Genomic DNA, 72089 nt, shown 5'->3' with positions numbered 1-72089 from the left:
CTTCTCAGTGGCTGTTGTTACAATGACTGTGCAAGCCTCTGTTCTAGAGTAGAGGAGGGTAGAAGCAGCGTGGCTCAGTGGAAAGAGCATGGGCTTTGGAGTCACAGGTCATGGGTTCAAACCCCAGCTCCACCAATTGTCAGCTGTGTGACTTTGGGCAAGTTACTTAACTTCTCTGTGCCTCAGTTACCTCACCTGTAAAATGGGGATTAAGAATGTGAGCCCCCCAAGGGACAACCTGATCACCTTGTAACCTCCCCAGCGCTTAGGACAGTGCTTTGCACATAGTAAGTGCTTAGTAAATGCCATTATAATAATTATTATTATTCCCTATCACTGTCAGCTCACCCCCTTATACCTTACCTTACTGGCAACCCACCTCACACAATGTGCTCCTCCAGTGCCAACTTACTCATTGTACCTCTGTCTCACCCTTCTGCTGACCCTTCACCCACATCTTACCTCTGGTCTGGAAGTCCCTCCCTCTTCATATCCAACAGACCACCACTCTTCCCACCTTCAAAGACTTCTTAAAATCATATATCCTCCAAGGGGCCTTCCCCAACTAAGCCCTCATTTCCCCTACTCCCTCCTCACCTTCTGAGGCACCCATTCACTTGGATATGTACCCCTTAAACACATTTTATTACCCTTAGCCTCTATCCCACAGTGCTTATGAGCCCTGCCATTTGTCTGCTGTGTGATCTTGGGTAAATCACTTCATTTCTCTGGGCCTCAGGTACTTTATCTGTAAAATGAGGATTGAGACTGCGTGCCCCACTTGGGACAGGGACTGTGTACAACACAATTTGTTTGTATCCCCCCAATGCTTAGTACAGTGCCTGGCACATAGTAAGTGCTTAACAAATACTGCAATTATTATTATTACATATCCATAATTCATTTTAATATCGGTCTCCCCCTCTAGACTGTAAGCTCCTTGTGGTCAGGGATCATGTCTACCAACTCTCTCAAACAAATACTCTTCCTCCCTTTAAAGCCCTACTGAAGACTCACCTCCTCCAAGACACCTTCTCAGACCAAGCCCCTTTTTCCTCAGCTCCCCCTCCCTTCCATGTCACCTCGACTTGCTCCCTTTGCTCTCCCCCCTTCCTACCACACAGCACTTAGGTATATATGTATATATCTATAATTCTGTTTATTTATATTGATGCCCATTTACTTGTTTTGATGTGTATATATCTATAACTCTACTTATATTGATGCCTGTTTACTTGTTATGAGGTCTGTCTCCCCCATTCTAGACTGTAAGCCCGGTGTGGGCACGGATTTTCTCTTTATTGCTGAATTGTACTTTCCAAGCGCTTAGTACAGTGCTCTGCACACAGTAAGCACTCAATAAATATGATTGAATGAATGAATAAATGAATGAACTCTGTTGTATCATGCTATGCACTCTGCATGCAGTAAGTAGTCAATAAATGCCACTGATTGACTCCCAGTGACCAAACCGTCAAGACTCAGTCATGTACTGTTCCATAGGGAACAATCAGGTCTGAATCCCTACCCTGAATCCGCCATTTCTGCTTAGATGCTATTGACATCAGGAGGCAGGAAAGTGCCCAGTCTACTGGGGATGGGTGGTCCAGAAAGTGATGTAAGTTTTGGTATCCCAGGAGAGTGGTTTCTCAGAAGTGGAGCATGTCACTGTTAAACATTTCCCCCAACTACCACCTCTGTGAGGCCTCTATGAGGTGGATGATTCCCAAGTTTACATCTCCCTAATCTCTCTCCCTCTCTGAAGTCTTGCATTTCCTCCTACCTTTAAGACATCTTTATTTGGATGTCCCACCATCACCTCAAAGTTAACACATTTAAAACAGAACTCTTTATCTTCCCACCCAAACCCTGTCCTTCCCCCAACTTTCCCATCACTGTAGATGGCACCACCATCCTTCCTGTCTCATAAACCCATAACCTTGAATTTATGCTTCTCTCTCTACCTTGATCTCTTCTATCATGCTGCCAACCTCTTGTCCACATCCTGCCTCTGGCCTGGAATGCTCTCCCTTCTCATATCCACCAGACAACTACTCTCCCCACTTGCAAAGCCTTATTGAAGGCATATCTCCTCCAAGAGGCCTTCTACAACTAAGCCTTCCTTTCCTCTTCTCCCACTCCCTTCTGCATCACTCTGACTGGCTCCCTTTATTCATCCCCCCTTCCCAGCCTCATAGCACTTGTGTACTTATCTGTAATTTATTCATTTATAGTAATGTCTGTCTCTACCTCTATACTGTAAACTCATTGTGGCAGGGAATGAGTCTATTATATTGTTGTGTTGTACTCTCCCAAGCATTTAGTACAGTGCTCTGCACACAGTAAGCACTCAATAAATACAATTGACTTACTGTCCGATTGCCTGACTGAAGCTTGTCAAATGTTCTGGGAGGGTGACCATCAACCTAAGAGAATATCCTTCACACAGCAAGTGTTCAGTAAAGACTATAGCACTGACTTAGATAAGGGAGTGTTCAGGCAAAGTATCTAAATGATTTATATACTTACCACCCTTTATTCAGAAACTTTTCATGCTTTTAACTTCCCTGGTCCCCACCAAAGGTAGATCACAAGCACAGAGGGATTGAGTCCACTTTCCTCTGTTCTGTGTCAGGGACAGCATCTGGCAGGGCATTGCTTCCCAGTTCCCACTTGTAATTCCTCTCCTTCCCAGCCCCACTGTGGGCAGGGAGGCAAGGATAGACCAGGGGCAATAGACCAGGATGCAGGCAATAGCTGTTTCTGTGGGCACAGCTGCTGGTGCCATCTTGCTGCCCCTGCCTCTCTTTCCCATTCCTTGCTGAGGATGGGAGGCAAGGAAGGACAGAGTGGCAGAATGAAGAAAAAAATCCCTAAAAACTGGAACATAGAGATGTGAAGACAGGGAAGGAAGGGTCCAAGTTCTGGGTAAAAGGGGAGCAAAAAAGCCCCTAGGGAAAAGGAAAGAGGAATAAGTGAAGGGAGGAAAAAAACTTCAGTGTCATTTGTCCTTATTTATTAGGCCAGTCATCATGTTGGAGGTGGTTCTGCAGTGGAATCTAATAAATTCATAAATATCTATGGGAAAATGTAGGCCACAATGCAGCTGTCCCCAGAACCCCTATTTTCAGGAACACATTACAACTGTATTGTAGGGGTAAACCATTTATTAGTGCAGCTCCAATGGCTTCACTGGGTGTCTTTCCCCTCTGCCTGTTTCATTCCCTTTTCTAGCTAGGCAATATGGGGAATATGGAAACAGCCTTCCCTCTGCTATGCGGAGAGCTATTTTCTTGATAACAGGCTGGTCCCAGGGGTTTGCTGGACAGCTTGCAAGTTCAGATCAGATCTTACAGCTCACAGATTCAAGAGCTATTAGCATACGGACAGATGGAATATTAGCCCTCAAAGGATGCCCACGCCATCACACTGGCCATCTTGTTAGACCTCTTCTGACCTGTGCCAGCAGGCAAAGGTGTTGGAAAGTGTTACATATTCAGTGAAAGTGAAACTGAAAAGATCCAGAGCAACTCTCACCTTCCTTTAATTTTCCATAACTGTCAACAACATCACTTTTCTTCCTGTCTTCCAGGCCTGTAAACTTGGACTCATCTTGGACCACTCTCTCTCATTCATCCTAGCACATCCAAGTTGTCATCAAGATGTGCTGGAATTTTTCTCATCAGTAATTCCCGACCTGCCCCTTTCTTACCACTCCTGCAGGCTCACTCCCAAGAACAAGCCTTAGTCTCCTTGCTGCCCATACTGACCCAAGTAGTGTGGTGACCCTGGGCTAAGCTGGTGATTTATGGCCCAGGAGGGGTGGGTAGACATTGAATTTGAAGAATGGAACTACTTGCTGCTTCAGTACTTCTTCTTAAACCTTCCCTTCCCTGCCTCAAAGGTGTCTTTGGTTCTGATGTTCACCTATTCTGGGCCCATTCTGAGGAGATGGTCCAGTGTAGATTTTCCTCAATCCTGCTCTCACGAGGAATATATTGGGTTGCAGCCTGGCAGGCCAGGGCCCTTGCCCGATTCTCACCTATGTGTTCTTTCCAATGTTCTCCACACAATAAGTACTTAATAAATATAATTAGTAGTACTACAAACCTCAACCAAAAGAGCTGATCCAGACTTGCTATATTTGCAACAGCCAATAGTTTCCATCATCTAAACTGTTGGGGTTTGGAAATAAACCTGAATTCTCAACCAACCACACTCCAACAGGGATGCTTCCAGCTAGTGAAACCCAAGATTATTAAGTTATTGTTATTGATAGTAATATTAAGATATTATTGAGTCCTGTCCAAGACAGAACTCCTTATCTTCCCACCCAAATCCTGTCTTCCCCCTGACTTTCCCATCACTGCACCACCATCTTCCCTATCTCACAAACTCGTAACCTTGGAATTCACCTCAATTCATCACTCTCATTCAATCAATCATATTTATTGAGCATTTACTGTGTGCAGAGCACTGTACTAAGTGCTTGGGGAAGTACAATATAACATACAACAGACACATTCCCTGCCCACAACGAGCTTATAGTCAACTCACATATTCAATTTGTCATGAAATCCTGTCCGTTCAAACATCACAACATTGCTAAATCTGCCCTTTACTCTCCATCCAAACTGTTACCATGTTGATCCAAACATTTATCCTATCCTGCCTTGAATACTGCCTCAGCCTCTTTGATGACCTCTGTGCCTTCTGTCTCTCCCCAGTTCAGACCCTACTTCATTCTGCTGCCCAGATCATTTTTCTATAAAGTTGTTCAGTCCATGTTTCCCCACTCCCCAAGAACCTCCAGTGGTTGGTTGCCTACCCACCTCCACATCAAACAGAAACTCCTCACCATAGGCTTTAAAGCACTCAATCACCTTGCCCCCTTCTACCATATGTCTCTAATTTCCTACTATAAGCCAGCCTGCAAACTTTGCTCCTCTAATGCCAACCTACCCACTGTACCTCAACCTCATCTATCTCAGCCTGCTGGCCTTAAACTCCCACTCCCTTCATATCCAACAGATGATCTCTCTCCCCACCCTAAATCCTTATTAAAATCACATATCCTCCAAGAGGCCTTCTCCAACTAAGCCTTCATTTGCTCTTCTCCCACAATCTTCTGCACTGCCCTTGTGCTTGGATTTGCACCCTTTATGCAGCCCACCCTCATCCCCACAGCACTTACGTACATATCTGTATTTTATTTTAATGTCTGTCTCCCCCTCTAGACTGTAAGCTACTTGTGGGCAGAAAACATGTCTTCCAACTCTGTTATGTTGTACTCTCCCCAGTGCTTAGTAAACTGTTCTGCACACAGTACGTTCTTAATAAATATGATTGATTGATTGATCGATAAATCAGTGGCGCCATCCTGTGACCTGAGATTTTAGCACCCCAGAAGCATGGGATACAATGGGGGTCTCCCCAGCTCCAGTTTTACCCTGTTTCTAGTCTAGTCTACCTGCCAAAAGTCATCTTTCTCGAGTGTAAATAGGGTATGCTCCCTCCACTCCTCCAAAGTCTTCTATTGCTACTGCTGAACATAAAAAAAATTGGTGGTCAAGCCTGACCACCCACTGATTCACTGCCTCACCAATTTCTCTACCCTCCCAGCAAAGCAAATCTACAATATAGTAATTCTTGATAATGAATAAATACAATAATAATAATAAATCCATATTCACTACCCAAGAATGTATTCATAGCTCTGTAAGTCTTGTGAAAATTGATGTCTATTTGCCCCTGGCACTTGCAGTTTTATTGTGTGTTTATGTTTGTCTTGTCTATCCTATTAGACTCCTCCCTCTCCCCGAGGGCAGATTCCTTGATTCCTTGGTGCTGTGCTGCTGTTGATAGAGGAAAAGGAACACTCATTTATTTACTATTATTAGTATTATCATTAATGCTACTATTAATAATAATTACGGTATTTATTAAGCACTTCCTATGTGTCAAACACTGTTCTAAGAGCAGGAATAAATACAAGTTAATCACATCAGACACAGTCCCTGCCCCACATGGGGCTCACAATCTAAGTAGGAGGGAGAACAGGGATTGAATCCCCATTTTTCAGGTGAGGAAACTGAGGCACAGAGAAGTTAAGTGACTTACCCAAGGTCAGATAGCAGGCAAGCATTATCTAATCCCAGCTCTGCCACTTGTCTGCTGTGTGACCTTGGACAAGTCATTTCTCTGTGCCTCAGTTCCCTCATCTGTAAAATGGAGATTGAGATTATGAGCCCCACGTGGGACAGGGACTGTGTCCAACCTGATTACCTTGTATCTACCCCCGCATTTAGTAAAGTGCTTGGCACACAGTAAGCACTTAACAAATACCATTATTATTATTATTATTATTATTATTAAATGGAAGAGCCAAGATTAGAGCCCAGGTCCTCTGACTCCCAGGCCTGTTCATTTGGTCATTCAACATTATTTACTGAGTTCCCTCTGTATGCAGAGGACTGTACTGAGTGCTGGGGAAGAATAAGATATAGGCTAAATCAAATGTGATCACTGGCCCAAACAGGGACTCACAATTTAAGAAGAATGGGGCTGGGGTGGGGAGGTAACAGATCAGACTTTTTCCTGAGTCCATAACTAGGAAGTTTTCCCCCATAGGTTATGAGGACTCTGGTATTCCCCCACCATTGTTACACTTATGTACCTATTTTTATACTCTATTTCTTCCTCCTGCCTATAATTTATTTTAGGATGTATCTCTCCCACTAGAGTCTAAGTTCCTTTAGGGCAGGAATCATGTCTACAGACTCTATTGTACTCTCTCAAATGCTTAGTGCAGTGCTCTACATAGAATAAGAACTTAATAGATATGACTGATTATTTGATTGATTGATCAGACAGTACCCAGAACCAGCAAGCAGGGTAAGTCAACTCTCTCTTAATTTTTTTTGTTTTCTTCAAACTCCATGTTCTTCCACTGGCTTACCCCAAGAAAGGAGGATCTTTGGGGCAGCATGGAGCCCCTGCTCCCTGCCCCATACTTACATGGAGAGGACTATAAAGTTCTGTTTACACTAAAGCACACATATTTCAGTTTATTTTTGCTTTCCCACTTTTCACTATTTACTTTTTACTATAGCCTTTTACTCTCTACAACCAAAACCTCCATTACTGAAATCACCAACAAAGGTGTGCAAACTAAATCCAGGCAACAGGAAGATGATAAGCAGGATAAGGAATTTCTCTTTTTTATGTTTTCTTCTTTTGGCCTGAGCCAGAAAAGGGGCTTCTGGGGAAGCAGAGTTCCCTGGTGCTTGTCTTCCTAGTTGGAGTGGTGCAGAGTGTGGGTTTTTATCATACATGTTGGCTGCAGTTATTCTTTGTTTTTCTTTTTTGTTTTCATCTTTACTTTTTTTTCAGTGAAGACTAAAAAAACCCTCCTCTCCTCTCCCCTCCTCCCCCCATTCACACACACACCAAGTATACACATGCTTCCTAAGCTATCTCGAGTATCGTATACTGAGGTAGCTTATGAAATGGCTGGGGTCAGAGTGGTATCTGCTACTGCTGATGAGGTCTCAGAGATGAGTTAATCATTCAATCAGTGGCATTTCTTGAGTACTTACTGTGTGCAGAGCACTGTACTAAGAACATGGGAGAGAACAATAGAGTAAGTAGTAGAGCCCTCAAGGAGCTCACAGTCTCAGTTTTGAAACCACAGACTACACCCAACCTCCCTACCAGACATTTCTTCATGTGTGCCACTGGCACAGGATGGGCAGGCAAAAGAGTGTTGATGGCTTGTGCAAACCAGCAATACTACTTTAAAAACAATTCAAATACAGGTCCTGCACTTAAGGCCTTCTGTTTCCTCATGTGTAGAATGGGGATTAAGCACCTGTACTCCCTCCTACTTAGACCATGAGCTTGATGAGGAACAGGGACTATGTCCAACCTAATTACTTTGTATATATTCCAGTGCTCAGGATGATGCTTGACACACTTAAAAAATACTACATTGTCACTTCCTTTCATGAAACTCAGTCTTCCCAGGGACAAAATAGCCTACCCTCCAGTAGTGCAACAGGAAAAGCAGGCTCCCTCTGACCCCTTCCATATTAACCTTAAGAGCCATATGCATCCCATATGCATCAGAGAAGCAGCATGGCTCAGTGGAAAGAGCACGGGCTTAAGAGTCAGAGGTTTTGGATTCTAATCCCAGCTCTGCCACATGTCTGCTGTGTGACCTTGGGCAAGTCACTTAACTTCTCTGAACCTCAGTTACCTCATCTGAAAAATGAGGATTAAGACTGTGAGCCCCACGTGGGACAACCTGATCACCTTGCATCCCTCCCAGCACTTAGAACAGTGCTTTGCAAATAGTAAGTGCTTAACAAATGCCATTATTATTATTATTATTATTATTATTATTATTATTATCATCCCAATTTCCAGAAGGCAATTGCTGCCTGGGTGGTACAGTATCACCTGCAAAGCTCCTCTGATAGGCTTCTCTTCTCCTGAACAGTTAGTTAGCAATGGTTTCTCCTAAGCACTTTCTAGGGCTAGATACAGTATAATCAAATTAGATGGGGTCCTTGCCCTAGGTGGGGCTGACAGTCTGAAAGGTCAATCTGCGCATCAGGCAGAAACTCCTCACCCTGGGCTTCAAGGCTCTCCATCACCTCACCCCCTCCTACCTCACCTCCCTTCTTTCCTTCTACAGCCCACCCCACACCCTCCGCTCCTCTGCCGCTAATCTCCTCACCGTACCTCGTTCTCGCCTGTCCCGCCATCGACCCCCGGCCCATGTCATCCCCCTGGCCTGGAATGCCCTCCCTCTGCCCATCCGCCAAGCTAGCTCTCTTCCTCCCTTCAAGGCCCTACTGAGAGCTCACCTCCTCCAGGAGGCTTTCCCAGACTGAGCCCCTTCCTTCCTCTCCACCTCGTCCCCCTCTCCATCCCCCCATCTTACCTCCTTCCCTTCCCCACAGCACCTGTATATATGTATATATGTTTGTACATATTTATTACTCTATTTATTTATTTGTTTATTTTACTTGTACATATCTATTCTATTTATTTTATTTTGTTAGTATGTTTGGTTTTGTTCTCTGTCTCCCCCTTTTAGACTGTGAGCCCACTGTTGGGTAGGGACTGTCTCTATATGTTGCCAACTTGTACTTCTCAAGCGCTTAGTACAGTGCTCTGCACACAGTAAGCGCTCAATAAATATGATTGATTGATTGATTGATTGATTGATTGAAAGGTAGGGAGAAGAGCAGGTGTCTTAGCCCCGTCTTACAGTTGAGGAAATTAAGTCCCAGAGAGGATAAATGATTTGCTGAAGGGCATCAGCAGGTCATCTTAACCACATCTTCTGATTCCTAGGCTTTGCCCTAGGCCATACTGCCTGTTTCATTTAGGAGGGAGATGGGAAGATAGAAAAGCCAGTGTTCCAATGTTCTCTCTCCTCCAGGCAGGCCTAACCTGGATTATTATTATTATTATTATTATTAATAATAATAATAACAATTATTATTATTATCATGGTATTCGTTAAGCATTTACTATGTGCCAAGCACGTTCTAAGCCCTGGGGTAATCAGGCTGGACACAGTCCCTATACCAAATGGGGCTCACAGTCTTAATCCCCATTTTACAGATGAGGTAACTAAGGCACAGAGAAGTTAAGTGACTTGCCTAAGGTCACACAGAAGACAAGTGGCAGAGCTGGGATTAAAACTCACATCCTCTGACTGCCAAACCCATGTTCTTGTCACTAGGCCATGCTGCTTCTCTAGTAGCAAGGTCTAGCCGAGCAGATACTGCAAGTCAGTCAATTCCCATACTTTGTAATAGAGGGAGGGAGTTAAACTCTTCTGAAGGGGAGCACCATTTTCCCTTCTGTGGAGGAACCAGGGCGCACCTTGCCCCAGCCAGGCCAGGCCCTGATTCTAGAATCCATTGCTTAAACATTTATTGAGTTAATTCCAGTCTACATCCTCAGTGGGGAGAAACTTAAGCTCAATTTGTCCATTCTAGAATTCATACTAGAGGTCCATTCTGGCTAGGAAGAGCCATGTTCCCTTGCCGAAATTCTACTCTCCCTTTTCTATCTGTGCTGTCAGTAATCACACCTACCTCAGGGGAGTGGACAGTGAAATCTTTAAGTTTGCAATGGCATTGATGTCTCCCGGGTCTTAAAATGCCCTGCAGGTGGGGATAAATTGTAGAGAGTTCTCGAGGGCTTTGAGAGATCCGTCCTGCCACATTTAAAGGATCTTGGATTTTCTTTAAGTCATCGATCCTATGTGTTTTGAAATTCCCAAAGGACAACCAAAGTGGGAAATACAGGGAGGAGATAGATAACAAAATAAATGGCATAGTTACACCACTATAAGAAATCTTAGCACACCACACCCACATCTAGAATGTTGCATACCATTTTGGTTGCTGCAGTTTAGGAAGAAGAGCTGGAGAAGATATGGAGAAAGGCAACCAAGAAGATTAGGAAGGGAGAGAGTAGCTTTTCTGCAAATTGACCGAAATTTTTTTTTAAATGGTAATTATTCAGCACTTACTATGTGCCAGGCACTGTACTGTAAGCAGTGTGGTAGATACAAGATAATCAGGTTGGACACAGTGCCTGTCCCACATGGGGCTCACAGTCTTAATCCCCATTTTACAGATGAGATAACTGAGGCACAGAGAAGTTAAGTGACTTCCCCAAGATCATACAGCAAACAAGGGGTGGAGCTGGGATTAGAACCCAGGTCCTTCTGATTCCCAGGACCGTACTCTACCCACTAGAACACACTGCTATTTTTTAATCTGGAAAGACGAAGGCTGAGAAGGATGTGGATGAGGTGATTATGGGGGTACTGTCCACCCAAATCTACCATATCAGGAGGCATCCCTTCATGGCAGATCAAAAACAGATTAGTACAGTGCTCTGCACACAGTAAGCGCTCCATAAATATGATTGAATGAATGAATGAAATGAAAAGGTGAACATAAGAGCATAAGAAATGATATTACTGGGTCGAACCAATGACTCATCCAGTGGATGACAAGCACATGGAATTCATTTCCACAGGAAGTTGTGCAGGCAGAAAATAGCAATATGTTCAATAAGGTTGGGTTAATAGAAGGGAAATTTGGGGACTGCTAGGTGGCAGACCTATAAAGAGGGATGTCATAAAAAGCAGTTATGTTGTTCCTCCAGGTTTCTTGGTGGCCCTGCCAGAGACAAAATACCAGTTTAGATTGGCTATTGGCAAGACTCATCAACTTTGTCCTCACTTTCACTATCACCATCACAACCACTATCCTCACTATTTAACCTACTCACTGGGCCATGTTTTAATCTCTCCTGCTGTCAATCTCTTGCTCACGCCCTCCTTTCTGTCTGAAATTTCCACCCCCTTCACATCTGGCAGACCACTGATTTCTCCATCTTCAAAGCCTTTCTAAAGTCACATCTCCTCCAAGAGGCCTACTGCCACTTCAGCACTTCCATGTTACCTACATGTTAGGATATCTAATGACATGGATACTCCCACGGGTAGCACTTATATATGTATCTTTAAACACTGTTGCTTCCCCCTACCTGACATTTGTTTTAGTGTTGCATCCCCCACTAAATTGTAAGCTCCTTGAGGGCAGGGATCATGTCTACTAACTCCATTGTATCTGGACCTGGTCTCTAATCCCAGCTGTGCCACTTGTCTACTGGGTGGCCTTGGGAAAGTCGTTTAACTTCTCCATGCCTCAGTTGCCTGATCTGTAAAATGGGGATTACATCCTACTCCCTTTTACTTGTTAGCCCCATGTCAGACAGGGACTATGTCCAACTTGATTACCTTGTATCTACCCCAGCACTCAGGACAATGCTTGGCACATAGTAAGTACTTAACAAGTACCATTACAGTGCTTGGCACAGAGTAATCACTCAATAAATAGTGATTAAAGGTATATTTATTGAGTGCCTACTGTGTGGAAAACACTGACTAGTGGAGGTCCTATAGAGGAAGTATAAGGCATATTCCCTCACCCTTGAAGAGCTCACAGTCTAATGGGAAAGACAAGCAGACATAAATTGACAAACCAGTTAGAAGCAGTAGTAGTAATAGGATTGAGCACCCACTAAGTCAATGCTCCTAACTAAGCACTTGGGAAACAAAGAAGTGACACATTTATTTCCCCAAGGATCTTACACTAAGGGAACAGTCAGACATAAGAGGGTGACAGTCCATCTAAATAATGAGCCCATGGAAATTAAGAAATCATCAATCAATCAATAAGCATCTAGGTGTTCCAAAATGCTGACATGGCTCAGGTAATGGTCTGACTGGTGAGGTGGCAGGGATAAATGACAGTGATAGAATTACTTTTGGGCTTATGAAATACCACTATACAAGGAGAACAATAAATTCCATCCTCCCCATTACACTAGGGATTGGGAGGAGAGGATCCTTCCAGGGTCCTTTCTGCTTTTCCCAGATGTTACCCACATTCTTCCCTTCATTCAGGCTAAAGCGAGAATGCATCGGCTGACGCTTCAACTCAGGTTTGCTCCCTGTATAAAGTGGCTGGGCCACTGGAATCCATGCTCCTCACAGAGGGGAGACAGAATTTGATTCAGTCAATTCAATTTCCATCCATTAGAATACCATTCACTGTACCTCCATACTTAATGTTCTAAATGATGCCCTATGTGTCTTGAAAGATTTAATGGCTCTCCCAAAGGGCTTGCTCTCATCCAGAGCTTAGCTTGCTCACCTATAAGATCTATTTCGATGACTTTTAAGTAAGAAAAAAGGCATTGGATGGTTCTTAACTGACATTTCTGAAGCCTTTACCCGATTACAGGAGAACTCAAATATGTAAACCAAAGAGTTAATTTACCATCTGGTTCTATTGCCCTCAGCTTAATGAAAAGCAACTTGTAAACAAACAAAAAACAATAAGTGAATTGAATTTGGAAAATAATGCTTGAATGAGCTGTATGATAAAATTAGAGTTCTGGAAGTGGTATTTCACCCAATCTCAATTTTAATTGTTCTTTATTGTCTTGTTTCTATTTGTCTTAGGTGTTATTTTGGTTTATTTCAAAGGGGACCCCTTCTCACTTGAAAATTTCTCTGTACAGACAGGAGTACAGGATAGGATTATGCCCAACATTCTAACGCTGCAATTCTAATCTTAAACTCTTAGAGAAGGATTTAACTAGTACCTCATGCTAAGCTACTTACTAATGAAAGATTGACAGATCTTCCTCTCACAGTTCATTTCAAAGCAAATAATTCTTCATGACATAGAAGCTGTTCCTGAAGCACTTCTGAAACCAGGTTTCCTGAAGGCTACCATTTGTCTGAATGTCCCATCTCTTTTTAAGTTGGTTAAAAAAAATGACAGTAAAAGAATAGAAAGGGTAAAACCAGTAAGCAGAGAAATTACTCATTCCTTCCCAGATGAGGTAAGCATCATTAGAAAACTTGGAAACCTAGAGATGAGATTAAAAGAGGGATGTCCTTTTTCAAATCACACTCAAATGATCCAGTCCCATGTGAATCATCATCAATTATAATATATTGGTACCCACTAAAATGTTGGGTGTTGCATAGAATATCCATGAAACCTATGCTCTCTCCCCTCAAGGAACTGATAGCTAATTGCAGTTGGCTACCATCTGGTAAAAACAAAAAATGTCAAAGAGTGGAGTGGGTAATAGGTAATGGGCAGGAGAAGTTTTGAACTGCAGGGGTTGGAGCCTAAGATTTGTCAATAGAAGGATAATTCAGACAAATCTGTCCAGGGCCTTGCATAATGAAGTCTATTTGTTTTCCTCTTGTGCCCTGCATCTATTGTTTTCATTGTTATCTTTCCCAAAATATACAGAGCCACAAACAATAACAGCAGCATTGTTTTGCTTGTGGGAAACTCCCAACTCATTTTACTGACAAAGATAGCTATGTTGCTTTTTGGAGCATCTAGTAAGCAAAGAAAACTGCTTCCCTGACATGCATCAAGGACAAGGAATGTTGGTCCATTGCATTTAGGAAAAATAAAGACCTGCTATTTCATGGTGAAGTTTCACATAGATTTCTCAAAAGTACTAGCATGGAAAGGTTCCTCGTTAAACTGTAGCCTGCTGGCATTTCCTTCCTGACACTCAGTTGAGTGAGTCCCAGAAGTCCATGAGTGTGTGTGTGGATGTGTCTGTGTGTGTGAATCTCTTCAGATACAACTAATAAAAAACAGTCTCTTCCTCCAAACAGCAAAAATTCCATTCCTTTATGTTTATAGGCTGATGTTAATTTGTTTTTAAAAATCTTCATATTTGTGCCTTTTAAATGTGGAAATTGATTTTTTTTTAACTTATTGCTTTATGTAACTACATCTCTTCCCAGTGCTTACTCAGAAAGGGACTTTGCTCCTGGAATTGTGTTGAAATCTGGTTCTCATTACTGGCATTGAACAATTAGCTCTTCACTATCTGAGCTACATGGAAAAATGAAAATTAGAGGCTCTTAAACTCTTTAGAGCTACAGTGCTTTGCCTGCACAGCTTCACAAGTGCTTTCTCCAGACATCTTCCCTACCACAATATAGAAGCCTCTAGTGCGGCAATCCAGAATGGTGTGGCTCTTTTCGACGTTGATCAGAGGCTTTGGGAAGATCCCAAGAGCACAAAATTGAATCAAAAGCAGCTATTTGGCAATTAGCAAATACAACGCCTCAGCAAGAGCTGACCTTTATGTGCACACAATGTGGAAGGGAGGTTGTTGACATGAATAAAATCTCATCATCTTTGACAACAGAGAACAGCTTTCTCATCTCTCTCATTTTCTCTGTCTTGTACTCTTTATTCCAGTCCCTTTCTGTCTTCTCCATAACTTTGTTTCTCTCAGTCTTCCTGTCTCTGACTCTGGCTTCTCATCAGTCACCATCTCTGGCTCTCTCCCTCGCTCCCTCTTTCTCTCTCTTTCTCTCTCTTCCTGTCTTTCATGCCTCTCACGTTCATTCCCACATGCGCACACGCACACACTTTTTGTGGCTAGTGCAAAATCATTATCTCCTTGATTATTATTATTATGGTATTTGTTAAGCGCTTAATTATGTGTCAGGCACTGTACTAAGCACTAGGGTAGATACAAGCAAATCTGGTCAGACACAGTCTCTGTCCCACATGGGGCTCACAGTCTTAATCCCCATTTTACAGATGAGGGCACTGAGGCACAGAGAAGTCAAAGGACTTGCCCAAGGTCACACAGCAGACAAGTGGCAGAGTCGGAATTAGAACCCATGACCTTCTGACTCCCAGGCCCGGGCTCTATCCACTATGCCATGCTGCTTCTCATGACATACACCTCTGGAGAATGGTCAGCTGCAGTCACTATCCTTTAAAACCTAAGGTGTCAAATCAAGCCCATAATTATAGCCACCCTGTGACTTACAAGCCACTGTGACTTACACTTTAATACCATTCTTGGGGCGATCCAATTTACTACCCACAAAGAAGTATGGGGAGGGATAAAGTAGAACTTGCAGCCTCCTGGAATTCAGGGCTTGGAACCTCTTTGTTCCCAGGGAACTTAAAAGATGAAGCCCCATTGCGATTGTCTTTGACAGTAATGTATTATTTCCTTTCTTCCTTCCCTTTATGGATGGGAATTGGGTATGCAGGGCCTACAGTGGCACAGCAACGCAAACTGGAAGTCATGGATATCCTAACATACGCTTATGGCAGGTTGGAAGAGAAAAGGGACACGCTCTGTGCCACTCATTCGCCCTAACTGAAACATGGTTGTCTCCGGATGACACGGTCTCTTCTGCTGCTCTCTCCAGTGGAGGCCTCTTCTTCTCCCACTCCCCCAGACTCACCAGAAAAGGAGGAGGTGTCGGTTTCCTTCTCGCCCCCCAGTGTCGCTTTCGCACTATCCCTCCTCCCCCTTCCCTTTCCTTCCCTTCCTTTGAAGCCCACATTATTTGCCTCTACCACCCCCTCCAGATTCTTGTAACCGTCATCTACCGCCCCCCTGGCCCCACCTCCAACTTCTTTAACGATTTTGACCCCTTCCTCACCTTCCTTCTCTCCTTTTCCATGCCCACTCTGATCCTCGGAGATTTCAACAATCACATGGATATCCCTGGTGACTCCTCTGCCACCCACCTTCTATGTCTCCTTGACGCTGCCAACCTCTTGCTCCACCCCACCTCGCCCACTCACCAACTTGGTCATACCCTCGACCTCATCATCTCCTACCGCTGCATTGTGTCCACCCTCACCAACTCTGAAATTCCTCTCTCTGATCATAATCTTCTCACCTGCCTCCTCACTCACACTCCTTTCCCCTGTAAATACATATTACTCTGTCACACAGATCTCCGCTCTCTAAACCCCATCCCTTTTTCTAAGCACCTCACACACCACCTTGCCTCCCTCTCCTCTCTACCCAATCTTGATGATCAGATTACTGCGCTCAACTCTACCCTTTCTACTCAGCTAGACTCACTCGCTCCCCTTTCCCTTCGCCGCTCTCGTACCACTAACCCACAGCCCTGGATCACTGCCACTGTCCGCCTCCTTCGCTCTTATGCTCGAGCTGCCAAACGCTGCTGGCGAAAGTCTAAACACCATGCCAACCTCGTTCATTTCAAGTTTATTCTTTCCTGCCTTAACTCAGCCCTCTCTTCTGCCAGACAAAACTATTTCTCCTCCTTTATTGACACCCATGCCCATCATCCCCATCAGCTCTTCTGTACATTCAACTCCCTTCTCAGGCCCCCGGTTCCTCCCCCTCCTCCTTCCCTCACCCACAATGATCTGGCCTCTTACTTCATTAATAAAATTAAATCCATCAGGTCCGACCTCCCCAAAGTCACTTCCCCTGCTTCTCCAACCCCCCGGCTCTCAACACTCTCTGCTACTCTCCCATCCTTCCCAGGAGTATCCTCAGAGGAGCTCTCCTCCCTCCTCTCAAGCACTACTCTGGCCACCTGTGCTTCTGACCCCATTCCCTCTCATCTCATGAAATCTCTCACTCCATCCCTTCTCCCCTCCTTAACTTCCATCTTCAACTGCTCACTCTCCACTGGTTCTTTCCCCTCTGCCTTCAAACATGCCCATGTCTCTCCCATCCTAAAAAAACCCTCTCTTGACTCCACCTCACATTGTAGTTATCACCCCATCTCCCTCCTACCATTCCTTTCCAAACTCCTTGAATGAGTTGTCTACACGCGCTGCCCCGAATTCCTCAACACCAACTCTCTCCTCGACCCCTTCTAGTCTGGCTTCTGATCCCCTACATTCCATGGAAACTGCCCTCTCTAAGGTCACCAATGACCTCCTGCTTGCCAAATCCAATGGCTCATACTCTATCCTAATCCTCCTTGACCTCTCAGCTGCCTTCGACACTGTGGACCACCCCCTTCTCCTCAACACGCTATCCAACCTTGGCTTCACAGACTCTGTCCTCTCCTGGTTCTCCTCTTATCTCTCTGGTCGTTCATTCTCAGTCTCTTTTGCAGGCTCCTCCTCCCCCTCCCATCCCCTTACTGTGGGGGTTCCCCAAGGTTCAGTGCTTGGTTCCCTTCTGTTCTCGATCTACACTCACTCACTCACCCTTGGTGACCTCATTCGCTCCCACAGCTTCAACTATCATCTCTACGCTGATGACACCCAAATCTACATCTCTGCCCCAGCTCTCTCCCCCTCCCTGCAGGCTTGCATCTCCTCCTGCCTTCAGGACATCTCCTTCTGTATGTCTGCCCGCCACCTAAAACTCAACATTTCCAAGACTGAACTCCTTGTCTTCCCTCCCAAACCCTGCCCTCTCCCTAACTTTCCCATCACTGTTGATGGCACTACCATACTTCCCGTCTCAAAAGCCCGCAACCTGGGTGTCATCCTAGACTCCGCTCTCTCATTCACCCCTCACATCCAAGCCATCACCAAAACCTGCCGGTCACAGCTCCGCAACATTGCCAAGATCCGCCCTTTCCATTCCATCCAAACCGCTACCCTGCTTGTTCAAGCTCTCATCCTATCCCGTCTGGACTACTGCATCAGCCTCCTCTCTGATCTCTCATCCTCATGTCTCTCCCCACTTCAATCCATACTTCACACCGCTGCCCGGATCGTCTTTGTCCAGAAACACTCTGGGCATGTTACTCCCCTCCTCAAAAATCTCCAGTGGCTACCAATTAATCTGCGCATCAGGCAGAAACTCCTCACCCTCGGCTTCAAGGCTCTCCATCACCTCGCCCCCTCCTACCTCACCTCCCTTCTCTCCTTCTACAGCCCAGCCTGCACCCTCTGCTCCTCTGCTGCTAATCTCCTCACCGTGCCTCATTCTCGCCTGTCCCGCCATCGACCCCCGCCCCACGTCATCCCCCTGGCCTGGAATGCCCTCCCTCTGCACATCATCATCATCATCATCATCATCAAATGTATTTATTGAGCGCTTACTATGTGCAGAGCACTGTACTAAGCGCTTGGGAAGTACAAATTGACAACATATAGAGACAGTCCCTACCCAACAGTGGGCTCACAGTCTAAAAGGGGGAGACAGAGAACAAAAACAAACATACTAACAAAATAAAATAAATAGAATAGATATATACAAATAAATAAATAAATAAATAGAGTAAAAAAATATGTACAAACATATATACATATATACAGGTGCTGTGGGGAAGGGAAGGAGGTAAGATGGGGGGGATGGAGAGGGGGACGAGGGGGAGAGGAAGGAAGGGGCTCAGTCTGGGAAGGCCTCCTGGAGGAGGTGAGCTCTCAGCAGGGCCTTGAAGGGAGGAAGAGAGCTAGCTTGGCAGATGGGCAGAGGGAGGGCATTCCAGGCCCGGCGGATGACGTGGGCCGGGGGTCGATGGCGGGACAGGCGAGAGCGAGGTACGGTGAGGAGATCAGCGGTGGAGGAGCGGAGGGTGCGGACTGGGCTGTAGAAGGAGAGAAGGGAGGTGAGGTAGGAGGGGGCGAGGTGATGGACAGTCTTGAAGCCCATGGTGAGGAGTTTCTGCCTGATGCGCAGATTGATTGATTGATTGATTGATCCGCCAAGCTAGCTCTCTTCCTTCCTTCAAGGCCCTACTGAGAGCTCACCTCCTCCAGGAGGCCTTCCCAGACTGAGCCCCTCCTTCCTCTCCCCCTTGTCCCCTCTCCATCCCCCGTCGTACCTCCTTCCCTTCCCCACAGCACCTGTATATATGTATATATGTTTGTACATATTTATTACTCTATTTATTTATTTATTTATTTTACTTGTACATATCTATTCTACTTATTTTATTTTGTTAATATGTTTTGTTTTGTTCTCTGTCTCCCCCTTCTAGACTGTGAGCCCACTGTTGGGTAGGGACTGTCTCTATACGTTGCCAACTTGTACTTCCCAAGCGCTTAGTACAGTGCTCTGCACACAGTAAGTGCTTAATAAATACGATTGATTGATTGATTAAAACCCTTATGAAATCCCAGACTGAGCCCCCTCCTTCCTATTCCTATCCCCCCACCTTACCTCCTTCCCCTCCCCCAACACCTGTATATATGTTTGTATGTATTTATTACTCTATTTATTTTACTTGTAAATATTTATTCTATTTATTTTATTTTGTTAAAATGTTTTGTTTTGTCTGGCTCCCTCTTCTAGACTGTGAGCCCGCTTTTGGGTAGGGACCGTCTCTATACGTTTCCAACTTGGACTTCCCAAGCGCTTAGTACAGTGCTCTGCACACAGTAAGCACTCAATAAATACGGTTGAATGAATGAATGAACTCATTCACCAGGTCACATGTCCCTAGACAGGTTGTGTGGCCCAAGTATTTCAAAGACCATTCTGGGCTGAGCTGCTGACAGCAGGGCTGCAGCTAGAATTCTTCCTTGAGGCTCTCCAGGGAGGGTTAGCGGCCAGCCGCTGAGTGGCTGGTGGGCAAATTTTACCGAGAAGCAGTATGGACTTGGTGAAAAAGCAGGGGAAATAGGATGGGAGTCAGAGGACCTGGGTTCTAATCCTGGCTCCACCTCTTGCCTGCTGTGTGAGCTTGGGCAAATTACTTAACTTCTCTGGGCCTTCATTTCCTCAACTGTAAAAATGGGGATTCAATACCTGCTTTCCTTCTTAGACTGTGAGCCCCATATGGGACAGGGATTGTGCCAAACTCAATTAACTTCTATCTACCCTAGCGCTTAGAACACAGTAACTGGTTAACAACTGAAATACCATATTGAAAAAAACCTGTACCCCCGCTTTATAGAATCCTATCTTTTCATTGCATTCGTATAACTCTTACATTATGTGGCATTCAAGTTCCATGACACAGTTTGCAGCTAAACCAACAGTTTTGTTTTTGATAAAGTTGAAATAAATTCAGCTAAATAAAAACCAGGTCTTTGACAAGATATATAGCACCTAACTTGGGCATTCTCAGCTAGCTAAGCCCTGCTTCCCTGTAATCTCACTGTACTGCTTATTCAGTTTCTTTTGAGTTTGGCTGAATTTCTTCTGCATTATTAACATTCTCTGATTTGTCATCAATGTCTTTGGGGTTAAGCCATTTTGCCTATTGCATAGACATTTTCTCTTCCTCTGATTCCCCATTTTCCCTTCTCTTGAGCACTTAACCTGGTAAGCCATGTTTGAGGATTTAGGTGCCTTCTTGAATTCAGGAAAAAAAAAGTTGTGCAGAATATTAGCAACCCTTCAGCCATCTCATATACACATGAACTTATTTAAGTTTGCCCATCCTCACCCCTTATGGATGTAGGAAGAAATTGAAATTGAACTTTCAATTTTATTTATTCTGATACCACTACTTGGGAATATTTCTCTCTGTCTTCTGCTTTAGAATGTAAACTCCTTGTGGGCAGGAAACATGTCTTGTGCTTCTGTTGTACCTCTCTAGCACTTAGTACAGTGTGTTACATTCAGCAGTTACTCAGTAAATACCATTATTCTTGCTACTACTACAAAATTCTTGAAAATAACATGGGAAATTTCTCCCCAAAAGCTCTCAAAGTTATTTTGGGTAAACTGCCTCTAGGACAGCTCCCCATCACTTCCTATTCTAGTGATGATATTGGCTATATCTTGGGAGTGGATCAAGCTACTACTCTTAGCTGCTCTGTAAGTTAAGCATAGTTGCTGGCAGGGACCAGAGGATCCCAACCAGGGGAGAATCCTGTGCAAGAATCAGGCTTCAGACCTCCCTTCCATGCATAGGACTGGTGATCTTCAGAGAGACTAGGATGGGTGAGCATCAGAGGGGAAACAAAACCATATGCTTATCCAATATTTTTCAATCTGGGAACTTGAACCATTTCCTCATTTATTCTCCACATAACTGTGATGTCTGCAGTGACTATAAGCAAGTCTGGTTTGCAGTTAGGGGAAACTGGGGCTCAGAGAGTAGAAGGAACTACTCCAAGCCCAGTCGATGGTACTGCCAAGATTAGAACTGAGTTTTTATCCTCACTGCCAGTGAGCACTGTACCAGCTTCAGTGAAGACCGTGCTCTTTGTCAGTGTTCTTAGTACTTTAATGCTACTTCCTGCTTCCCATTGCCAGCAAGAATAGTCATCTGAGACATTATCTGAATTGCAATGTGGCTTCAGACCAAAGCGGAGCATGGCTGACATACTCTTCACAGTATGGCAAATACAGGAAAAGGGCAGAAAGCGAAACCAAGACCTAGGTTTCGCAAAAGCATCTGACAGCAACTATAGACCTAGGTTCTGGCTAGTACTAAGCCAGTTTAACTGCCCTGACAAGGTCAACAAGATCCTCCACTGAATGGATAATGGTAATGAAATGAATATTCTTGTTTGCAGTTCTTCAAGATGAAAGTACCTTATTTGGCATTAAACACAAGAAATAAAGCTCTGTGCTGGAAAAGTTCATTTGAAAATTCCATTGTGGAATAATATAAAGGCAAAATGAGAGATTCCTGGCAAGAGTTGGTGGGGTGTCATTGCTTAAACATACTTTTCTTTCTAGAATGCAGTCATTTTGTAAATATGCCTCACCTGAACTCTGATCAGTACCCACATGAAGCAGTGGAGAAACAAGGAGAAGATCATTAGTCCTGTAGGAAAAGAGGGCAGCTTTTGTCAGTTCTGCTGGAAAGCAGGGAAAAAAGTAACCAGGCATTCTAGTTAGGAGGGACAAGCCCATAATTCCAGTGTCTGTCAAGCTGTCCCTTTATGTTCTTTGAAAACTTTTCATGTCCCAAACACTGAACTGAAAAACAAACGGTCGGCTGAGATACTAATAATAATTGTGGTATTTGTTAAGTGCTTATTTTGTGACACACACTGTACTAAGCACTAGAGTTGCTACAAGATAACCTAGTTTCACACCATCCCCATCAGGGCTCACAGTCTAAGTGGGAGGGAGAACAGGTATTAAATCCCCATTTTACAGATTTTACAGAGGAAAAAGAGGCACATAGAAATTAATTGACTTGCCCAAGGTCCCACAGCAGGCAAGTGGCTGAGCTGGGATTAGAACCTCCTCTCCTAATTCCAGTCCTATGCTTGTTCCGTTTAGACCATGCTGCTTCTGAGATGTGCAAGAATCTCAGCAATTGAGAGGCAGGGGTTATATAAGAAGAGAGATGTGTGCCCACATCAGCATTCATTTCCCTCTCTAGGGAGAGGAGGAGGGGATTAGTGAGAATACCTGCAAGCCTTGATACAAGGTTATTTAGTTGGACACAGTCCCTGTCCCACCTAGGGTTCACAGTATTAATTCTCTGTTTTACAGATGAGGTAACTGAGGCACAGAGACATTAATTGACTTGCCCAAGGTCACACAGTAGATAAATGGTGGAACCAGGATTAGAACCCATCCTTCTGACTCCCAATCAATCAATCAATCAATCGTATTTATTGAGCGCTTACTATGTGCAGAGCACTGTACTAAGCGCTTGGGAAGTACAAATTGGCATCACATAGAGACAGTCCCTACCCGATAGTGGGCTCACAGTCTAAAAGGGGGAGACAGAGAACAGAACCAAACATACCAACAAAATAAAATAAGTAGGATAGAAATGTACAAGTAAAATAAATAAATAAATAAATAAACAGAGTAATAAATATGTACAACCATATATACATATATACAGGTGCTGTGGGGAGGGGAAGGCGGTAAGGCAGGGGGATGGAGAGGGGGACGAGGGGGAGAGGAAAGAAGGGGCTCAATCTGGGAAGGCCTCCTGGAGGAGGTGAGCTCTCAGGAGGGCCTTGAAGGGAGGAAGAGAGCTAGCTTGGCGGATGGGCAGAGGGAGGGCATTCCAGGCCCGGGGGATGACGTGGGCCGGGGGTCGATGGCGGGACAGGCGAGAGCGAGGTACAGTGAGGAGATTAGTGGTGGAGGAGCGGAGGGTGCGGGCTGGGCAGTAGAAGGAGAGAAGGGAGGTGAGGTAGGAGGGGGCGAGGTGATGGAGAGCCTTGAAGCCAGGCCCAGGCTCTATCCACTAGGCCAGGCTGTATCATCAGTGGTAGAATGATCAATATCTTGGACAATTTACTTTCCTAGGTCTATTTATTTAGAATAGGGAAGGGGACTATGCCATGGTCAGCAGGACATGTGCTTAGATTGTTTTTCCAGTAGAGGTGATGGTTTACACTGAGCCATCCACACTCTCTTGCTCAGTCCTCCTCTAGCTAGAACCAAGCACTGATAGATAGATGGCTGTTCAAGGTTAGGGATGCAGTCTGGGACTGTGGGGCAAAATGTATCTTGATTTGTACAGTGCTTTCTCTTAGAAGAGGGGTACTAAGCAGTACAAAATTGTATTTGTATTATAACTCATGCAGACTTCCTAAACAGATCTCAAGGCTGTATGGGGAAGTCTGAGATTGTATCCAGACCTTGAAATTGTGGCCCATCATCTTCTGCTTAAGACTGAGTGAATCCAATCCCTTCTTAAATGGAACCTCCGTCACCTAACAATACTTTCAGCTCTCTCCATCTCTTGAGGTGCATAAACCATAAACCATGGCTGATGAGATCCAGGGATTAAACCATCCATTTTAAGGTTGGGAAACTGAGGTGCCTGGCAAGGTCACCATTGACAAATGGTATAGGATCTTCACTTCATACATAACTGTCCTTCCCATGTGTGTGAATGTGACCATAAAGGCCTATGCAAAACCGAGACACCCTCCCACATTATTTAGACATGAGGAATGGTCTTGTGGTGCTAGTGGGCATTGTTCCACACTGGGCCTTGTCCCTGTTTTCAGTTCTGTTTCCTTACCTGTCAGTTTCCATGAAGTCTTTGCTCAAAGAGAGCAACTCTACCCATTGCGGGAAGGGAATGTAGCAAGCCCTTCATGTGAACCCGTTGAATTGACTTGACAGTGGCCCTGGATGAAGTATCTCTGTGCACAAGGCATTTTCCTTTCCACCCACCAAGCTTCTCATGTGTACATATATCTATATTTCCATCTATCTTGATAGATATAGATATAACATTTATAATATAAATATAAATATAAAAATATATATCACATATATCTGATTGAACTAGAACTCCAGAAGTTCTGCACTACCCCACAAGGCACATAGGTTTTCTTGGAAAAAGCAGCTGAATGAGTCCAGACTCAGAATACAGGCCATTTTATCCTCAACTTTCCTAAGGACAGAGGAGTCAATTTTCATTATATACAACTGTGTTCCTCTGGCTCCCTAGATTTGGCAGGGTCTATAAACTAACAAATGTTTTCTATGCAAAGAGCTACACTTATGTCTTTAAATAGCCTTTCGTAACCCTAGAAGTATGTTGGCAAAGTCCCACATTTTTGCTGTAAACCTAAGATCATGATAAGCAAAAATGGTGCACCTGTTGTCGTTATCCTATCAAACACGATCTTTTCAGCCTCCAAATGGCTTGGCATATACCCAGGTAAACCTATTGAATGACCATTTGCATTCTCCAAGAGGTCAGTAACCACCCCCAAATTAAAACTGTCCTGTGTTCACATCACAGATAAGTGGCTTGCTGACATAAATCAATTTGCAAGGATGCTGTCAAGAGAAGAATCAAAGTGACGGATTTTGAAGAGAACTCACAAACAATGTCAGTATCTGGGGCTGGGGCTAGGTCAGGTTCCTCATGACCTTTGTGTGATCCGGATCCACTGGCTTTAGCATAGCAGGTTCCTTTTCCACTTGGCTATCCCTGTCAGCAGTTCCCCTCGCTTCAAGAAATTGAAAATCATGAAAGCTGAGCTTTTACAAACAGCAAGGACAAAATGAGAAACTGGATTTTTTAAAATGTAATCATTTTACTTTCTCGTAAGGCAGAATGCACAGCCCGCAGTCCAGTAGTGAAAAGCCTATATAGAGTCGATTCACTTTATAAAAGCTCAAGTGAAGTTGCCCTCTGTTTAGTAGATGGCATCAGCTGACTGAGACTCAGGCCTCAAGAGTAGCTGCTACCAATGCTGACTCCTGGATGACCGGGCTTGCTTTGGTCTACCAGCACAGCCTCAAAGCCCCCATGGATTCTCTGTCTCTCCCAGCTGACATCTCTTTGTTTCTCCCCTCTACTTCTCAGTGGTGATGCTGTGTAATGCACTACCCATTGCGGGAAGGGAATGTAGCAAGCCCTTCATGTGAACCCATTGAATTGACTTGACAATGGCCCTGGATGAAGTATCTCTGTGCACAAGGCATTTCCACTCTGATTGAACTTCCAGCCACTGGCACGCCACCAGTTTCAATCCAGCCAACTCCACCCCGTCACCTGGGATTTAACCCTGTTGCCTGATGCCACATGAACCTTAGCAGAAGGGGCAATGGCTGTGGAATGGACAATGGTTACAATAGAGAAATTAGTGGCAGCAGAGACATCAGAGGTGGCAGAGGAAACAGCAGCATGGGGAAGATCACTTCCCAATCAGTAAAACTCTCAGAGGCTGTCACCTTACATCTCTATCTCCCATCGACTGGGTTGTGCTGATACTCTTTTGCCAGGTACTGATTTGTCATTCCTTTCTAGAAAGTCACTGAAATTTGGGAGCAAGGGCCAGGTGGAGAGATTTCTTTCAGATCTTAGGGGCAGATCTGAGAAAAAATTTGCTCAGATCCTGAAGTATTAGTCCTGAAAGGCGAAGAAGACTGTAACTCAAACCAAAGAAGGTGCTCTTTGTTGTTTTGAATCCATTCTTCAAAGTATTCTGAAGAGGTAGAGAGCAGTGACATGGAGCTCTGTGGAGCAAAAATATCATAAACTAGAACATAGATGGGGCTTATGGGTTTGCAGCACCTTTTCTACATTCTGCTATGGTTCATGTGGCATCAGAGCTGAATTTAACTTCCCCTACAGAACATGGGAAGCAGTTGAGCTCAGTATCATCGTAATATGCTTTTCACAACCTTCTATCATGTCCATGGTGTTCCAAACATGGCATATCTTATTTCTGACTTGACTGCTGGAGTGCTTAATGAATGTGCAGATGACACCACGCTGGGCAAGTAGGGCAGCCAACGCCTTGAAGGCTAGTATTGAAATTCAAAATGACCTTGAGAAGTTGGAGAACTGTTCAGAAGCCAGAACAAAGTAGGACAATAGGAACAAGTCCAGGATAGTACACCTATGAAAGAAAACACTTTGCAGAAATTCAAGTGAAGCAACTGGTTAAAACTGAGCTTTGACAAAAAGGCCTAGTGTTCTCAGGGCCCCACCATATATGATTATTGTTTTGGAAGAGGAATCAGTGCTGGAAAGCAGAAAAATGATTTCTACATAGAGAAATCTGAGAGATAATATTTCTATCATACTCACCATTGGTTGAAACAGGGCTACCGTGTCCAGTTCTAGGCTCGATAACCTAAGAGGGATGGAAAGAAATCAAAGCAGGGGTCCTAAGATAATGAAAAAGTAAGGCCTAAAAAAAAGGCTAAAACAACAGGGGGGTTTTATCAGAGAGAGAAAGACTGACTTGTGACTGAGCCTTCAAGCTTAAGTACCCTTCTATTCTTTATCTTCTATGACAGCAGAACCAAAGACTTCACTACAGATTGAAGAATTTAATTTAAATTTTTTGAAAGAAATGTCTGACAGTGATGGTTATTAAGCACTGGATTGGGTGACTTAAGCCTTGCCTGTGTACAAGAGCCATTGCAGTCACACAGTACCAACCCCATTTTTGATCCTAAGGAAGTGGGGAATTCATCGCTAGCATTTTGGGACATGATTCATCATAGCTGACCTTGATAATCCCATGTTAGGCTCAGGAAGACAAGACAGGAGGTGAATGGGCAGAGCCACATCAACACCTGTAGGAGATGGGGCCAATCTATAGTGGTCTTACCACATCATGAGGTGTATGGTGTCATTTAATGGTGACAGCAGGGAGAGAGAAAGAGAGAGAGAGAGAGAGAGAGAGAGAGAGAGAGAGAGAGAGAGAGAGAGAGAGTAGAGAGAAACCTTCCCCAGAATCACCAAGGCCTCCTCCCCAATCCCTACAGACATATTACATCAGGACCCACAGAGAGGAGGCATACTTGATCCCCAAGGCCATCCAGGTCCCTGGAGTGGGTCACTCACCCCCTCCTACCCCTCCCCATCCCCCCGACATTACCTCCTTCCCCTCCCACAGCACCTGTATATATGTATATTTGTTTGTATACTCTATTTATTTATTTTATTTGTACATATTTATTTTATTTGAATATGTTTTGTTTTGTTGTCTATCTCCCCCTTCTAGACTGTGAGCCCACTGTTGGGTAGGGACTGTTTCTATATGTTGCCAACTTTTACTTCCCAACTTCCCAACTTGTACAGTGCTCTGCACACAGTAAGCACTCAATAAATATGGTTGAATGAATGAATGAATGAATGTAGTGTCCTCCTCCATATCTCTAGGCCTTATGGAGGGTGGGCAGGGATGCCAACAAGTAAACTGAGTGAGTAACTGTCCAGGAACTCTGAGTAAGGCAGAGCTGTTCAGGCAGCTCAGGAGCTGAAGGGGATGGCAGTTGCCTGCTTGCAGGCAATTCATTCATTCAATCATATTTATTGAGCACTTACTGTGTGAAGAGCACTGTACTAAGCGCTTGGGAAGTACAAGTTAATAATATGGCAATGGAAGTGGAGGATCATTAAGCCAGGTATTGGCCTTTTTAAAAATCAGAACCTAGCCAGGGTCTTCTCACAGGAAAAAAGTGAACAGTTCCTTTCCCAATTCACTCTTTTTCCCTGAGTCAGGAATTTGAAGATACTCCTGTGAAGCAGCAGCTGAGAAAACATAGAAGCGGGTGTTACCGGGTGGCAGGGGGATCGTAGCCCAACTTGACACTGCTGTTTGTCCCTGCCCTTCAGGTTAGTTGGGAGCAGACAAATTGTGGTCTCTTTCCCAAAGATTCTATTCTCTCCTATTCCCACCACCCTAACCTGCCTGTTCCCTTATCTTTCCATCCCTCTATCCCATTCCCATTGGAGAGGCAATGTGGCCTAGAGGAAAGAGCATGGGCCTGGGAGTCAGAGGATCTGGTTTCTAATTCTGGCTGCTGCGTGACTTTGGGAAAGTCACTTAACTTCTCTCTGCCTCAGTTCCCTTATCTGAAAATTGAGAGTTCAAACCTTGTTCCCCCTCCTACTTGTTCTCCCATGGGGGACCTGATTATCTTGTATGTACCCCTAGTACTTATTACAGTCTTCTAGACTGTGAGCCCACTGTTGGGTAGGGACCGTCTCTATATGTTGCCAACTTGTACTTCCCAAGAGCTTAGTACAGTGCTCTGCACACAGTAAGCGCTCAATAAATACAATTGAATGAATGAATGAATTACAGTGCTTGACACATAAAGAAGCTCTTAAAAATGCCACAATTATTATTATTATTATCATTATTATTAGTGTTCCTTCTCAATCCCCCCCACCCCCCACCCGACACACACATCCTTCTGCTTTTCTGTGGCTTTTCTGTCTGCCAGTTATGTGGTAGGATTGTCCCTAGCAATAGACTCCCTAGCAATAGGCCACAGCTGCAGAGAAGGGAGGGAGTTCTGCCATGAGAGGGGGAGGGGTTGAGGGGGAAAGCATGATCTGTCTGGCTGTGCTTGAGAGCAGATTTTGGCAGGGGTGGACAACAGATCACTCAGATAGGGCCCTCACTGTGGGATGTTTAGGGAAGGAGCTGTAAACCAAGGGCTCCTAGTTTCCAGTCGCATGAGCCCCTGCAGTAATCCAACCTTGTTTATGATTAGTTCCTTTGAATGTGCTTCCTGATTTTCCCACTTGACAACTAATGCCCTGCTTCCTTTCTTCCTCTCCCTTTCCCTCCTACTCCACTGTTAGCCAAATTGGACTTGAGGGACTGGTCTAAGACCATCTAGCACAGCAGCAAGATCAAGGGACAGACATGGATGGTGGTGAAAGCGCCTGTGATGTTCTCTGCAGTTGGCCTCTGGGAGAGGCTTAGATCTGGGAACCGGGATGCATGCCTCACTAACAAATTGTTGGATCTTCGCAGCCCAAACTCCAGAAGTACTCACTAGGTGCCAAGCATCAGACTTGACCTCTTGGCCTACATGGAATTATGGATAAAACTGAGCTTTCAACTAAAAACTTCCATTAGGAAAGATGCCAAACAATGAGAGAGAAGCTTGAGACACCTTCTCTGGAGCTCTTCAGATTCAAGAATGGTTCTCATCCATCTGACATGGGTGGAAAGCTCCTCCTCTTCTTTGGGCCCCCCCCCACCCTTTTAGAACTTGTATATTTTTTAAATTTCTTTTTTCATTCATTTTTCTTTTGTTTTTGTTAATTGTATCCATGTTTTTACTCTCATTCCCATTGAATAAATATAATCTTTCCCTCATTAAATCGTAATCTCCTTGAGGGCAAGGACCACATCTTTTACTTTTATTGTACTCTCCATGTGCATAGTGCAGTGCTCGTCACAGAGTAGATAAGAAGTTACAATTCAGCAGGCTAGCCTCCACATAGAAAGGAAGAAAGCCCCAGAAGTTTCTAGAATAAACAACTCACTCTTCTGAACCCTTCTCAGAGGGGCAACCATTTTGCATGGGATGCCAATCATTCAACTGGAGACATCAACAGGATCACAAGCAATTGCAGGGGAAGATTTGGGGAAAGAAGGGGGGACTTGGAAAAGGGGAGGAAAAAGAAGAGTAGTTCATGGTGACATCTGAAGGGATTTGGCATGGGAACATGAAAGCAGAAAGGCTGAGAGTCAGCAGGATGAACTACCAGGGAAAGACTTGTGGAAGGCAGGTCTACGGAAGAACCGCTAAGGGAACTATACCAATGGATCCAGGGAGTAAGTAACCCTTGGGTTTCAGTTTAAAAGAAGCTACAGATTAGGGATCTACCTCTCCAGCTCTGACGTCTCACCTTCCCTGCAATCTTGGATTTCCTCCTGCCTTCAGGATATCTCTACCTGGAAATCCCACATTCACCTCAAACTAAACATGTCTAAAACTGAACTCCTTATATTCTCACCCAAACTCTATTCTCCCCTTGTCTTTCCCATCACTGTAGATAATATCAGTATCCTCCCAATGTCACAAGTCTGTAAGCTTGGTGTTGTCCTCAACTCATCTCTCATTACACATACATATTCAGTGTCATATTGATTCTACCTTCACAACATTGCTAAAATCTTTCCTTTCCTCTCCACCCTAACTGCCACCATGCTGATCCAAGCACTTCTATCCCACCTGGATTACTACATCAGCCATCTTGCTCTCCTCTCTGCCTCCTGTCTCTCCCCACTCCAGTTCACACTTAACTCTGCTGCATGCACGGATCATTTTTCTTAAAAATCATTCTGTCCATGTTTACCCACTCTTCAAGAATCTCCAGTGGGTGCCCATCCACCTCCACCTCAAACAGAAACTCTTTACCATAGACTTTAAAGCACTCAGTCACCTCACCCCACCTTACCTCAACTCACTGATCTACTACAGGGCAGCCTGCACACTTCGCTCCCCTACTGTCTGCTTACTCCCTGTGCCCTAATCTCATTTATCTCTCTGCAGACCTCCTTAACTCCCTCCACCTCCATATACACCAGGCCACCACTATCCTCAACCTTCAAAGAAAGGATTGTAAAGGTCACACCTCCTCCAAGAGCCCTTCCCCAATTAAGCCCTCTTTCCTCCAGCTCCCTCTCCCTTCCGCATCACCTATGCACTTGGATCTGTGACCTTTGGGCATTAGATAAAAACATCACCGTCAACCATACAGCACTTATGGACATTTTTGAATTATATATCCTGAATTATTTATATTTATGTTTGTCTCCTCCTCTAGACTGTAAGCTTGTTGTGGGCAGGGAATGTATTTGCTAACTCTTTTGAATTGTAGTCTCCCAGAAACTTAGTACAGTGCTTGGCATATAGTAAGTTCTCAATAAATGCCATTGATTGATTGGTCATATGCAAGACTTCTAGATAACTACAGTTGCTGTAGGAGTTTTTAAAGAAGTAAATCCTGAGTCTCTGTTCATAACCAAAGAATATGCCTGAACAATCTGTGTGTGTGTGTATGTATAAGAGTGTGTGTGTGTGTGTGTGTGTGTGTATGTGTGTGTGTGTGTGTAACCTACAAATCTGGAAAACACCATCAGAGAGAAGGAGTGGGTCATTTAACATTCATCCAAGCCTCAGCTGCCAGCCCATAGTGGGTAGGACTGGTTAACTGAACCATGGTTGCTTCCTATGTCCTTCAGGGATTACAAATCTAAGAGTGATAATAATAATAATAATAAAAATAATGGTATTTGTTAAGTGCTTATTATGTGCCAAGCACTGTACTAAGCACTGGGGTAGATACAAGCAAATCAGAATAGCCATAGTCTCTGTCCCACATGGGGCTCACAGTCTCAATCGCCATTTTACAGATGAGGTAACTGAGGCATAGTGAAGTGACTTGCCCAAGGTCATCCAACCTTCTGACTCCCAAGCCCATGCTCTGTCCACTATGCCACGCTGCTATGAGATGGTGGGAGCAAACTACTGGAGCTACCTTGGGGTACGTACATTAGTGTGGAGCTCCAAGAGAGCCTCTTCCCTGATTGTAAATTACCTAAGAAACTAAGGACTCTGGTGCTAGAACCTGGGTGTCCACAGTTAAAGAGTGACAGATATGTCACATGCTGAATAAATACTGATGATGACAATCAATCAATCAATTAACTGTAAATTGATTGAGAAGCAGTGTGGCTCAGTGGAAAGAGCATGAGCTTTGGAGTCAGAGGTCATGGGTTCAAATCCAGCTCTGCCAATTGTCAGCTGTGTGACTTTAGGCAAGTCACTTGACTTCTCTGTGCCTCAGTTACCTCATCTGTAAAATGGGGATTAAGACTGTGAACCCCCCGTGGGACAACCTAATCACCTTGTAACCTCCCCAGAGCTTAGAACAGTGCTTTGCACATAGTAAGTGCTTAATAAATGCCATTATTATTATTATTATTATTGTAAATGTTGAGTGCTTACTGTGGGCAGAGCAATCAATCAATCCATCAATCATATTTATTGAGTGCTTACTGTGTGCAGAGCACTGTACTAAGCGCTTGGGAAGTACAAGTTGGCAACATATAGAGACAGTCCCTACCCAACAGTGGGCTCACAGTCTAAAAGGGGGAGACAGAGAACAAAACCAAACATACTAACAAAATAAAATAACTAGAATAGATATGTACAAGTAAAATAAATAAATAAATAAATAGAGTAATAAATATGTACAAACATATATACATATATACAGCACTGTACTGTACTAGAGCACTGTACTAAATGCTTGGGAGAGTACCACATAACAAAGTTGGCAAACATGTTCCTTGCCCACAAGGAGCGTACATAATAATGTCCTGCCCAAAGGCAGTGGAATGGATTAGATGACCTCTGCAGGTCTCTTACACCCCTCAGATTCTGAGTTCACAATACCTACATTGGTACCTGTGTGACAAAGAATACCTGCCTTCCTAAATCCATTTTAAATTCACCTTTGAGACTTGCCCAAATTATCATGAGGTGAAATGTTTGTTGCAGAGGGAGATTCCTTAGATGTCATTACATGAGAGGTGGTGAGCAGAAACAGGCTAGAGAATTGCCATTCATAATATTCTGTCCCTAAAGTTAACTTCATCACACCAACACCTGCAAGTAATGAGTGACTGGGTGATTGGGAGATAGGACAGCCAGTACCCTGTCAGAAGAGGATGTCTGTGTTAATGAATGGCTCCTCCTCCTAGTCTGTTTTTCCAGAGGCCACTCACAACTCATTGACACAACACCAGAGTTTTCCAACTTTTCTGAATTTTTGGCTCCAAACACTTCATTCCCTTTCCCCATTAGCTTGATGTTAGAGTGAGTTACATTTGGGGCAAGGGAAACAGTACCTTAGGGTGATACCTCCAAGGGGAAACTTTTGAAAGCTGCTCCCAGGGATTTCCCAGAATGATCCTGGGTCCAATGCATAGGTTCCTGGGGGTGGGTGGGGGGGGGGGGAGGAATCCATCTCCAGGGAGCCTGCAGGGCTAATGTGGGGGGTTTTGCTTCAAAAGCATGTCTAGTGAGGCAGCCATTTTGCAGGGTGTAATGTAGACCCTTGACAACCATAACATTGCTCACTTTATAATGGAGAGGTGATGTATACCTTTCATGTGATCTTGCAAAGTGGTAAAGGAGGTAAAGAAGAAGAGGCGTTATTTTTTATGTGAACCCTCGTAATAACTACCAACTAGTAATCAGAATCATTCAATCCCAGAGAATGCTCCTAAAACACACTGCTAAAACTCCTCGAAATCTAGGCAAGTTTCTGTGTAAATGGGTTCCTTTTGATTTATGCAATTCCTCAAAAGTCAAGCTTTTTTAAATCTTGTACTACAAAGGAAGTTAGATTCAATAAGCTCTTCCTGAAATTATCCTCATTATCATTATTAGCAATACCTTTGATAGCATTAGCACTTTGTTCTCTCTTACAGAGGGAACAACAACTCATTTCTTTAAAGAAAAAAAAAGCACAGCCTCATCTTTGTCTGCCTCTGTTACGCTTTGTTCTGAGGGAACTTCACCTCTGGCCAAGAGGGAGCAATCACCGTAGGTCTATGTCCTCCCTCCCCGCCCTCCCTACCTCCCTAAACTCCATGACAGCAGCCTGAGCCCTGGGAGGAAAAGCTGCCTTCAGCTGGGCCACTGAACTGAGGAGAAGGGGGAGGAGGAGAGCAGGGAGGGGAAGGAGGAGGAGGAGGAGGTGGACCCAGTGAGAAGTAGAGTTCCACCTCCCCCAGCCCCCTACCCTTGTCCAAGCTAAGCTCCTTGCCTCTGCGCGCTGCCAAATGTGGAGTTTGTCATGAGTCCAGCCAGAGGCTCCCATGTGAACAACCATCTCGCCCCACCCCTGGGAACACCTGCTCTCTGATGCTTTTGATTTGCGGATTTTGACCATATTAAGTTTTTGGTTTGCAGCTCATGAGACTTGGCCACCCCAAGGCTAGACTCTTAAATTGGGGGAGACATTTGCTCCCTTTCTACTCTCCTTTGGGAAGGCTTTCTGGAGGTGTGTTCCCAGAAACTCTGAAAGAAGTAAGCCTCAAGATGTATCAATCGATTAATAATAGTACCCACTTACTGTGTGCAGAACACCGTACTAAGTTTTTGGGAGAGTACAATGCAATAGAGTTGGTAGACATGATCCCTGCCCTCAAGGAGCTTACAGTCTAGTAAGTTCAGGAAGGACTGGGAGTGTCAACAATCGGTCACCTGTCATCACACTACCTCGTGAACCCACCTGGCAGAGGGTGAGGCCGACTCTTTCTCTTGGCAGCTAGGCAGCCTATGTATAGGTTTCTTTGGCTACTGGGGTATGACACACTCATCCAAAAGAACTTCAGGCAGGTGGGGACTTGAATTTCCTCTTTCCTCTGTATCAAGAAGATTGCAGATAATATGTCTTCTTTTTTTAAAAAAAAATGGTATTTGTTAAGGTCTTATTATACACCAGGCACTATACTAATTGCTGGGGTAGATACAAGGTTTTCAGGTTGGACACAGTCCCTGTCCCACATGAGGCTCACCATCTTAATCCCCATTTTACAGGTGAGGTAACTGAGTCCCAGAGAAGTGAAGTGACTTACCCAAGGTCCATAGCAATCAAGTGATGGAGCTGGAATTAGAACCTGGGTCCTTCTGACCCCCAGGCCTGTGCTCTATCCACTAGGCTATGCTGCTTCTCATCAATTTCACTCTCGAGCTCAGAGGATGAAAATCAGCATGGTCTTGTGGAAAGATCTGGGGCTGGGAGTCAAAGGAACATCAGTTCCTTTAGAGAAGCGGCATGGCTTAGTGGAAAGAGCACGGGCTTGAGAATCAGAGGTCGTGGCTTCTAATCCTGGCTCCAGATTAGAGCTGTGTCAGCTGTGTGACTTTGGGCAAGTCACTTAACTTCTCTGTGCCTCAGTTCCCTCATCTGTAAAATGAGGATTAAGACTGTGAGCCCCAGGTGGAACAACCTGATTACCTTTTATCTACCCCAGTGCTTTGAACAGCGCTTGGCACATAGTAAGCTCTTAACAAATATTAAACAATAAAAACAAATAAAATTATTATTATTATTATAAGTTGCAATGGCTCAGCCATTCAGCTGCTATGTGATCTGTCAAATGTCATTTATAAACACATTGCAAGCAGGAACTGTCATTTACTTCTAATGTATGTGCCCAAGTGTCTAATATACAGCTATGCACACAAGTAAGCCCTTGAAAATAATGCTGCTTCTGACGAATTGCCCTAAACTTCAGTTTCCTCATCTTTTTGTAAAATGGCATTTGTTAAGCAGTTACTATATGCCAGGCACTGTACTAAGCACTGGGATAGATGGACAGTCCATGTCCCACATGGGGCTCACAGTCTTAATCTCCATTTTACAGTTGAGATAACTGAGGCAAAGAGAAGTGAAGTGACTTCTCAGGATCACACAGTAGATAAGTGGCAGAGCTGGGATTATTAGAACCCAGGGTCTCTGACACCCTGGCTTGTGCTTTTTCCACTAGGCCACACTGCTTCTCCCTCATCTATAAAATGAGGACAATATTTCATTTCCCCTCCTTACTTCACATCAATGTTTTAAGGACAAATAAGATCATTGATAGGAACTGCTTTGGAAAAATTAGAATGCTATATAAATGGAAGAAGTTATTAGTATTTTGCACAAATGTGAAAAAGCCAATTAAGCAGCCACACTGAAGTACAAAAGCCACTCATCCATTCAATGTAATTGAAGCTGTTATGATAACCTTGAGATTAAAAATAATAGACTCAGCAGCATATAGAGAAGTTATTCAAAGGCCAGATTGTTCCTGTATGCAGCATGGAAAAGATTGCTTCTTTGACATCAGTTGGAAACAGCAGAGACAAAACTAATAATCAGCAGGGTCTTCCCTTCTGGAGGGCAATATATTTCCCAGGCAAGTGTCACAGTTCATGAAAAGTTGAGCAATTGTTAAGGATAAAGCAGGCCCATCTGATAGCAAAGCATATACTCCCACCTCACTGATCTCCCTGCCTCCAATCTCTCCCCTCTGCAGCTCAAATTTCACTCTGCTTTCTGCGCTCTGAAATGTTGTTTTCCCTATGTCTCCCATTTACTCAAAAACCTTCAGCATTTACATATTCCTCTCTGCATCAAACAGAAGCTCCTGACCAGGCTTCAAGGCACTCCACCGCTCTCTCCATTTCTATTTCTCTTTTCCGACTACACCCAGCTCAATCTGTTTTTCTGAAGCTAACATGCTTCCTGTGCCTTATTCTGGTCTCACCCACTCCTTACTCAAGACATTTCTCCTGCCTGGAAAACTCCCTCCTCTTTCAAATTTCCCAAACCACAGCTCTTCCCATCTTCAGAGACATTATGGCATCACATCTCCTCCAGTAGGCCTTCCCCAATTCATTTTTCTTTTCCACCCCCACCCATCACCTCAGCATTTCTGCACCAACAATGCATATATGCACTAAGACCCACCCAAAGCACTTCTGTACATATCAATTGATCGTATTCTTTAAGCACTTGTCTACATATCTATTTTTCTTTTCTCTTCTATCTGTAAATTATTTTATGCCTGGCTCCCCAACTAGGCTGTGAGTTCTTTGTGGGAAGGGAGTCCAACTATACTGTACTCTCTAAAGCACTTGGTACAGTGCTCTGCACATAGAAGGAACTCAATAAATACTATTGATTGATGAATTGATAGACAGGAAGGAGGGTCAAGAGAATTAATATGGGCAGAAGATTGATAGGAGAGGAGAATCCATCAATTAGTGGTATTTACTGAGCATCTATTCAGTTCATGGTATTGTTCTAAGCACTTAGAAGAATACAGCAATAGCAATGCACACATTCCCTGCTATCAAGGAACCTACAGTTTAATGGGGGAGACAGGCAAAAGTTATTTACAGAGAGTGAAAGATGGAGAAAGTACAAGGTCAAAGCAGGAAGCAATACCAACATGTCAGGATGAAACAGCTGAAAAAATAATTGAATGTACTGAAAAATATATGAATAAATTATATGTATGAATAAAAATATGCACATAGGTGTATCAGTGCTACAGATAGGAATAAAATACACAAGTAATAAGGTTTATTTATTTATTAATGTATTTATTTATGTGTATTAATGTCTGTCTCCCCCTCTAGACTGTGAGCTCCTTGTGGGCAGGGATTGTGTCTATTTGTTGTTGTATTGTACTCTCCCAAGTGCTTAATACAGTACTTTGCATATAGTAAGCACTCAGTTACTATGATTGAATGAATGAATGAAAGTGAGGGTTTGGGGGAGCAGAGATAGAGGTTGCAGTGGAAGCATTTCTGCTCAGAAGCCAGGCTGCCAAGTATAGAGGAGAAGGCAGAAGCAATGAGAGGGAGATTTGGTGCTCTGTCTGTCTGTCTCTCTCTCTCTCTCTCTCAGTTCTTGTTGCTGCCAGCCAGCTGTATCAAGAAGAAGATATCATCTAAGTGACTGCCATTACCCTTGTCATCCTCAAGCTTGGGCTCTATGGAAGAGAGGTGAGCTCCAGGGTGCTTCCATCATGGAACCCTGCAGGTGAAGCCTTTGCTGCCATGGGACATCTCCAGGCTGCCACGGAAGTTTTTTCCCCTGACCCAAAATACAGTCTGGATTGAGCTCCTTGGTGTAGGGAGGGAAATCCAAGCTGTGTTCTCAACCTATTGGTCCAGGGTGGCCCCACAGCATGGAGAGGGGACTCCGAGCTGCCACTACCATGGAGCTGATGTTGACCTTTCCCTATCCCTGTCCTCTCTTGCCTGTGGCACAACCTGAGGGACTGGGCCACCACCACTTCTGAGTACCTCCGCGGTGTTTAGTGTGTCCCTTCGTGCCTGCACGCAGTACTCCTGCTTTCCTCCCCTTAGTCCTGGAGCCTGACTCCACTGTCGGAACAGCTCCAGCAGTCCAGAACCAGTGCTCCCCTTCCCACACACACACTATGACACCACAGGCCATAACACATCTCCCAGCCCCTGCTCTGGGGTGCAGCCCGCAGCGGCTTCTGGAGCCGCTGTTGCCACAGGACATCCCCAATCCCACACCCCATTGCATTTTGGGATTGACCCTAGCTCCCTATGTTTCCACAGTGCCTTTGTATTTTGGGGGTGCTCTACATGGGTGTATGGTTCCAAGATGGCAGATCGAGCCACCAGGTGGAGCTCAACGGACCACTGGAGGCGGGATAAAGAGCGATGAATGGGGACCATTAGAGACTGAGGGATGCCAACTTCCTGCTCAACCTCCAACGAGAAGCCATAGGACTTATGAGGGTTCGCTCCCATGGACCATCTTTGGGAGGGCCAAGGGGAGCTAACTGTGTGGGTGTGTTAAAACCCCACCCTTCTAAGTGGCCATATGCTGAGCCCTGCAGGGAGGGAGTGGGATTAAAGGTGCCTGGCCTGGAGCCAGCTGTTGGCTCTGTATCTTTTATGCTACACCTCTTTGGGAGTGGTAACAACTGCTCTGCATATATCTCAGTGTGTGGGTGTCACCCCTCTTGTTTGTACCTCTCTGCCTCTTTTTCTCTGTTTCCCTTCCTGGCCTTTCTTTGGCCCTTAATCTTGGACCACTGGTCCCTACTTGGGGGAAATCCCACTCCTAGCAGATGCCCTGTCTCTTATTTCACTTAAAGCTCTAGAAACTGTGGTCATTTTACTATGCTTCCATTTGATAAATGCTTCCATTTACAATTTTCTATAGAGCATATAACCACAGAGAAGACCCCTAACCAGAACTTGTTTAAGAATTATTTAGGTCACTGTTACATGTGAAACACCAGCTTCAAAGACTGTTTTAGATTTACTCTACTGAAATATATTGCATTGTACTGTAACAATGCCTACCAACCCCTGCAAGTGTACAGTGAGGCCATTAGTTACACAATAATACTGTATTCTTAAAACAATAATAGCCATTGAGAATTAATCTTGGAAATTCAAACACGGAGATCTGTTTCCTGTCAAACCTCTCCAGGTGGAAGATAGATTTGCTTTGCTTGGATTCCATAAGTCTCTTTTGTTCTTTAAAAATGAGCAGCACGCAGATCTCTGCAGGTGAATATGTTTATAGATCTTTTCTTTTGACTTTAGATAATGGAAATTGAAACAAGCAATTCTGTGAAAAAGGAAACTACTTCACAGAAGGAGAACCATCTGTGTTCTAAAATTACTCATTGTAACCAGTCAGTGAATTTGAATATGTACCAAAATTGTCCTGGCTAACACTATCAGTCACTCAATCCCCCTGAAGCAACTTCAGTAGACCAGAAAGACAGACTGTCCTATCACTTTAAGGAATACTTGCAACTAAGGGTAGTGTGTTTGACCAGCCATTGTTCCCTTGCTTCCAACCAGGATCCACTCTCTCCTTTCCTCATGCTCTGCCTCCCTCACAAACACAAGCACCCATGGTCTTTGTCTTTTTCTTCTTATCTTTCTTCTTCTTCTCATTCTTATCTTTCTTCCTTTGGTCAGTAATGCTTTCCTGCCCCAGTATTTTCTCTAGTTTCTTTTTCTTTCCTTCCCTGGTTTCCTTTGCATGTACCTGTCTATATACAATCTACATACATTATATACAGTAGCTCATTCATTCATTCAATCATATTTATTGAGCACTTACTGTGTGCAGAACACTGTACTAAGCGCTTGGGATAGTACAGTACAGCAGTAAACAGGCACATTCCCTGCCCACAAAGAGCTTACAGTCTAGAGGGAGGGAGGCAGACATTAATATAAAAAAAAAATTACAAATATGTATGTACGTGCTGTGGGGCTAGGAGGGGGGAAGAACAGAGAGACCAAGGCAGGGTGACACAAAAGGGAGTGGGAGAAGAGGAAGGGGGCTTAGTCAGGGAAGGCCTCCTGGAGGATATGTGCCTTCAATAAGACTTTGAAAGGGGGGAGAGTAACTGTCTGTTGGATTTGAGGAGGGAGGGCATTCCCGACCAGAGGCAGGAGGTGGGTGAGGGGTTGGTGGCGAGATAGGCAAGATCGAGGCACAGTGAGAAGGTTAGCATTAGAGGAGTGAAATGGGTGGGCTCACTCTAAATGTGAGTGTAGCTGCATACCTATGATATCTATGTAAGTGTACAGTTAATTGCCCTATAGCATGGAAACCAGTTTCCTAAAGAGCCTACATGTTACAGTACTCACTCCTTGACTAACTCCAGGCACTCCTAACCATTTCTTCTGAAATTGCACCTCATTGTATCCAGACTGACATACCTTGTGGGAAGAATGCTCCCTAATTCCTCAATCATATTCCATTCAAATCACAGAATGGAAACATACGGTCTGACAGAAGTGATGGTATGTGTCCACATAGAGAAACATAAATACACACACACATGCACATACTCACACACACACACACACACACATACATACACACCCTCTCAAACACACACCCACACACATACTTAGTGTTCCTTCAGTTGTCAAGAGGGTAAGACACTCCACTTTTCTTTCTGCCTCAGGGAGAAAAGATTCCCTAGCTGCCAGATGAAAAAAGAGTTCCTACTCGCCCCTTCCAGATTATCCCCTGGAGCTTGTAACCCCATGGCCAAAGCCTTTGACCTTTTCCAAATCATCTTATGTATGGGCAAGAACCTGGTGGTGAACCTTCACAGCATAACTAAAATACATCCTTCCCTCTCCATCCAAACTGCTGCTACAACGATCTTAACAAACAACAAAAAATACTTATCCTATCCCACCTTGATTACTGCATCAGCTTCATTCATTCAATTTATTGAGCACTTACTGTGTGCAGAGCACTGTACTAAGTGTTGGAAAGTACAATACAGCAATAAAGAGAGACAATTGCTGACCTCCCTGCCCCCTGTCTCTCCCCACTTAAGTCCATACTTCACCCTGATGCCTGGATCATTTTTCCACAGAACCATTTGGTCCATGCTTCCCCATTCCTCAAGACCCTCCTGTGGTTGCCTCCATATCAAACAGAAACTCCATTCCATTGGCTATAAAGCAATAAATCTTCTTGCCCCCTACTACTACAACACAGTCCACACACTTTGCTCCTCTAATGCCAACCTATTGACTGTACCTCAGTCTCATCTATTTATCCACCGACCCCTCAACCTTGTTCCACCTCTGGCTTGAAACTACCTCTCCCTTCATATCTGACAGATGATCACATTCTCAATCAATCAATCATATTTATTGAGCACTTATTGTGTGCAGAGCACTGTACTAAGCCCTTGGGAGAGCACAACAACAATTTAACAGACACATTCCCTGACCACAGTGAACTTATAATCTAGCAGGGGAGACACACATTAATATAAATGAATAAATTACATAAGTGCTTTGGGGTTCAGGGGTTGCAGAGAGAGGTGAATAAAGGGAGCAAGTCACTGAGATACAGAAGGGAGAGGGAGAAAAGGAAATGAGGTCTCTCATTTCTCAATGAGGTCAGGGAAAGCCCCACCTTCAAAGCCTTATCAAAAGCACATCTCCACCAAGAGGCCTTCCTCAACTAAGCCCTCATTTCCTCTTCTCCCACTCCCTTCTATGTTACCTATACACTTGGATTTGCATCCTTTATTCACCTCACCCTCAACCCCATAGCACTTATGTACATATCATTAAATTATATATTATAAAGTATTTATTGATATTAACATGTTTCCTCCTCTAGACTGTAAGCTCGTCATGGGTGGGGAACATGTCTACCAACTCTGTTATATTGTACTCTCTTTGGTGCTTAGTACGGTTCTCTGCACATAGCAAGCACTCAATTAATACCACTGATTGATTATGTACACATATATCCATAATCTATTTATTTATATTAACATCTGTCCCCCCCTCTAGACTATAAGTTTGTTTTTTTATGGTATTTGTTAAGCACTTACTATATGCCAGGCACTGTACTAAGTGCTGAGGTAGATACAAGATAATCAGGTTGGACGCAGTCCCTGTCCCATTTGGGGCTCACAGTCTTAATCCCCATTTCAGAGTTGGGGTAACTGAGGCATAGAGAAGTTAAGTAACTTACCCAAGTTCACACAGCATTCAAGTGGTGGAGCTGGGTTTAGAACCCAGGTCTTCTGACTCCCAGACCCATGCTCTTTCTACTAGGCCATGCTGTTGTTATGGGTAAGGATTGTGTCTACCAACTCTGTTATAGTATACTCTCCCCAGTGCTTAGTAGAGTGCTCTGCATAAGGTAAGCGCTTGATAATTATGACTAATTGGTTGATGAAGTGGCAGCAGTTGCCTGACCAAGTCTACCCCTGGGCAAGCCCCTTTCTCAAGTGCTGAGCCTGGGGTTGTATCTGGCTAGTAGGAGTCCCAGGAACAGGCGTGGAAGGGGGGTAGGGAGAGCTACTCTCCTTCCCCGAAGAAATCCGTAAAGGGAATGAACCCCTCTACGGGCCTCAAACAACTTGCTTTCCGTTCCATGAACCTCCCACAGCCTTTTACACCATCCAGAGTAGAGACTGGGGCTCATGGTGTGTTGTTCTGTCATCTCTTCCCATGTTCCTAACACTCCAGACCAGGCAAGGATTTTCCAGCCATTTGGAACACAGAGTTGGTGCTCAAGGCAGAACTGGCTCTTACCCAGAGCCTTAAGAAATAGAGGAAAATGTGATGCATTCATGAACCACTGTCATCCTGGGAGAGCTTAGTTCATAGCAAAGCCAAGAGAGTTTGGCCAAGTTGACACGTTTCCTTTAGTGTTCTAGCTAGCAGTCACAACCAGTTGTCACAATTCAGAAATTGAATGCTCCAGGACCAATATGTATCGGGATCAGAAATGAAACTGTTGTCATACCAATTACCTCTTCTAGACTGTGAGCCCGCTGTTGGGTAGGGACTGTCTCTATGTGTTGCTGACTTGTACTTCCCAAGTGCTTAGTACAGTGCTCTGCACACAGTAAGCGCTCAATAAATATGATTGATTGATTGATTGATCAAAGACAGAAATTGTATTTGTAGTATTTGTGAAGTGCTTACTATGTGCTGAGCACTGTGCTAAGCACTGTGCCAAGTTATGGCCAATCAGATAATCAGGTCAGGCAAAGTGCCTGTCCCACATGTGGCTAACAAGGTAAGTAGGAGGGAGATCAGGGAGGGAATCTGCATTTCAGAGAAGCAGCATGGCTCAGTGGAAAGAGCACGGGCTTGGGAGTCAGAGGTAATGGGTTCTAATCCTGGCTCTGCCATTTGTCAGCTGTGTAACTTTGGGCAAGTCACTTAACTTCTCTGTGCCTCAGTTCCCTCGTCTGTAAAATGGGGATTAAGACTGTGAGCCTCACGTGGGACAACCTTGATTACCTTGTATCCCCCCAGTGCTTAGAACAGTGCTTGGCACATAATAAGCACTTAACAAATACCAACATTATTATTATTATTATTGTTATTTGACAGATGAAGCAACTGAGGGCGAGAAGTGAAGGACTTGCCTAAGGTCACACAGAAGTCAAGCAGCAGAGCTGGGATTAGAACCCAGGTCCCCCAACTTCCAGGACTGTGCTCTTCCCATTAGGCCATGCTGCTTCTCCGGTGCTTCTATAGGAGTGTTAAATACCAATCAGTGACCCAAGTTGGCTGCTGACCCACTGTCAGAGCTCACCTGCTTGTCAGAGGTGGGCTAAATTTAAAATTCCTGCTCCTCCAACATCAGGTTGGCAGCCAGCCCAGGGACACTCAGGGTCAGAAAGCTAACTTTTGAAAGGATTCCAAAGGACCCCATAGAGGTAGGTGTCTGCTATTTAAAGACCTCTCCATTTGGACAATGTTTTATTTGCCCGTATTTTTAGCAAAGAAAACATGAAAAGACTACATGAATCATGAAACATGCATGCTAAATTGTTTGGATGACCTTCATGGTGATTCACCTTTGATTTTTTGAATTATGGGTTTTCACTCTTTGTCGACCCTTGGTCATTGAGCATTTGAGTTCAGTTATTTATCAGGCCGAACACTGACTCTAGCCCTCGTTTCAGGCTCTGCTCAACAGTATTGTAGCAACTGGCATGACAGTGACTGAATAGAAACCTGCTGTCCTGGCTCCTCTATTATCATGCCCCTGACAGAGGCCTCTTAGTGGCCAAGAGGACCCTAGCTTCAGACTCCCAAAATGTCTTTTCTACAGAGATCTGGGGAAGACAAAGAAGTGCTCCTGGCTCCTCATATCTGAGCCCCCTCACAGCTTTGGGCCAAGCCAGATAACAATGACTCTCCACAATAAAGTCACAGAGATGCACCCTCTCTGTGGTTTGGGACAGTCCCTCCCGGTTCTGCGGAGCACTCCATTTCATATGGACCTGCACAATTCAGGTGGGAGGGCCACTGAACCTAAAGGAAATATATAACCGCTTCCAAATGAGTGTTGGTTCCATCTTCAATCTCCTTCAAACACCTGGCAGTTCAAGAATCTTTCTTACACCCTCCTCAACACAAATCAGTTTGACCAAAGGCCGAACATTGTACAGCTCATCCTAACTTGGGAGCAGGTGCAATACAGAACACGGAATCTAAATCCCACAAGAAGAATGATCCAGAGAATTAGGCAATGACTTCTGTCTTAGTATTCATTTACGTATGCCATCTAGGACAAAGGGGTATTCTAAACTGTGGTTACCTGCTTCCTGGCATGGGGAACAACTGTATGACATGCATGACTTGTGGGTTAAACTTTATGCTGACTAGATCTTGGGCAATTTAGGGAGATTAATTATAAAATAACAAAATTAATCACAAGCAAAGAGATGAGGACAGATTAATGTAAAGGCAGGGAAAACATTCCTACTGAGTTCACTCTGACAATTCCTATAATTGGAGACAGTTTGGGGAACCATTATCTTTGACAGTGGCTCCTGCAAAAGAAGTTGATGAGAGTCACATGGAACCCCCTTTAGAAACTTCGAAAACATTGTCAAGCTTATCTTCCTTATCCTGGGTATGAAATCCCATTCCTTCCATTATCTAGGAAAGAGAAGGACTGTTTGATGGTTTTCATGACTTGCCTCAGCCCTGGGTTATGAGGCTTAACTTCTGGGGCTAGGAGAGGAATTTGTGGAAGGACTTTAGGTTTGGGGGATATTTGAATGATGCCCTAATGGGTCAAGCATCCATTTTTCTTTTCCTTCTTCTTCTCAACCCTTTTGTTACCTTGATCCTCTCCTTTGTCTCTTCTCCCTCCACCATTCCCTTTATTTTGACTCCCCTAACCTCACTTTATCTTCTACTTAACTCTTTCTCGCTCCCTCTTCTTACTTTTTGTATATTCATTCCCAAAGCTAATATTTCCCCCAAAGAAGTCATGTCCTCCAGGGAAGCTGTAAGAGAGTTGCAAAGAGATGCCCATTCTGTCAGCAAACAGGTCCTTGCCACAAAAAAACCTTTGCATGCACTTTAAGATGTGCTGCACTCCTGCCCAACGACTTGTTCACTGCACTCTGCCCCACTGGAACGTGATTTGCAGGGGAGTGTGAGAGCAAGTGGCATCACGTAAACCGCTATCAATCCATTGCATTTATTGAGCACTTACTATGTGCAGAGCACTGTACTAAGTACTTGGGAGAGTACAATACAACAGAATTAGCAGACATGTTCCCTGCCCATAAAGAATCAATCCCTCTGTACAGATTCTTTGTCCTGAAGTCTCAGAGCTGAGGTTCGTCCATTGTTCTCAGTGAGAAGCTCCATCATATATCCATCTATAATGGTGTGCCAGTTTGTCTAAGTGCCACTGAATCCAATTTTCTCCTGACAATGACAATAATAATAATAGCATTTAAACCCTATGTGCCAAGCACTGCATTAAGTCCTGGGGTTAATACAAGATAATCAGGGTGGACACATTCTCTGCCCCACATAGGGCTCTCAGTCTAAGGGGGAGGAGAATGGTTATTTAGTCTCAATTTTACAGATGAGGAAACTGAGGCACATAGAAGTTAAGTGACTTACCCAAGGTCATACAGCCAGCAAGTGGCAGAGCTGGGATCTGCAATGAATGGACAATACCTATTTCTGATTGAAAAGTTTCTTCCCCTTAAACTAGGGTTATACTAATTAGTGCTGGGAGGGAACAGCCTTCAGGCTCAGGCTCCTTCCATGGTCTGAATCAATCAATCGATCAATGGTATTTACTGAGTGCTTACTGTGTACAAAGCATTGGGAGAGGACAATGCAACAGAGTTGGTAGCACATACCCTACCCACAAGAACAATGAGGTCTAGAGGGGGAGACAAGCATTAAAATAAATTAGGGCTATAGCATGGACCTGGGAGTCAGAAGGTCATGGGTTCCAATTCCGCCTCCACCATTTGTCTGCTGTGTGACATTGAGCAAATCACTTTGCTTCTCTGGGCCTCAGATCGAGGGACAGTGAGTAGTAGGTTGGCATTAGAGGAACAACATGTGTAGGCTGGGTCCCGTCATCCCAAATGTTCTTTCTCTCTCTTTTGGGTGGTTGTGGCAGACAATGAAGAACTGTGAAGTCAGGGGCCATTGAAGGATGATGTAATTCTCGCCATGCAAAAAATCATTATCCATAACCTGGAAGAGTCAGTTCAACAATCTCAGCTTTGGCAGCAGTGATAGCTGCTGTTGCCGCCTCTTTGACTGTCACTACCTCACTAATGCAATTAAGGGGTTATGTCCCAGACCCCCCCTTAGTGGATCCCACCTTAGGCTTTTAGGATGGCAGGACAGAACTCCCAAATTTTGGCCACCCCATCGATTTCAGTACAACTAGTCACTTTTCATCAGGAAGTGGGGGGAATGGAGGGAGGGGGTTGCCTCAGATCCCATGGTCCACCTTCTAGGATAATCCTAAAATAGGATAATCTAATATATAATATCTATCTAATAGATCTAATATGTATATATAGATAATCTAATAATCTAATATCTTTCTAATATAACTAATATCTACATATAATATCTAATCTAATATCTAATACTTTAATCTAATAGATAATATCTAATTAGGATAACCTAGTCTAGGACAGTCCACCTTCAAATCCTAGTTTAGGAGCACCTAAACACAGTTGCCCAGAGGGGTAGTGACCCAGGAAGACCATGGCTGGGACTGCCTGGCCCTCAGTCCTCCATTTAACCCAGAGACACTTTTTCCAAACTCAGAGAAGGCTTTGGGACCAGCCTCTCCTATCCACCCCTCAACTTCCACAGCAGTCTCTCGAGAGGAGTGTGTGTGGGATGGGGGGGAGGGGAGGAGGGAGGGCACAGATTGGGGCCAACCATGGAGGTAGGAGGGCATCAGAGGGGACCAGGGAGGGAGCTGGAGCAGGGAGGGGAGGGCATGCCTGCCTTGTTTTACCACTGTCCAGAGCGCATCGTTTCTTACTGCTGATGAAAAATATTTATGTTTCAGTCTTTAAACTTTATCTGGGTAGCACACTGTCCAATGATGCATAGATAGATAAGGAAGCATTAAACTAAATCAGCTGCAAATTTTAGGAGGCTCAAAGACAATGTGGCGCCAACACAGCATCAAGATTCAGAGCAAACTGAAGGTGAACAAGGCAATTATAGCATTCGAACTTCCTTATGGTTGGGAAACCTGAGCCTACTACACTTCAACTTCTAAAGCAGTTCCCCTAAAGCCATCTTAGTCTAATAACTACCTCCTAGGGTAAGACAGGAGCAGAAACAGTGAGGTCCTAGAAGGCCATAGAGATCATTAGCATCAGAGCCCTGCTCATCATACCACCCTTTCCCTGGGAGACATGTGAGGAGAATGGACAACAGCTGGATTCCCAGACAGCTGCTCTATGGTGAGCTGAAATGGGGAAACCATGGAAAGAATTAACAGCAAAAATGTTTTAAAGACCCAGTGAAGCAAAACCCTAAATGATGTGGTACAGCACTGGGTATAGTAGCTGAGAGACAGCTGCACCAAACTGGTCAGCCTGGAATGGAGCACATAAGAAAGGGGACAACTGTATTAGAGCAGAGACTTTGGGAAGATCACGATGCCAAGAGAAAGGACGAAAACCTTGCCAGGCACAGTGGGTAACAAATGCAGCAGTGCAGCATGGGGTAACCTTTATATGCACATAAGGAAGAAGGGACTGCCAGTCACACATGCTGATAAAAATCTCACCAACCGCAGTGTCATCTTTGAACCTTAAGGACAGCTATATGTATAAACACTGATCCCTCTAAAGGTTGGTCAAGCACCACTGTGCATGTCTGAACCCACTGAGGCCCTTTAATCCATCTTGAACAGCTGCACCTTCTATACTACAGCTGCATTTATTCCCCAGCAAAAAAACAAAACAAAACCAAAAAAATTTTGGGACATAGTAAGCCAATACATACGGGCAAACTGATTTCCCACAACAAAATGACCATGATTCTCTCTTTCCACTACGGTCCGTCTCTTAGTTTGTGGATTCATTTGTCCAGCATGATTTTTTTGTAGTTTGATCAGTGCTTGACATGGCATAAGGACTTAGCAGATATCATAATGATTATAATCATCTCTTGACAGGCACAATCACACAGGGTGGGATTTGTCCCTGCTTCAGAGCTGCTCCATTCCTACATCACCTAATCCATACTTGGCCCTAAGATTTATGGTGCTGAAACTCCTCTAGACTGCAAGCTCTATGTGGGCAGGGAATATGCCTACCAACTCTGTTGTATTGCACTCTCCCAGTGCTCTGCATACAGGAAGTGCACAATAAATAAATTGATAGTTGAAGCTCCATCAGTCACTCAATCAATCAATGTATTTACTGAGTACCTACTTTGTATAGAGTACTGTACTAACCAAGTGGGGGAGTACAATAAAATAAAATACCCAGTCCCTGGTCTAAAGGAGCTCACAATCATGTACCCCATCCAGATATTTTGACCTCCCTAGCTTATTCACATAGGCAGCCAACAAAGAATATCCCAATTGTGCCCAATGAGTGGGTAGGGAGCTACATGTCATAACTACGACATCTCAGAGCAAATTTGGGGGTTTAGAAGTATGAGCAGGGTGGTGTAGTTCAAATCAGCCCCGATGTTAACTGTCCTAAACACGGTCAGTACCAACTTTATTCCCTTGCTAAGCAGGCCAAAAAGAAGAAGAGATGACAATGGTGCAGTGTTTGCTGGAGAGGGTAGCCTCTTTCCCTCTAGGATACCCGAGAAAACCCAACTAGACCATCTGTCCCTGGAACATGGGCCTGAGCTTGTCCCGTAGGTTGTGACAAACAGATCCGTGGACCAAGTCCAGTTCCATTTAGACTTCTATTTTGGCAGAGTAGGGGTTGATTCTTAGGGCACCTGCAGGGCAAAGTTGGCACTCCCCCCACCCCCCTGCCATCTTTCTGACTGAGGGGGAGGTAACCCTGTGATGAATTTCTTACTGTGGAAGAGGTTATTACAGAGAATATTTATGAACATGTAAGGTATAGATGGCAATTCTGCTGTTCACGTGAGCACTGTTGTCATCCAAGAACAGGTGAATGGATGTGAGCGACAAGCCTCAAACTGGTTCAGTCAGCAAGCACAGTGAGTCAGAAAACAAGAGTTAGTTTTATATGCTCATTAAACAGGATCATGATTTCATAACACATTAGCTGCGGAAGGCTATGACTATTAGAAATCCAACATTCAGTAGAGTACAAAGATATTCAGATAGTCCAGTATCTGTATATGGTGGGCCCAAGAATGTGAACAGATGAGCCCAAAGAAAATCAGATGTTCTTTTTAATGGAACTCTGCAAAACATTATACTGCTGAAGGAATTTAGATTGCATATTATCATAAAGGTTCAGACATGAGTTAATTGTTACCATTGTTAATTGTCTCACAAACCCAGAAACATCAGACCTCAGCAGCAGACATTCACAGTGCAGTCCTCTGTTATTAAAGTCCTTGACTTAGTGCTTGGGACTAGAGAAGCGGTTCTATGTCAATGATAAACTCATCTCACCTTATATATCTTCCCTCTTAACCCTCTACTTCCCAACTGGCTGTCTTTGTTGCTCCCAAACCAACATTTCAGTTGTACCTCGGTCTTAATAATAATAATAATAGTATGTGTTAAGTGCTTACTATGTTCAAAGCACTTCTTTAAGTGCTCGGGTGGATACAGGTTAATCAGGTTGGACACAGTCCCTGTTCCACGTGGGGCTCACAGTCATTCATTAATTCCTTTCTTCAATCATATTTATTGAGCACTTACTGTGTGCAGAGCACTGTACTAAGTGCTTGGGAGAATACAATACAACATAAACAGACACATTCCCTGCCCACAACAAGCTAACAGTCTGGAGGGGGAAAGACAGACATTAATATAAATAAATAAATTACAGATATGTACATAAGTGCTGTGGGGCTGGGAGGTGGGGGAGAATAAAAGGAGCAAGTCAGGGTGACACAGAAGGGAGTGGAAGAAGAGGGGGTGTTTAGTCAGGGAAGGCCTCCTGGAGGAGATGTGCTTTCAATAAGGCTTTGAAGGTGGAGAGAGTAAGTGTCAGATTTGAGGAGAGAGGGCATTGCAGGCCAGAGGCAGGACGTGGGCAAGAGGTCGGCAGCTAGATAGGTGAGATCGAGGCACAGTGAAAAGGTTAGAATTAGAGGAGAGAAATATGAGGGCTGGGTTGTAGTAGGAGAATAGCAAGGTGAGGCAGGGGCAGGTAAGATGATGGAATGCTTTAAAGCCAATGGTGAGGAGTTTCTGTTTGATGTGGAGGTGGATGGGCAACCACTGGAGTTTTTTGAGGAGCGGGGAGACATGTCCTAAATGTTTTTGTAGAAAAATGATCCAGGCAGCAGATGGACTTGAGTGGGGAGAGGCAGGAGGCTGGGAGGTCAGCAAGGAGACTGATGCAGTAATTCAGGCGGGATAGGATGAGTGATTATGCTAACTTGGTAGCAGTTTGGATGGAGAGGAAAGGGTGGATTTTAGTGATGTTGTGAAGGTAGGACCAACAGGATTTAGTGATGGATTGAATATGTGGGTTGAATGAGAGAGAGGACTCAAGGACAACGCCAAAAGTACAGGCTTGTGAGACAGAAAGGGTGGGGGTGCCATCTAGAGTGATGGGAAAGTCAGTGGGAGGCCAGGCTTTGGTTGAAAAGATAAGGCTATCATCCGAATAGAGGTGGTAGTTGAAGCCATGGGAGTGAATAAGTTCTCCAAGGGAGTGTGTGTAGATGGAGAATAGAAGGGGACCCAGAACTGAACCTTGAGTGACTCCCACAGTCAGGGGTTAGGAAGCAAAGGAGGAGCCTGCGAAAGAGACTGAGAATGAGTGGCCAGAGAGAGGAGGAGAACCAAGAAAGGACAGTGTCAGTGAAGCTGAGGTTGGATAATATTTCCAGGAGAAGGGAGCGGCCCACAGTGTCAAAGGCAGCTGAGAGGTCGGGAAGGATTAGGATTTAGTAGAGGCCATTGGATTTGGCAGGAAGGAGATCACTGTTGACCTTTAAGAAGGCAGTTTCTGTGGAGCAAAGGAGACGAAAGCCACATTGGAGGGGGTCGAGGAGAGAATTGGAGGAGAGGAATTTGATACAGTGGGTGTGCACAACTCACCCAAGGGGTTTTGGAGAGGACTGGTAGGAGGGAGATGGGGTGATAACTGGAGGGAGCCGTGAGGTCAAGGGAGGGATGGGAAGACATGGGCATGTTTGAAAGCAGTGGGCAAGAAGCCCTTGGAGAGCAGACAGATGAAGATTTTACAGATGAGGTAACTGAGGCCCAGATAAGTTGAGTGATTTGCCCAAGGTCACACAGTGGACATGTGGTAGAGCTGGGATTAGAACCCAGGTCCTTCTTACTCCCAGGCTCATGCTCTATCCACCAAGCCACAGTCTGGACTCTTCCGCCTCCATCACCTCTCTCATATTGTTCCCCTGGTGCCAGGAACTGTACTAAGTGCTGGGGTGGATACAAGCATATTGGGTTGGCCACAGTCTCTGTCCCATGAGGGACTCACAGTCTCAATCCCCCTTTTACAGGTGAGAGAACCTAGGCACAGAGAAGTGAAGTGACTTGCCCAAGGTCCCACAGTGGTGAGGTGCTGGAGCTGGGATTAGAACCCATGACCTTCTGACTCCCAGGCCCCTGATTTATCCACTATGTCATGCTGTTTCTCATATATACTCATCAGCAATCTCTAGCACTTTTAAACTTATTTATACCCCTATTCAGGCATATATGTATATATATAATTAATATGTTCAATTTTTTAATAGCGGTTTGTCTATTTGTAAACATTTTTTGTATGTCTTCCCTGTTAGAGTCTAAGATCCTTGTGGGGAGGGAATGTATCACTTGCTTCTTTTTTACTTCACAGTGCTTAGTAACAGTGCATTGCACCAAGTAGGCCCTCAATCACTATAACTACTACTACAGCCAAACAGCAACAGGGTGGCAGTGGTGGCAGTGGTGGAGGTTGAGATGGCACCCTTGGAATTCCTATTCTTGTTGCCCTGGCATGGAGGCCACTGCTACTGCCAGGATTCTTCTTCCTCTGACTGTTATAGTTCCTCTTCCTCTTACAGTTCTCCACTCTGTAAGCTTATAACAAACAGAAACTGTGTCTACCAACTCTGTTGTACTGTACTCTTCCAAATGCTTAGTGCAGTGTTCTGCACACAGTGCAGAATAAATAAAGTGCTCAATAAATACCATTGATTGATCTGATTCAGTGAAGCTGGCTTAGTGCAGTGCTTGGCATGTAGTAAGCGCCTAACAAATACCACAGTTATTATTATTGTTATTATTACCATTATCTTCATCATCATTATTATTAATAGAAAGGCTTTGGAGGTTGTGAGGGTAGACTGTAAGCTCATTTTTTTTAATGTTATTTGTTAAGCTCTTACAATATGTATCAAACACTGTTCTAAGCATTGGGGTAGGTACAAGTCAATTAGGCTGGACTTAAAGCCTAAGTATAAAATCCTCATTTTATAGTTGAGGAAACTGAGGCACAGAGAAGTTAAGTGACTTTTCCAAGGTCACACAGCAAGGAATTGGCAGAGCTGGGATTAGAACCCAGGTCCTCTGACTTCCAGGCCCATGCTCTATCTTCTAAGTCAGCTGCTAGTTATGGGGCAGGGAATGTGCTTTCTGTGTGACCTTGGGCAAGTCACTTCACTTCTCTGGGTCTCCGTTACCTCATCTGTAAAATCGGGATTAAGATTGTGAGCCCTATGTGGGACAGGGACTGGGTCCAACCCTATTTGCTTGTAACCACACCAGTGCTTAGTACAGTGCCTGGCACAAAGTAAGCAGTTAACAAATACCACAATTATTATTATTAATTCTGTTGTATTGTATTCTCCCAAGCACTTAGTACAGTGTTCTGCACAGAGCACATAGTAAGCACTCAGTTAATATCATTGATTGATTGATTAGGAGGGTGAGGGTCTGGAATATTTGCGGGAGAAGGAAATTCCAGACCCTGGGGACAATATAAGCAAGGGGTCCGAAGCAGGCAAGACCAGAGTTGGGTACAGCTAAGGAAGTGGGTTTGGGAGGAATGAGGAAACAGGCCCCTGTTCTAGTTTAGAGAGAAGCCCATTCCTGCGTTCAACCAGACTGACATTCCTTAGGCTCTCTGTTTACAGTGCTAGGTTAGGTATTTTTGTCATCTTGCCTAGCCCAGCATTAACATACAGTGACTTCACTCAGCAGCAGCAGATTCCAGGTACAGTAAAAAAGTCTCAAACTTCTTTAGCTCCACCCGGTGTTTAAGCTCACTATGTTTCACAGAGAAGTAAATGACTGATATTTCATGGTAAAAGAGTTGTATATTGCATATATAGAAAAAAGCTTGGTGTTCTTTGGGCTAGTTAGGAAATGGCTCTCTACCCTTGTTCAAAAAACAACAAGCAAAGAACAGTGCTATCAAACATTTACCAAATCCACAGGTTGGGAAAGAGCCAACTCGATGACCACACATTTTCCTTCATGTGTAAATGTTAGAAAAGGAACACAATTTTTTTCAGAAAGAAACTTTTTTTTAAAGGGTGTTTTCAGCTCATCTAGAAGTACATTCTGTAATACTTGACCAAAATACCTATTGACGTAAAAGAGGCTTCCTGGACAGAATAATATTTAGCTTGGAGATTGATTCAGAAATGCATGTGTTTTCTTAAGTGCCTCTAAGCAGAGCTGGAGAGCATAGCTTTATGCAAGAGAGAAAAGAAAGGCTCTCTACTGGGATTGGCAACCAGGCTGCTGGAGAGTGCCTGTCATGGGGGGCCAAAAGGCAGCTTGCGAGCTACATGTGGCTCTTCTCGACAAGCTGTGTGGTTCACGCACATGTGCTTTGTTATTTATTAATTTGTGGTGATGGCAGTAGACTCCAGCATTGCCTAGCAGAAAGTGCACGGGCCTGGGATTCAGGAGAGCCTGGCTCCTAATCTCAGCTCCTCAACCTGCCTGCTCTGTGGCCTTGGTCAAGTCACTTCTCTGGGCCTCAAGTTTCTCATCTGTAAAATGGGGAGTAATTACCCATTGTCCCTCCTGCTTAGACTGTGATGCCCTTGTGAGTCTGGGACTGTTTCTGACCTGAATATCTTGCATCTACCCTAATGTTTAGTAGTGTTTGACACACAGTAAGCACTTAATGCAAACATGATTATTATTAATTATTATTACAGGGTGTCACTGCTCCAATCCTGTCAATGATGGTGGTGGCTTCTCCCTCCCTATGGGTGTGGGCCAGGGGAGGAATGCAATGGCTGACCCCCACCACACTCCCTACCCCTCTCCGGACTGTCTTTTGCTTGCTGCTTCCCCACTTTCCCTCCTTCCCAGAAGCAACTGATCATGATTCTGGCTAAAGGCATTTTGCTTTTCAACCACAATTCTTGCCCTTATTATGGTTTTGGTTTAAATTTCTTCAGTTCATACGGTTTGGGCACCCTAGGACTATGACAATGATGCCTTTGAGATGTTGATAGTTGGACACTGTGAGTGGATAGATTCAACAAATACCCCAGTGACTGATTATGGCAATCTGACTTCAAGAGAAAAACATATATATGACATGCAATCACAAATGAGGCATACTATATTCAAAACTCTAGACTCTGAGCTAAAACTCCCCCTCTAGACTGTAAGCCCATTGTGGGCAGGGATTGTCTCTCTTTATTTGCTGTATTGTACTTTCCAAGCCCTTAGTAGAGTGCTTTGCTCACAGTAAGTGCTCAATAAATACAATTGAATGAATGAATGAAAACTATAATGCTGATTTAGTGTCAGTCAGATTAGATATGATCACATTAGGCATGCACCTTCAAAATATCAAAAAATGTTGAACCTTTTTTTAAAAAAGGCAAGTGATTCCCCTGCTGGGTGTGAGAAAGGGATTGTTTAATGATCTACATCTCCCAGAAATTCTCCCTCTGAGTCAAGAGTGGGCAGCAACCTCAGTATTTCTGTGAGCTTGTTGAAAGCCTCAGAGAAAGATGCATTCCTCTCTGGCCAGGGAACCATTTTTTGGTTAGGGAGAAGTGAAGGTGTGAAAGCAGGGATGGACTACCCTTTTTTTTTTCCTATGGTATTTGTTAAGCGCTTACTATGTGCCAGCCATGGTTCTAAGTGCTCCATCTAAGGTGGGATTAATACTTGGGCTTTAAGTGCTGCAGTCTTGGGCCCTGGCCTAAAATGGCGGGGGTGGGGGGTGGGGTCGGGGTGTGTGTGACAGCTGTTCCTCAGATATGTATAATGGGAGCCATTGCTCTTTCATATAGCAAAGGTGAATCTCCTGAATTCGCCAACATGGCTTCCATCTGGGACATCAAAATCGACCAACCCAAGATGGTCACCATGCATGTACAATGCCAGAGGAGCAGCAGTGACATTGGAATTCAACTGAAGACCCTGCCACCTGACCACCCCCTGTTCCCTCTGACACTGCATATTGTAAATTTCTCCTCTTTGCAAAGGAGAAGGCAGCTGACAGTGGGTTGGGGGAAGGGTGGGGGAGGTAATCACATGGGGCTCCATGCTCAGTGCTCAGCTCCAGCCCCCAGTCACTTCCTTGTCTTGGCCTGGATATTGCCACTACCACCACCCTCCTGTATCCTCCCAGCCAAGCACAGCCCCAGGAACAGGACAACCTATGCACAGCAGCCCAGTCTGCCCAAGTCCCAGCATGGCTTGTTCTTCAAAGGGATACTGCTCCTATAAGTGTCTCAGCCCTGGCACGCAGGAGATGGTCAGCCCAAAGAAGAGCCTACATATTCCAGAGACAGCAAGTTAATCAATCAGTCAATCAATTGTATTTGTTGAGTGCTTACTATGTGCCTGTGCTGTAGTTCTTGGGAGTGTACAATATAACAGAGTTGGTAGACACCTTCTTTGCCCGCAATGATGCCAGGCAGCTGTCAAACCAAGAGAAATCACTGCAATGGGTTCACTGGAAACGATTCAGAGATAAAACACAAACTGCACCAAGAGCATCTTGTGCCACTCAAGAACTCAGACAGTAGTCAGGTTTTCAGAAACCTCCATCATGACACGTAAATCAAGTTAAGGCACAGCTGGGGCAGGTGGTGGGATACTGACTGAAGCGAAAGAGATCCAGTGCTATTCAGACTGCCAAAAAACCAAGAACAGCTACATTTCCTTGAAGGAGTTATATTTCCCTATACATGCCATCAAGATTCCTCTGAAGCTGGCTCCAGTCTCACCACAGACAAGGAGGGAAGCCTGAAATGATGACAAGAACAGTTCAATATTCTCCTCAGCATGTCTCCTATTATCAAAAATGAGGTGCTGCGGAACACATAAACCTTCCAATATGCAAAGACATGACACTGTCCCAACTGTTGTGGGATGTCATTGCCGTAGTATTATTTACAGGCTATACACAACATCAAATGGAAAGACAAAATCATGAAAAATTAAGTTTTGTAATATAGTTGGTTTCCTAGCATTGAAACTGAGTGGAACACATGAGGAGAATTAATTAATGAATTAATTTAGTTGCATTTATTAAGTGCTTAATCTGTGCAAAGCACTGTACTAAGTGCTTGGGAGAGTACAATATGACAACAAACAGACATATTCCCTGTCCACAATGAGCAATGACAGGATACCAAACAACTGCTGTATAGTAAGCTGAAATAGAGAAACTGAAAGCAAGGAGGGTAGAAGAAACATTTTAAGAACCTGGTAAATCGAAGCCTCAGATGGAGCTGCATCTCAGCTGAAATCAAGAAAGCAAAAGCAAGAATAATATTATGTGCTGCCAACATCAAACATAATAATATCAAAGGGTACTGCATTTTGGGGTACATCATACAGCTGGGGTTGTGGAACTGAAGGCCCTGTATTGGCCTTTCCCATGCACTCGGAGGTGAATTTCACCATCAGCAGCATCTTTTTCAAATACAAAGGACAATTATATTTATTAAATTGTGACAACCAAAACTGAACATGGTAATACAAAAAGTATCTCACCCATGCCAAGTGTTACAGATGAATTAATTCCTGACTCTTGAGTGTCACACTCTTTTCAATACATCTTAATGTGATGTTGGCTTCTTTAATAAGCACTGTCTGACTGATTCATATTCACTTTGTGGTTCTCTATGAGTTCCATATCTTTTTCAGCTGGCTTTCTTTCTAGCCAGTCATCCCCCAACCTGCGTATGTGGTGAGTTTGTTTGTGTGTATGTGTGTGTGTGTGTGTGTATGTATGTGTGTACATGTAATACTTTGCATTTGTCCCTGATCGATTTCTCTCCATTCTCCCTATCTTTCCCATCACTGTAGACAACCTACTCACTGTTTTATCTTGTCTTATGCTGTCCAGTTGTTTCCGCCCCATAGCAACTCCATGGACACATCTCTCCCAGACCACCCCACCTCCATCTACAATCGTTCCAGTAGTGTATCCATAGAGTTTTCTTGGGAAAAATATGGGAGTGGTTTACCACTGCCTTCTTCGGCCCAGTAAACTTGAATCTCCACCCTTGACTTTTTCACATGCCGCTGCTGCCCAGTGCAGGTGACTTTGACTTGTAGCTGATTGCCTTCCACTTGCTAGCCACTGCCCAAGCTAGGAATGTAATATTTATGCCTCTGCTTGACATTTCCTCCCGTAGCTGAGACTGGTAGACCACTGAAAACTCTCCCGGTGTGATCTTGAGAGAGGCTACTTACTGTACCTCAATCTCATCTATCTTGCTGCTGACCCCTTGCCCTGAGATGATTGCAGAAGGGGAAACAAGAAAGCTTGATCAAATGGCTTTGTGTAACCTTTGAGGGTGTAAGACGAAAAAGGCATGGAATTTTCCCCCAGAAAGCCTAAACGTGAGCAACCAGGGAGACTTTAAGAGGGCAATAAACACTTTCCACTTCCTCTGTGGAGGTGGGTGGAGGTGGCTTGTTGGTGATAAACAGAAACCTTACATGCAACACTGCATTGATAGTCATTCTTTCATTCATTTAACCGTATTTATTGAGTGCTTAGTGTGTGCAGAGCACTGTACTAAGTGCTTGGGGGAGTACAATACAGCAATAAATAGACACATTCCCTGCCCACAATGAGGTTACAGTCTATAGGAGGGGAGGCAGACATGAATACAAATAAATAAAATTAATGATAAGTGATACCATAAGTGTTGTGGTGCTGGGTGGGGGAAAAAGCAAAGGGAATCAGCCCGTAGATTCTACATGCCTTCATGTTCATTTCCTGGCAGTCTCTTCTCAGGGAAGCAGTCTAGAAATAAGAACTTCACCTTCTTGTATTTGTCATGAAAAGACAGTATTTCACAACTCTTCCAAAGATGGCCCCCAGACTCTGGTACCAAAGTAACCGGTTGACTTTTTCATAATAATTGTGCCATTAATAAAGCACTTACTGTGTGCCAGGCACTGTACTAAGCACTGGGGTGGATACAAGCAAATCAGGTTTTTCAGGATGCCTTTCTATATCTGGCCCCCAGTGTGTGGCAGTTTTCTTTTCAACCTTATATCCATTAACCTGATATACAATTCTTACAAATCCTGTTACTTTTATTTCTGAGATAATGGGAAACCATGGGCTTAGACCTAACTTCAGGGTAGAGTCATTTTGGAGATTTTTGCAGTATTATGAAACAACTGAGTTGTGGGAAGCAGTGTGGCTCAGTGGAAAGAGCATGGGCTTTGGAGTCAGAGGTCATGGGTTCAAATTCAGGCTCTGCCACTTGTCAGCTGTGTGACTTTGGGCAAGTCACCTAACTTCTCTGTGCCTCAGTTACCTCATCTGGAAAATGGGGATTAAGACTGTGAGCCCCACCTGATCACCTTGTAACCTCCCCAGTGCTTAGAACTCAGTTTTTAATGGCATTTATTAAGTGCTTACTATGTGCAAAGCACTGTTCTGAGAGGCTTATTTCCACATCTATACAATCAAGCTACCTACTGAATAATACAAAATCATTTTTGAGATTCAGTGTCATTTCTCTGGCTCCTGCAGCAAATTCCAAACATAAATTAGCTGAGCCCAGAAGCACCTCTTCTAGGTAAGTATGGGTCATCATCTGAGGAGCAGGAGTCTCTGAATGGTGGCAGAACTGGGAGGAAAGAAGAGAATAACATGTTTTCCCATAGTGTATCTTTAAGAATTGATCCTTGGGAATTTCCCCCAAGGAATTGCTCACACCCAGACTGACCTCCCCACCAGGAAAACTCCCTAAGGATTTACAAAATATTGCAGAAAGTCACCTCCTCCCTGTCTCCAGAGTTTGTTCTTAGCCAGGAAAGATGAAGTGCAGGTTGCTGCTCCCCTGGTGGTGATCTATCATGACCCTAAAAGTATCTTTAGTTCAAACCAAGAAGGATTTTTGCAGATTTCACTAAATTCTGCTACACCCGTACTATACTGATCCCTGATGTTTGGGTAAACAAAGAAGATTATCCATGAAATAGGCTGGAAGTTTTTCTCAAAGATAGACAGGTTGCTTTCAGGGAAGGTCACAGAATGGTGTAGGATTCAGTCTTCTCTATGGCTGTGAGATGAGGACCTAATAGGCATAACATCTGGCTTCTTGAGCAGTTTCAGCTGGTCTATATGTCACATCAAGTGACAGAAAAGTTCACTAATGAGGGAACCAATCTAATGAACTGATGCTATAGCAACACCACTTCACTAGGCAAGGCATGAGGCTAGCAGAGGTATACCCTGAAACAATTAAGTACAGCATATCAATCAATCAATCAATTGCATTTATGGAGTGCTTACTTTTGTGCAGACACTGTACTAAGCACTTGGGAGAGCGCAATACAGTTGGTAGATATAACACTTGCCCTCAAGGAGTTTATGGACTCTTAAGTCACACATCTCAAGTCATTCCCCATTCCTCTCCCCATCCAGTTCAAAACTGTGGGAGAGCAGTCCTGCCCCCTGTTCCACCACAGGAGAAGAGGAAAATCACACACTGGGGTCCATGTGGCTGGAGTTCCCTCACCACTGTACTCTCTGGGGTCTGCAGCAGTCTGCCCAATTCCTAGGACAGCCTTTCCCCTACCAACTGATATTGCAGGAGAGCAGCTTTGGCCCCTGCTGAAGTGGAGGCTGATCAGAAGCCTGAAAGAACAATAATAATGAATGTGGTATTTATTAAGCACTTGCTTTGTGTCAAGAACAGCATGAAGTGTTGGGCTGGATACAATCAACCAATCAATAGTATTTATTGAGTGCTTACTGTGTGCCCAATGCTGTACTAAGGACTTGGTATGATTCGAGTCAGTAGACATGATCTCTGCCCACAAGGAGCTTACAGTTTAGAGAGGGAGACAGACATTAAAATAAATTACAGAGAGGGGAAATGGGAGTATATAAGGATATGTGCATAAGTACTGTGGGGGCTGAGAGTGAAATGAATGTCAAGTGCTTAAAGGGTACAGATCTAAGTGCATAGACAATGCAGAAGGGAAGGCAAATAGGGGAAATGAGGGTTTAGTCAGGGAAGGCCTCTTGGAGGAGATATGGTTTTAGGAGAGCTTTGAAAGTAGGGAGAGTGGTAGTTTGCTGAATATCATCATCATCAATCGTATTTATTGAGTGCTTACTATGTGCAGAGCACTGTACTAAGCGCTTGGGAAGTACAAATTGGCAACATATAGAGACAGTCCCTACCCAACAGTGGGCTCACAGTCTAAAAGGGGGAGACAGAGAACAAAACCAAACATACTAACAAAATAAAATAAATAGAATAGATATGTACAAGTAAAATAAATAAATAAATAGAGTAATAAATATGTACAAACATATATACATAAATACAGGTGCTGTGGGGAAGGGAAAGAGGTAAGATGGGGGGGGATGGAGGGGGGACGAGGGGGAGAGGAAGGAAGGGGCTCAGTCTGGGAATATGAAGCCGGAGGGAGTTCCAGGCCAGAGGCAGAATGTAGACAAGGGATCAGCAGTAAGACAGACAAGCTGGAGACACAGTGAGTAGGTTGCTAGAGGAGCAAAGTGGGCAGGCTGTGTAGGAGGGCTGATTCAGTGCTGAAGGTAAGGAGCTTTTGTTAGATGTGGAGGTAGAAAGGCAGCTATTAACTGGGTATCTGACCACAGTAACCCCTCCCATCTACTGAGATGTTAGAAGAAAGTGTTGAGAAGCAGCAGGAAGGAGCCAAGAGCTTCTGAAGCAAACTTATTGAAAATCCTGCTTGACTGGGCTACCTACATGGGCTCCATGCTAGCCCGGTGGAAATCACTGGTTCCAGTGCGGTGTAACTCACTGTTATGACTGTTAACTCTTTCTGGCTTGCCACTGGCAAACAGTTGAATGCCAGGGCTACTGAAATTTAATTAATTCCAGAGGAGTCTACTCATATACATAATGAAAGAGTTCCTGGTGCAATGTCAGATGGATACAAAAGCATATTTGGTCATTTGATTTTCCTTTCCTCAACTCTCCTTTATGATTGAGTCATTGATTCTGGCCTGTAAGACCTTCCTTCTGAAGGGATGCAGGCAATGTGGCCACTCTAACTTCTGATTTCTGTTTTTGACCACCACTTGTGTCTCCTTTTAGGGAGTTCTCTAACAAGGGCTGGGAGAGCTCCTGGAGTGGGCACCCACATTTGAGGGAGCTGGGTAGGGAGGCTGCACCTATAGCCCTCCTCCATCATTCATAGCTTCTGAAACCGAGCCTCAGGGCTGCTCCTGCCTCAGCAGCTCAGGCCTGTCTCCCCAGCAAGGAGTGTCGGGCAGGGCACGCATGGCCTGGTTCTGCAGAGCAATGGGCTCAGCAGCTGGGCCCTGGAAGCCTGGGCTAACAGTTTGGCTCCATTGGGTGCAAAGCACATCTCTCCTATCCCCATTTACCACAATCACCATTTCCTTTCTGTCCTGGCAGATCAGAGAAGAACCCCATAGCCTCATTTCCCAGTTTAATAGTCCAAGATTCCTAAGCAAATTTCCCCTGAAAAATCACAATTTTAACTTCTTGAACACAGACGGAGGAAGCAGGGTAATTGTCTCAAGATATTTTTCCTTAAAGGGTTCACAGGAAACTTTCAGAGAAGTCCTGGGTTGAATTAGATTTCTTGGGGACAGGTCACACGCTACCAAACCTAGTAGAGTCAGATCCCTAAGACACAGGTACTCTAGTGATGTTTCACCACACACTTGTATGAGGGGCTTAAAATAATAGTACAGATATCAGTTGCCAGCCCCATCTCTTTCTAGCCAGCTGGGTGAAATGTAACCATTGCCCTCACAGGAAACAGGTTGAGTGGGTGGCTTGACTTTTGTAGTTTGCTAATAGGTTGATTTTGACACTTGGAAACACCAGTGATTGGAATTTTTCAATGGCTGGATGCTAAGTGCTTTTTTTTCAACACTGTGTTGCTCCCCACCCTGGGGAATACATATTTCTCAAACCAAAGGAGAGATCCAAACTCATCTTGTTGAACATCGACTTAGCTTCTGTAAACCAAAGAACATGCTGCTCAGTGAACCTTTTTCCTTTTCATCACCTCTCTAAAAGAATGGATCTGCAGGCCGACAATCAATTTGAATGGAAGAGAATAAAGAAATGGCACAAACTATCTTGACAATCAGAGCTAAAAAAGATCGATGGATTATGAGAAAACAAGACTCTCTGCTTGGCCTTTCTGACTAGTTCAAAATAGGCTTAATGTCCACCATTATTTGAAGCTCAATTGCGTTTGAATTTGAAACACTCAGAGCACTCAGAAAATGTGTTTCTTTTTTTTTCCCTTTAAGCTAAAACATCCTCGTCTGCTTCATGTCAGTCTGGGTAAAAGAGGACTGGGAGCTGAATGCAACTAGACTGATAGGGAGCAATTCTCCGTTCCCGAGAGGCCCGCCCGCCATCACACCGCATGTACCCCGCTGCTCTCGGAAGGATCCTCTCCTCAGAACGCCAGAGAGGCCCGCCATAGACACCCGGGACTCCGTTCCCGAGAGGCCCGCCCTCCCGCCATCACACCGCGTGGCCCCCGCTGCTCCCGGAAGGCTCCTCTCCACCGATCGCCGCCATAGACGCCCCCTGCTTCCACCCCCACCCACTTAAGCGGCCTTCCTTATAGTGCCCCCCAACCCCCCTTCCCGGTCCGGTCCTGACTGACTCCCCGCCACCCCCCCACCCCGGGAAAAAGGCCCTTGTTATCACCAAGTTACATTAACGACAACCTCATTCGCACCTATTCAGCCTTCCTGTCCCGCCATCGACCCCGGCCCACGTCCTCCCCCAGGCCTGGAATGCCCTCCCTCTGCCCATCCGCCAAGCTAGCTCTCTTCCTCCCTTCAAGGCCCTACTGAGAGCTCATCTCCTCCAGGAGGCCTTCCCAGACGGAGCCCCTTCCTTCCTCTCCCCCTCGTCCCCCTCTCCATCCCCCGCATCTTACCTCCTTCCCTTCCCCACAGCACCTGTATATATGTATATATGTTTGTACACATTTATTACCCTATTTATTTATTTATTTTACTTGTACCTATCTATTCTATTTATTTTATTTTGTTAGTATGTTTGGTTTTGTTCTCTGTCTCCCCCTTCTACACTGTGAGCCCACTGTTGGGTAGGGACTGTCTCTATATGTTCATCATCATCATCATCGTATTTATTGAGCGTTTACTATGTGCAGAGCACTGTACTAAGCGCTTGGGAAGTACAAATTGGCAACATATAGAGACAGTCCCTACCCAACAGTGGGCTCACAGTCTAAAAGGGGGAGACAGAGAACAAAACCAAACAACTAACAAAATAAAATAAATAGAATAGATATGTACAAATAAAATAAATAAATAAATAAATAGAGTAAACAATATGTACAAACATATATACATATATACAGGTGCTGTGGGGAAGGGAAGGAGGTAAGATGGGGGGATGGAGGGGGGCGAGGGGGAGAGGAAGGAAGGGGCTCAGTCTGGGAAGGCCTCCTGGAGGAGGTGAGCTCTCAGCAGGGCCTTGAAGGGAGGAAGAGAGCTAGCTTGGCGGATGGGCAGAGCGAGGGCATTCCAGGCCCGGGGAATGATGTGGACTGGGGGTCGATGGCGGGACAGGCGAGAGTGAGGTACGGTGAGGAGATCAGCGGTGGAGGAGCGGAAGGTGCGGACTGGGCTGTAGAAGGAGAGAAGGGAGGTGAGGTAGGAGGGGGCGAGGTGATGGAGAGCCTTGAAGCCCAGGGTGAGGAGTTTCTGCCTGATGCGCAGATTGATTGGTAGCCACTGGAGATTTTTGAGGAGGGGAGTGATATGCCCAGAGCATTTCTGGACAAAGATAATCCGGGCAGCAGCATGAAGTATGGATTGAAGTGGAGAGAGACACGAGGATGGGAGATCAGAGAGAAGGCTGATGCAGTAGTCCAGGCGGGATAGGATGAGAGCTTGAATGAGCAGGGTAGCGGTTGGGATGGAGAGGAAAGGGTGGATCTTGGCAATGTTGTGGAGCTGAGACCGGCAGGTTTTGGTGAAGGCTTGGATGTGATGGGTGAATGAGAGAGCGGAGTCGAGGATGACACCAAGGTTGCGGGCTTGTGAGATGGGAAGGATGGTAGTGCCATCAACAGAGATGGGAAAGTCAGGGAGAGGGCAAGGTTTGGGAGGGAAGACAAGGAGTTCACTCTTCGACATGTTGAGCTTTAGGTGGCTGGCAGACATCCAAATGGAGATGTCCTGAAGGCAGGAGGAGATGTGAGCCTGGAGAGAGGGGGAGAGAGCAGGGGCAGAGATGTAGATCTGGGTGTCATCAGCATAGAGATGATAGTTGAAGCCGTGGGAGCGAATGAGGTCACCAAGGGAGTGCGTGTAGATCGAGAACAGAAGGGGACCAAGCACTGAACCTTGGGGAACCCCCACAGTGAGAGAATGGGAGGGGGAGGAGGAGCCTGCAAAAGAGACTGAGAAAGAACGACCAGAGAGGTAAGAGGAGAACCAGGAGAGGACAGAGTCTGTGAAGCCAAGGTCAGATAGCGTGTTGAGAAGAAGGGGGTGGTCCACAGTGTCAAAGGCAGCTGAGAGGTCGAGGAGGATTAGGACAGAGTAGGAGCCGTTGGATTTGGCAAGCAGGAGGTCATTGGTGACCTTTGAGAGGGCAGTTTCCGTGGAATGTAGGGGACGGAAGCCAGACTGGAGGGGGTCGAGGAGAGAGTTGTTGTTGAGTGGATAAATAGAAGGGAGAGAACTGATTGAATAATTTAAAGATATTGGCCAGTGTTTTGGCTTGATGCAGAGAGAGAAGAATGGGCAACCATGGGGGTTTTTTGAGGAGTGGGGAGACATAATAGTGATGGTACTTGTTAAGTGCTTATTATGAGCCAAGCACTGTTCTAAGCACTGGAGGGATACAAGGTCAGCAGGTTGTCCCACATGGGGCCCACGTCTTAATCCCCATTTTACAAATGAGGTAACTGAGGCACAGAGAAGTTAAGTGACTTGCCCAAGGTCACACATCAGTCAAGTGGCAGAGCCAGAATTAGAACCCATGTTCTCCGACTCCCAAGCCTGTGCTCTTTCCACTAAGCCATGCTGCTTCTGATATTTTTTTTTTGAAGTTGATCTGGGCAGGAAAGTGATATATAGACTGGAGAAAGGCAAGACTGGAGGCCAGTAGATCAGCAAGTAGGTTGATACAGTAGTCCCACCAGGACATGACAAGTACCTGGATCATCTTGGTGGCCATTTGGATGGAGATGATGTGGAAGAAGAATAGACAGGATTTGGCAACAGGTTAATTGTGGGGGTTGAAATAGAAGGAGAAGTCCGGGATAATGCCAGGGTTGTGGACTTGAGAGACAAGGAGTATGGTGGCATTGTCAACTGTGATGGAGAGAGAAAGTAGAAGAGAGGATTTGGGTAGGGGAGGGGAGAAAAGATGAGACATGAAGCACTAAGTGATTCTCTGCCTTTCACCTACATAACAGTGTTTATTGAGTGCCCACTGTGTACTAAGCACTTGGGAAATACAAAACAGAAAAATGGCATATTCCCTGCCCACAAGGAGCATCCACTCTAATTCACTCATTCATTCATTCAATCGTATTTATTGAACACTTACTGTGTGCAGAGCACTGTACTAAGTGCTTGGGAAGTGCAAATCGGCAACATATCTTCCCCTTGTCTTGGTGCAAGCCCGCTGAAAGGAGGAATTCCACAGCAGGAATACCTTGACCTGTTGCTCCATGCTCAGAAAATGTGTATTCCCTAGAATGGAGAGGAGTATCAAAACAAACGTGCAATAGCCAGCATATTTAACCCCTACATGGGGACTCCTTCTCTTTTCCCTTTAAATTACTGATGGCATTTCCAAAGGGGTGAAGAGATCAAAAACTTCTCCCCAACCTCTAGACTGTAAACTATAATGGACAGGGAATGTGTCTACCAACTCTGTTGTATTGTACTCTCCCAGGGGCCTAGTACAATGCTCTGAAAACAGTAAGCTTTCAATGAATACCATTGATAGTGATGATGATGATGATGATGATGGTGATGATGCCCAGGTATATTGAAGTGATGTGTGAAACCAGCTCTAGCTTAGAGAGCCAAAGATGTAGCCCTAGAAGAGGACTATATAATCAAACTTTCTTTAGCAGGTGACCAAACTCAACCATGATTTAATCTATTTTTTTTGCCACTCAATATCAAGCCAAAGATTACGAAAGAGTTGTGCTATATTTTATTTGAGTTTATACGGTTTATAAATGCTCTTGATTGATTTCCATTTTCCAATGAATCCCTCAGAGGTGATCTCACTTGTCTGATCAATATCTCAGTGAGTTAGAAAGGAGCAAATAGTTTTATCCTCATTTTACAGTGAGGCGCAGAGAAGTGAAATGACAGGTTAGTGTCAGAGCTGGATTTAGAATCCAGGTCTCTTGACTCACAGCTCTGCATGCTTTACATTGGAAAACACTTTAGTGCTTTACATTGGAAAATGCTTTGGATTTCACCCACATTGGAGGGAAATTTTTTAGGTATAGATGAAGTGGGTTTTGAGGAAGGCCGTGAAAGAAAAGCAAACTTGGAAGATGTGTTTGTGGAAATAAGGTGAAGGTTGGCCCAAACGTAAGGAAGAGCCTGTGTGGCAGAACGACAGGCAGGTAGGAAATGTGTGCAGGGCAGGGCAGTTAAAGTGAGGGCCTTGGAAATGGAAAACGGGGTCTGAGCTGGTGCAGCAGACAAAAAAGACCTCCCAGAATGGAGAAAAATTCTGGAATAGCTGGCATGCCACTTTTATCCAGAAAATTACTCATTTACTTCTAATCTGTTTCTCATCGGGCTAGGCTCTGGGAGTGGAAAACCTGAAAAATTGGGTTATGGAAAGCTTTTGACCATTGGGCTTTTGGCAATGAGAACTGGAGAAGTTTACCTCTATTTTTAGATTCCAGACCATTAGTGAGTGTTCACTCATAAGAGGTAGAGGATTGACTTTTCCAACATACACATATATACATTTTGGCTAGGGTGGGATACTAATGTTCTCACTGTCATGCCAAAGGACAATAGAAATCAACAGACTGCAAAACAACCCACGAGCACTCCTTGATTGCAAATGAACTCCTTCTCTTAATGGATTTCACAGATCTATTTCAATAAAAAACACAAATAAAAGAAAACAAATGAAAGGTTTGTGGAACACTAACATGGCCATTTGTCTTTGAGTCGTCATGGACATCTATTTCTCCCCACCCAAAAAACCCTGGATAAAACAGAAGCTGTCAAAATAATCTAGTCCTTTCAATTTCTATGGGTTAAAAGGGTTTCATCTGAACAGCTGTATTTTAATAAATTTTAATTTAGGAGGTGGTGGTGCATGAATGTTAAAAATATATTTTCCTGCAGTTGAAAACTGGAAGTCAGCAAGTGAAACTGACACGAAACAAAGTGAATCTGACAGATTTATTTTCCTCTTCTGGAATGGAAAGGAAAGATACCTCCCTATTCCCCTATCAACTGTCCTTCTGTCCTCCAGTCCTCCACTCTTCATACACTTAGAGACACACACACACACACACACACACACACACACACACACACACACACACAGTACTCCAGAGCCTGAGGCTGTTGCTAGTGTTCTGCCTGGCACTGTCCTGCTAAAAGAGAATAAATATAGTTGAGGACAGGAGAAGTAGTTATAAGGAACACCCCCTTGGTGTGTTCTCTGGCTACCCTGTATGTCTCAGCAGGAGTTTAGCTTTGGGTGCTTTCAAGTTCCTCTTTCAGCTGGAGTTTGGGCCACCATTAGATAGGTTCAGTAAAATCTTATCTATTTGTATATGGTATATTTGGGCTCCCCCTCTGAGGGTCACACCTGAAGAGGTTCCACTATTCTACCAGTCTCAATTGTGGGAGGAAGAGTCAAGCAGAGCCATTCTAATGAGTGGAAGGCAATCTGCTTCAAGTCAAAACTGACTTGTGCTGGGCAGCAGAGGCATGGGAGGCAGTCAAGTGCAGAGACTGCATGGAAGGAGACAATGGTAAACCACTTCTGTATTTTTACCAAGAAAACTCTATGGATCCACTATCAGAATGACTGCAGATGGAGGTGGGGCATTCTGAAAGAGATGTGTCCATGGTGTCGCTATGGGTCAGAGAAGACTCGACATCATAAGACAAGATGAATATTTGGGTTAATCCTCTCTCTCCCTTTAAGTGATATACTTTCTGAGAGTAGGGGCCATTGTTTTTTTCTTTTTTTTTCTTTTCTTCTTTTTATGGCATTTGTTAAGTGCTTAATATGTGTCAGGCACTGTACTAAGCTCTGGGGTAGATACAACCTAATCAGATGGGACACAGTTCATGTCCCACAAGAGTCTCACAGTTTCAATCCCCATTTTACAGATGAGGTACTTGAGACACAGAGAAGTTGAGTGACTTGCTATACAGCAGACAAGTGGCAGAATCAGGATTAGAATTCAGGTCTTTTGACTCCCAGGCCCATACTCTTTCCACTACAGTAAAAAGTAGTGTACTTTTTACTAGTTTTTCTCCTTTTATAAGTCCTCCACATGAATGAATGAACAAATTAACGAAAGCAAGAGGATGTTGGGTTGTCCTCCTATCAGCACCTATTTTGTATATTACTACATCCCTGAAGGATGTGAAGAGGAGAATTAGGCCAATGTCAGTATGAGTGACTCAGAGATTGATAAACAGGATGATCTTCCTATTACTTTACAGCCTGTAAACTCAAACTTCTGTGGTCTATCCTGCTGCCCTCCTTAGATTTTTTTCAAGAAGTGTTGATGGCTCAACAAACCTAAAGAAAAAGACATGGCTATCTGTCATACTAACATTCGCCCATTCCGGTCTGATTTTAGGGATGGGCTTTCTGGGACCCACTCCTAAAACTAGAGAAAGTGAGTAATTATTATCACCTAATTGCCAAATACTAACCGAGTATCTCAGGATAAGTGAACAATTCATGGCACCATGCTGGGTAAGCTATAAAGAATGGAGCTCCTGGCCACTGTAATAATTCTGCCCCTTGAACTGCTTCCTATCTTGACCAAGATGGGGATGGGGATGGGACTGGATCTTGGATCTTGGATCTTATCAGGCAGAAACTCCTCACCCTCGGCTTCAAGGCTCTCCATCATTCATTCATTCATTCATTCAATCGTATTTATTGAGCGCTTACTGTGTGCAGAGCACTGTACTAAGCACTTGGGAACTACAAATTGGCAACATATAGAGATGGTCCCTACCCAACAGCGGACTCACAGTCTAGAAGGGGGATACAAACAAAACAAAACATATTAACAAAATAAAATTAATAGAATAAATATGTACAAGTAAAATAAATAGAGTAATAAATATGTACAAACATATATACATATATACAGGTGCTGTGGGGAGGGGAAGGAGGTAAGGCGAGGGGATGGGGAGGGGGAGGAGGGGGAGAGGAAGGAGGGGGCTCAGTCTGGGAAGGCCTCCTGGAGGAGGCCCCTTTCCTCTTTCCTCTTCTCCTACTCCCTTCTTCATTGCCCTGACTTGCTCCCTTCATTCATCCTTCCTCCCAGACCCACAGCACATATGTATATATCTGTAATTTATTTATTATTTATTTATGTATATTAATATATTTCTCTCCCTCTGGACTGTGAGCTCATTGTGGGCAGGGAATGTGTCTGCTGTTGTATTGTACTCTCCCAAGCACTTAATACAGTGTTTTGCACACAGTAAGTGCTCAATAAATAAGATTGAAAAGAACTGAATTGAATGACTGATTGATTGATTGATTACTCATAGGTTATATGGGATTTCTTCATGTTTTGTTTTGTTGTCTGTCTCCCCCTTCTAGACTGTGAGCCCATTGTTGGATAGGAACCGTCTCTATATGTTTCCGACTTGTACTTCCCAAGCGCTTAGTACAGTGCTCTGTACTCAGTAAGTGCTCAATAAATACAATTGAATGAATGAATTTCTGGATTTGCCTTTGTGTTTTGTTTGAATTGAAGAACTTCTTGTGAATGTTTAGGACCCAAAGTAGAATTTTTACACATTAAAAATAGCCAAGTGAGACAAAACGCAAAGGCCTCAGGACATAATAGAAACTAATAGCAAAACACATTTAGTAATTGTAACATCCAAACAGTTTCCTCTGAGGTACAGAGAGAGAATATGGGTAGCTCTCTCCTCCCTCTGTCACTCCAGGAAAGTAGCTGGGGCCTGGTTTCACCAAGACCAGGAGAAGGGATTTGGACAGAGGTATCCTCTGCTACCCCTTCCATTCTAGACCTAGTGTAGGCCTCACGTGTCCTGTTCTTAGGGACCCCACCCAGTGACCTGCTCTGTGTACTGCAAAGGAAACAGCAGGGGGCTAAGATGGGGAATACAGCTGGGCACAGTTGGATCAGGAGTAGTATGACAAAATGTCCACATAAGATAGGTTCCTCCCCATAATCTATGGTAGGAACCATTCTGGCCAGGGTGGTGGGAAGAGGCCTAATATTCGTGGCAGAGGCAATGATAGAGACATGGTGGCAGCAAGGTGAGGTCATGGAGGAGAAGATCAATTAATCAATCAATCAGTTGTATTTGTTGAGCGCTTACTGTGTGCAGAACACTGAACTAAGAACTTGGAAGAGAACAATACAACAGAGTTGGTAGACACAATAATAATAACAA

This window comes from Tachyglossus aculeatus, chromosome X1, assembly GCF_015852505.1.
Source record: "Tachyglossus aculeatus isolate mTacAcu1 chromosome X1, mTacAcu1.pri, whole genome shotgun sequence".
NCBI classification, from domain to species: domain Eukaryota; kingdom Metazoa; phylum Chordata; class Mammalia; order Monotremata; family Tachyglossidae; genus Tachyglossus; species Tachyglossus aculeatus.
Note: the sequence above shows the minus strand (reverse complement) of the source record.